Source organism: Carcharodon carcharias, chromosome 2 (genome assembly GCF_017639515.1).
Source record: "Carcharodon carcharias isolate sCarCar2 chromosome 2, sCarCar2.pri, whole genome shotgun sequence".
NCBI classification, from domain to species: Eukaryota; Metazoa; Chordata; class Chondrichthyes; order Lamniformes; family Lamnidae; genus Carcharodon; species Carcharodon carcharias.
Window position 1 is genome coordinate 61,587,703 of NC_054468.1, and position 72,089 is coordinate 61,659,791.

A 72,089-nucleotide genomic window follows, 5' to 3' on the forward strand; every position below is an offset into this window, starting at 1 on the left:
GAGGAAGCTCCGTAAAAATCCCCATCCTCAATGATGGGGGAAACCAGCACATCTGTGCAAAAGATAAGGCTGAAGCATTCGTAACAGTCTTCAGCCAAAAGTGCTGAGTGGATGATCCATCTCGGCCTCTCCAGAGGGCCCCAGCATTACAGATGCCAGGCTTCAGCCAATTCAATTTACTCCACGTGATATCAAGAAATAGCTGAAGACAGTTGGTACTGCAGAGGCTATAGACCCTGACAATATTCTGGCAATAAGACTGCAGACTTGTGTTTCAGAACTTGCTGTACCCCTAGCCAAGCTGATCCAGTACAGCTACAACACTGGCATCTATCCAGCAATGTGCAAAATTGCCCAGGTATGTCCTAGCCACAAAAGGCAAGACAAATCCAACCCAGCCAATTACCACCCCATCAGTCTACTCTCCATCATCAGTAAAGTGATGGAACAGGTCAACTACAGTGCTATCAAGTGGCACTTGCTTAGCAATAACCTGCTCACTGATGTTCAGTTTGGGTTCCTCCAGGGCCACTCAGCTTCTGACCTCATTACAGCCTTGGTTCAAACATGGAGGAAAGAGCTAAACTCCAGAGGTGAGGTGAGAGTGACTGCCCTTGACATCAAGGCAGCATTTGACTGAGTGTGGCATCAAGGAGCCCTAGCAAAACTGGAGTCAATGAGAATCAGAGGGAAAACTCGCCTCTGGTTGGAGTCATACCTAGCACGAAGGAAGATGGTTGTGGTTGTAGGAAGTCAATCATCTTAGTTCCAGGACATCACTGCAGGAGATCCTCAGAGTAGTGTCCTAGGCACAACCATTTTCAGCAATGACCTTCCTTCCATCGTGAAGTGGGGATGTTCGCTGATGATTGCACAATGTTCAGCACCATTCACGACTGCTCAGATACTGAAGCAGTCCATGTCCGAATGCAGCAATACCTGCACAATATCCAGGTTTGGGCTGGCAAGTGGTAAGTAACATTCACATGACACAAGTGCCAGGCAATGACCATCTCCAACACTGGAGAATCTAACAATTACCTCTTTACATTCAATCACATTACCATTGCTGAATCTCCCATTATCAACATCCTGAGGGTTACCATTGACCAGAAACTGAACTGGACTAGCAATATAAATACTGTGGCTATAAGAGCGGTTCAAAGGCTAGTAATCTTGTGGCAGGAAACTCACCTCTTGATTCCCCAAAGCCCGTCCACCATCTACAAGGCACTGGTCAGGAGTGTGATGGAATACTCCCCACTTGCCTGGATGAGTGCAGCTCCAACAGCACTTAAGAAACTTGACACCATCCAGAACAAAGCAGCCCGCATGTTTGGCACCCCATCCGCAAACATTCACTCCCTCCACCACCAATGCACAGTAGCAGCAGTGTGTACCATCTACAAGATGCACTGCAGGAATTCATCAAGACTCCTTTGACAGCACCTTCCAAACCCATGACCACAACCATCTAGAAGGACAAAGGCAGCAGATAGATGTGAACACCACCACCTGGAAATTCCCCTCCAAGCCACTCACCATCCTGACTTGGAAATATATCGCCATTCATTCACTGTTGCTGGTTAAAATCTTGGAACTCCCTTGCTAACAGCACTGTGGGTATACTTACACCATATGGAAGGCAGCATATCAAGAAGGCAGCTCACCACCATCTTCTCAAATGCCATTAGGAAAGGGCAATAAATGCTGCCCTAGCAAGCAACGCCCACATCCCACGAATGAATAAAACAAATCCCTGTGCTTCTTAAAACTTTGATTTCTTGCACATCCCCGATTGCTCCAATATTGGTGCCTGTGCCTTCAGCTGCATCGGCCTTAAGCTCTTCAGTTCCCCCCTAAACTTCTCTGCCTCTCTATATATCTCTTGCTCTACATCACCACCTTCGAAAAGATCCTTACAACTAATTTCTTTAACCAAGCTTTTGGTCATTTGTCCTAATATTTCCTTATGTGGTTCAGTGTCAAATTTTATTCAGCAACACTTCTGTGATTTGAATGTAAGCGCAAACAGAAGTAGGACAGAACACAATTTATGCAGGAAAAATGTAATGTGTGCTGATCTCCAGAGTCAAGCTCATTATATTTTTTTGGCTGAGCTCCAAGTGTCAGGAAATTTTTAGAGTTTATCCATGGTTCACTGCTTACCCATGGGGGGAGGAATATCCTAATTATTTTTGGTCAAAGAAAAAGGTTCAGAGAATAAGAATGTCTGACAGGTCTGCAGGACAGAAAGTCCCCAGGATCTCAGCTGCAGCAGTGGAAGCATTTTCACTGCCAAGAATTGTGAGTGGAAAGACAGTGATGTTCCAGTTGATTTGACACTGCCAGCCCTTCACATCATATGTTGTGACTCACTCAATCTGTCACAAGCACCAGAGGCAACCCAGGAGAGTCAGAAACCAAAGGAGATGAAATGCACTGGTGATCAGGAGCAACTTCTGGTGGCACAGGAGAAACTGACATCACTGTCAAGAGGGCCAGGAGGTGTTGCCTATTGGCTGAAAATGACCTAGAAATCTGAAACTCAAGGCTTTGCTCCTAAAACAAAATGCATTGCATCCACATTGGTGCAAGTGCTAGGGTCCATGTTAAACAGAGTGCTCCAGATGGTGACTCTAGTAGAGGAAGCCATTGTGCAGGACGTTAGAGGATTGATTTACAACTCAGTTGCCCACCATATGGAATCTTCAAGGACCTCTGTAGCAATTTCCCCATGATACATGATCTAAAAGCAGCTTGTGCATCTTCCATGAATGGTCAGACTGCCACCATAGAGGTCTGCATTACAACATCCTCAAGATCATTGAGGCAGGGTTGCAAAAAAAAACACCAGCTTCACTGATCATGTTGGGACCATTAAGGATGTTTTTCCTCAGTTCAGTGCCTAGATTGAACATGCACCACTGTTCATCACGTGGCATGAAGGGACATGAATCATTGTGCCGTTTCTAGGAAATAATGGTATCATTTCTATTTTCCTTTTATTGATCTGTGGGCAGCCAGATTACAGTAAATCACACAACATTTTCAAAGGGAAATCCATTTTTACATCACCAATGTCCAGAATATCCAATGCTCTTAACAATTTAATTGTCTGCTAGAAATGTCACGATCCAAAGAAGGCAAACATGGCTTGGAAGTTGCATGCAGGCATTAATTCTGATTTTGCCTGGCTCAAAAGTGACTTTATCGTACTTGTCCCACTAACTAGTTTCTTTGATTATATATTAATGGCTGGGACTTGGGTAAAAAGGGTTCAATTTTGAAGTTAGCAGACAACAGGAAACTTGGAAGTGTAGTCAACAAGTAATAGATTTCAGGAGAACATAGACTGATGAAACAGACAGACATATGGCAGATTCGATTTGATACAGAAAAATGTGAAGTGATATATTTTGATAGAAAGAACGAGGAAAAGCGATATAAACAAAATGGTAGAATTTTAATGGGTGCAAGGAGGGAGAAATTTGGGGGTTTGGTATATAAACCTTTGAAAGTAACAGGACAGGTTAAGAAGACTGTTAAAGCAAATGTGATGCTGGTTTCAAAAATAAAGGTACAGAGCACAAATGTAAGGAGGTTATACTAAATATTGATAAAACATGGCTGAGACTCATCTGGAATGTAGTGTCCCATTCTGGTCATCACACTTTTAAGTATATAAGAATAGGCACTTGTTATTTTTTATTCATTCACAGGACATGGGCTTCGCTGGCTGGGCCAGCATTTATTGCCCACCCCTAATTGCCCTTGAGAAGGTGGTGGTGAGTTGTCTTCTTGAACCGCTGCAGTCTATGTGGTGTAGGTGCACCCACTGTGCTCTTAGGAAGGGAGTTCCTGGATTTTGACCCAGCGACAGTAAAGGAATGTTGATATAGTTGCATGTTAGGATGATGAATGACTTGGAGGGGAACTCCCAGGTAATGGTGTTCCCATCTATCTGCTGCCTTTGTCCTTCTAAACGGTAGCAGTCGTGGGTTTGGAAGGTACTGTCGTAAGCCGTGGTGAATTCCTGCAGTGCATCTTGTAGATGGTACACACTGCTGCCGCTGTGTGTTGGTGGTGGAGGAAATGAATGTTTGTGGATAGGGTGCCAATCAAGCGGGTAGCTTTGTCCTGGATGGTGTCAAGCTTCTTGAGTGCTTTGGGAGCTGCAATCTTCCAGGCAAGTGTACTTGGTAGCACAGAACTTGAGTATTACTGAAAAAAAGACATGCCATTGAATCTTTTTGTCTTGTACTCATCAGGACAGACACAAGAATGCCAAATTTCAAAGGTAACAACAATTTATACTGCCTGAGAAAAGGATGCTGATAGATTGGCAAGTTGACTCTGATTGGTTGCCATGGGCAATTCACCAGGGAATTATTGTTCCCCATGCTTTTGTTAAATTCAAATATGGCATAATGCCTGGACATATTTCTTTTGCCTTAAGAGGACAGGTCCCTCAGTATGAATATATGTAGCTTCACGCAAGCATAAGTGAGCCACAATGTGAGCCTGACTGATAATCTTAAATTGGTTATTTGTGTAATTTATGGTGCACTCAGGGTTGTTCAGCAAGTGCTGCCCAATCATAAGATCACATCTGAATTTTGAAAGCATGGGCTGGTTGAGTACAGTCAGTACTCTTCTTAATGTTAACAGCTGAAGGGCCATGCTATTTGATACGATCTACCAGTCGTTGGAACTTTCAGCCTAGTACTTGGCACCACATTGGCACTGAATTCATATATTATTCACTTTTATGATAGGCAGAACATCTTCTTGGCTTGATGGCAGCATCCTGTTAGTGGAAAATACCACTCATGTTGCTACTGCTTAGTAGTAGGGTAAAACGGCTAGCTTCACCTGTTACTCAAATTTTTGAGATACCTTTCCTTTCCAGGGTACTATGAGGTAGACCGAACACTTCTTGGGTTTGAAAGTGTTGGCATTAGGCACATTCATGAAGATGTGCTACACACAATGAGCAATGACCTGATCAGGGTAGCCATTATCCCGCAGAATAGCTTTGATATGCCGTATTTCAGCATCAAGTTGCACAGTAAGCAAATGTGTCAGGCCCTATTTAGGGATTGCCAATAAGACCAATCTTAAAATGCATGGAGCTGGAGGAATCCCAACGCATGTATTGACGGTAGGCTTTCAGTAGGCAGTAGTAGAGAACCCATTAGCAGATTTCTCCTCAATTTGCTAGTTGATTTCTCAGTCATGTATTTTTCTCCAATTATCTTCATAATTTTATATGATTTTTCTTCAATTTAGTTCTGCTACCAAGACAAATAACATAGTTATATATTTGAAGAGTTAAACTCCATTCTTGTAGATCTCCACTGGTACAGTTCTACTAGAACGCCATTCGTCATTTTGCACTTTGGTTGCAGTGAGAACACAGTGCTTTTGGGATACGTACCACTGATTATGGGTGGGATTTTTCCACCCCTGTTTGTGGTGGGTGTTCTGGCAGGCAGGAGCAGAAAATATGGTGAGAAGGCCAACAATCAATTTAGGCATCCTAAAACCAGTTCACAATTGTGCACTGCTGCCTTCAATGGCGGCTATGTTTCCCACCACGACACATCGGGAACAGAATTTCAGTAGGTTTGTGTTTCATTATAAGGACTCATCGCTGGAGTCATACCCCAATGCTGGATCATTAGGGCACGTTGGTGTGCAGTTAGAAAGATGCATTTCACAACAGTAAATATGCGACATACACTGGGCGAACTGCTCTTCACTCATGACTATGAGTTTGGTTAGCCACCTTCTCATCACACAGTGCTCACAGCAACTCAGACTCAGCACCAGGCTTCGCAGGCAGCACCACATCACTTTCAGGGGGCTGTCAGAGGCAAGTCTGTACTTACCAGACCAGCGGTAAGGTGGTGTTGGCTTGTAATGGGCTGCAGGGTTAGCGTTGCACAGGGGAAAGGGAGAAACTGGTCTGAGACATAGGAAGGAACTGCAGGGCTAGGGCTGTATTGGGGAGTACGAGTGGGGAAGGTTGCACTCAGACACATGACTGGTGGAAGGATGTAGAGGATTTGTATCCTCAATGCCAGGATCGGGTGAGAGTATGTTACAGAATGACATAAGCCATTTGGGGCCAGAATGGGAAGAGTGCTGAACGAAGAGGCGCTTCAGTTTACATTGCTGAGCTTGCAAAAACTGTCCTTGTCCCAGTCCAGGGAAGGGAGGGTCAGTCCAGTCTTAGTCGTGCCCAGCATGTTGTGCATGGGGCGATGTTGTAACATCATGCGCCTCACTCCGTGGGATTTCTGGCATAATACTTGGCAGCAAATGGCGCACTCAGTCAGAGAGACATCTGCAGCCTGCAGAGGGAGAAAAAGTATTGTGGGGACATTCAAGGGTGTGTGGGGGGATGGGTATATGTTTAACTGTGCAAGTGACATCAAAATGGGGAGGGGTGAGGTGCACATGGGGCATAGGCATATCCACCTCAAACTGTTCAGGGGCTAACAAATAGATATCCATCACAAGCACGATGGGATCAAGGAATATAGGAGAGGATTGAGTGGTCTTGAATGGAAGGAAACCTGAATATGAATCTCCTCTGGGACAATGGGAGGGGTTTACATACTCACACAAGCAGGGTCCAAGCTGGTCTGGCAGTGAGAGCTCAGCACCACTATCTTCGAGCCTGCAGCGATGGCGCAGTACAAAATTAAAATGAGGAGAAACTTTGCTGATCAGCACTCTGTGGATGGATTGGAGAGCAGGTAAATTTACTGGGGGGCCGATTAAAGGGGCACCCAACTGAACTATGCATTCCCAAATGAGGAGAGAGGCACAGCTAAGACGCCTTAGGAGTCTTCAAATGACAATGCAGGAAATCAGGAAAGTGAAGCAATGTTGTGCATTCATGCAAGACTAATCCCACTAGTGGCACTAATCTGTTTCCTTGTTTTAACCCCTTGTTCACAATGTGGAGATTCCCCAGAGTGGTAACACACTCCAGAGCAATTGGGTGACTGGTCAAGCTTCAGAAGCACATTAGAATAGTGGAGCTGGAAGGTTCACGAAAGAGAAGTCTCAGGCACCCCCCTCAAATAATCTCATTCCCTGACCAAGCATTTACCCTCATGTTTATTCCAAAGAATGTAATGAATGAGGATCCCAGTGCCTGGCCAAAGCAGCGTCGCAGCAGTTGGTCATGTAAAGGGGTGTGGTAGGGCAGAAGGGGTGCCTTGATACGCACCCTCCCTGGCCATCACTTCAGGGGCGAGTATTTGCCGACATGAGGACAAAGCCTTTAAACCCACATTCAGAGCCAAGTCATTGACAGAAAGAAGACCACTGGAGACTAATGCTGACTCTTGTTTGTTTCTGATCAATACTACAAAGAGGAGACCATCCACACTATATAGCCTGGATTTATTGCTGCCTGCATAATCGCACACAGTTATGGAGAGAAGGAAAGGGGAAGATTGCAGTGGAGGTGCCTGACCCACCAAAGGGAGGAGTTAAACTCTCAAAACCAAGGGCCAGCTGGGTCTCCTCCGAATGCAGAAGATGAGGCTCACAAAGACATCGTGTGTAGGTGCCTCATGAGACTGAGAGTGTACAGAACTCGCATGTCCTGTCCGCAGATGAGTGAAAACCACTGTCGCCAACAGTTCCACATGTCCAGGGATCTGGTGACTCGCATTTGCCACATTCTCCAGGAATTTGCACCATGGGGATTGGGGACAGTGCAGGGAGTGGAGTGCTGGTTATCCATTGCCAGTGGCTCTTAAAGTAACAGCCACGTTCAACTTAAATGCCAGTGGCTCCTTCTAGGGCTCCATTGAGGACCTCTGTGGGATCTCCCAAGCATTCACTCACAAATGAGGTCAGGGATGCACTTTTTGCCAAGGCCCACAATTACGTCAACTTTGACAGAGATCAAGAAAGCCAGGACACCAGAACATTGGGCTTTGCTGAGATTCCTGGATTCCCACAGGTGCAGGGTGACATTGACTGCATTCATGTGACTATAAAAGCTCCCTGGCGACAGACTCTCCAATACATAAACAGAAAAGGCTTCCACTCGCTTAATATACAGTTGGCCTGCAACTACAAGAAACGTATCGTGCAGGTTTGCGCTACATAACCAGGAAGCGTCCACGACCCATACATCTTGAGTGGATCGCAGATCCCAGGCATCTTTGAGGGGGTCACACAGCATCCAGCGTTGGCTCCTCAGTGACAAGAGGTACTCACAAAGGACGTGGCTGATGACGCCTGTGCAGCGGCCACAGACTCCTGCAGAGAGAAGGTACAACGATGCCCATGCCCCTACCTGAGCATTGTTGGAGCACACCATTAGCATGTTAAAGATGTGATTCTGGCACCTGGACAGATCTGACAGAGCATTCTGGTATAGTCCCCAGAGGGTCTCACAGATCACCGTGGCTTGCTGCATGCTGCACAACCTGGCATTGCAAAGGGGGAAGGACTTGCCATGTGCTCACATGGAGTAGCTGCACATCTCCTTCAATGACAAGGACATCATGGGACATGAGGGCATTGAGCTGGAGGAAGCCGAGGCTGCAGGGGAAGAGGCCATAATACGGGCCAAACAAGGCAGGCGTGCATATGAGGCCCTCATAGCCATCAGATTCCCTGAGGAGGATGACGAGCAGCAGTAAGTATCCTCATGGACAAGAGTCCTCCATCATGGGATAACATGAACACCAGCATTGCTATTTCTCTCATTTCAACCATGCACTTCAATGTAAGTGTGAATAGTAATGCAGAAAGGTCACATTGTCCTGATCCTTTGAAGGATGATGAAGACTCAGGAGCATGTGTCCTTGCTGAGATGAGGTGCTAACTGGAGGAGGGAGTCCCCATCAGATGTCAGAAGGTGCTGACTCTTCAAGCAACTCTCCAGCATCCCAGGTGCAATGGCAGCCTACAAGAGCCAGGAGTTGTTCCACCGTCCTCAGTGGGCTTGTAGCTGTATGTCTTCAATCTGACAAAGATCCTCAAGGAGACCCATCTGCAGAAACTGGACAACACGTTCTGTGTAACATCAATAGGTGACACTTGGGCCAAGCAGTCGAGGATGTTCCGCAGGTGTGTATCTAATCAGGGATGGCTCCATCCTCTGTGTCACCTTCTTCTCTATCACATTAATATCCAGCACCCTCGGTTAGGGATGCTGACCCGCTTTTGTCCCCACTTCACTATGCATGTGGACCACCTGAAGATGATGACATTCAACCACATTATTAAAACATTAAAATGCCTCCTCTTTAAGACACACATTGTCTTATGGCCCTCATGGCCAGCCCTGGCCCTTGCGAACTCTGAAATTCTCAGATACCATGAAGCGCTCAATGTCACAAGCCGTTGCTAATAAAGAGCAGACTTCAGCTTCAGTATCCTCGTTCTTTCCCCGTTGCTCCCGTCAACATTGTCTAAAGTTATGATGCGTGCTTCCAGAGCATGCTCAAAGGCTCTATTGACCACCAAATATCAATTAACACCACTAGTCTCAGCGAGTGTTTAGGTGATGGGACACACAGCGCTGCTTCCCAATATTGTGACGAGAGCCTTGTGGCCACAATCCAGACAATTACAGGTTGAGAAATGCTCAAGGTTTCTGATTTGAGCACCAGGGCAATAATGTGACTGAGAGGGGCAGAGCTTCAGCACCTTGAGGTGGGAAGGTGCTCCCACTTATTGGTGAGCTTAGCAACTGTATATTCGGAAAATCGGAAATGCAATTGGCAGACAGGAGTGCACACGAGTTCTGAGTATGGGCTCATAGCATGGAAACCTTGCTGAGAGAGACCACATGGAGTTAACCTGTATATGACCTTTCTCCATGCGTAAACTCATCTCTCCTTGTACACTACACCTTCACCTTTCAAAAACGCAGACACGTTTGGAGGTTAGCTCTGCTTCAGTCTTACACAGCCAAGAATAAACATGACATGACCCTATGACCCTGCAAAGCACGTGAATGAGGTTCCTTCCACAATCACACTTAACATTAAGGTCGAGGCATCACTGATGTAGAGAATGATCTGGAAAAAGGGTACACACTGGTGATATGGAAGCAGACTACATAGATATGAGACTCATGATAGCAACTTCTGCAATAAGTTGGGGGAAGGGTCATTGTGTCACACCTGATTGACAGCAACACAGCTCATCATAAAAAGAAGGCATATACAAGAGGAGATGTGAAAAATGCATGATTCGATTTATTTATTTATATCTGGTGCTTCTCTGACATCCACAGCAGAGGTGGAGGCAGCCTGTTGACTATGATGGGCATCCTCTGGAGGGCCGAGACCTAGAGGGCCCCAGCCTGCTTTGGGTGTCCTACTGTGGGGCAGGTGAACCTTTCTTGGTCTGTGGAGCTGGAGGTGATGACTTCACAGAAAGAGGTGATCATGATCAGCCGGACAGTCCCATAGTCACCTGGGTGGATGGCCCTGGGGTATCAGCTGCTAGTTCTCATCTCTATGGATACCCAAGGGCCCCTCATTGACTCCTTGAGGAGAAGGGTCAGGTGGTGTAGCCACTGATGGACGTCACCAATGGTTACAGCAATGGAGCGCTGCTCCTGCAGCAGTGCAGGACCAATGTTCTGGATCAAGGTCTCCATGAGGCAGACACCATCCTACCAGTATTGGCTTTGCTGTATTGACATGCCAGCGCTATCACTTCAGACCGAACACGTCCATTGTCCATTGCAATCTGAGCAATGGAGCTGACATCTCTTCCTGATATCCTCTTGTTTGTCGTTGCAGCTCCACAGTCTGATTTAGGAAAGATTCTGGAAACTTATCCTTTGACTAGGACTTCACAGATTCCTGGCTTCCAACAGTCCTCTGAGTGCTGGTGACCTCAAATGTCCCTGCCTCTGCCTGCTGTGCACCAGATTGTGTGCTGTGCTCACCAGATTATGACCCTGAGGCTGTTCTAGAACTGGATTCCACTATGGTGTGCGTGTCTGCAATGCTGGAGGGTGTGGGTGAATGCTGTGACAGGTGTTCAATGGTTCTCTCCTCTGGTTCCTTGTCCAAGGTGTCGTCGGGGCTGGAGCTAAGGGCCTGGCTTGTGGATGCCCTTGGGTGATTTTCAGAGGTGCCTATGAAAGAAAGGAGAACTAATGGCAGGTGACTTTAAAACAAGATGATGCCCTCACAATATGGTTGTCTGAGGCATGAGCTAGCGCAGAATCTTCACTTGAGTGTGCGCTGCCCACCTCACCATCACCAGAGGCGTGGCTCATATCCTCTCCAGCCAGCTTGATGACTTCTGGTAGGGAGGGAGGAACTTCATTTCAGCCACCCCACCCCTGGTCTGGGACCTCTCCCTCTGATTGTGTGCGAGCTGGTCCAGTATAAAGACAGATGGAAGGACGCATGCCAGGGAAGATGATAAGGGTGCCTGGCATGTGTGGGTGGTGAGTGCAGCCATGGACGGGATGAGGATACGAACTGCAGAGTATATGAGGCCAGATGGAGATGTGAAGGTGCGTGTGAGAGAGTGAGTGGTGATGTCACTTGAGCTGGCAGCATGTGAGATGCCAATGAATTTATGATGGGCTAGTGAGTATGGGAAACAAAAACAGAATTACCTGGAAAAACTCAGCAGATCTGGCAGCATTGGCAGAGAAGAAAAGAGTTGACGTTTCGAGTCCTCATGACCCTTCGACCGAACTGAACTGTTCGGTCGAAGGGTCATGAGGACTCAAAACGTCAACTCTTTTCTTCTAGTGAGTGTGGGAGTTGAGAGTGATGAGATGGTTGACTTAACCAGGCTTCACAGATAAGATCATTCATCCTCTTTCTGCACTGGGTGGCTGACCTCTTCTGCACTGCATTGGCACTGACCAATGCTCCCACTGCCTCCTAAGCTGGAGTAATGAGGTTGGTGGACCTCCTCCGGCCAGGATGGGGGTAAAGGACATCAAGGTGGGCCTTAACTAGGGTTTTTTAATTCATTCACGGGATGTGGGCTTCGCTGGCTGGGCCAGCATTTATTGCCCACCCCTAGTTGCCCTTGATGAGCAGCCTTCTTGAACAACTGCAGTCCAAGTAGTGTAGGTACACCCACAGTGCTGTTGGAAGGGGAGTTCTAGGATTTTGACCCAGTGACAGTGAAGGAACAGTGATATACTTCCAACTCAGGATAGTGAGTGACTTGGAGGGGAACTTCCAGGTGGTGGTGTTCCCATGTGTCTGCTGTCCTTGTCCTTCTAGATACTAGTGGTTGTGGGTTTGGAAGGTGCTGTCAAATGAACCTTGGTGAATGCCCAGCAGATGTTCCAGTGAGGCATCACTGAATGTCTTCCCTTCTGGGGTTATCTTTCTCCTCTGTGGTGGTCCTGGGCTACTGACATTGAGGACGCTCTGCATGGGTGCTGTTTAAATATGGCAACTGGAATGAGAGAGCATGAGTTCACAGCAGGGCAGCCGAATCAGAGGTGTGTTTCCCATGCATGCATAATTGATCCGGTGGGAGGAGGATGATATGGCGCGAATACCCGCCATTGTGGACGGCGGGTAGAAGGCCAGTATTCATGCCCACTGCTGAACTTAGTGCAATTTAGGGGGGAAAATCCTACCCTATATCTTCAGGGTATGATTTCCATAGCACAATAATCTGGATTGCTAGATGTTACAACAGGTAACTGAAAGCATACTGCAATAGTACGTTTACATTTTGTCATGAAAAATCTCATTTAAAGTACAGTGCTAACACAGTGCATGAATTGTGGATATTATGTAATTCTTGCAAATCAAGCTTTAGATTTAGTAGAAATGCTTAATTTTTGAACAGTATAAAGTTTGGATCTCCTAATCTGATAATTTGCATGCAATTATCCAATAATATAAATCAAACAACGTAAATAGCACAGCAACTTGAAAATTTAGCACAAAAATGGATTTATCAAATAAATCAAATTGAGCTCTTTGAATTAAAAGAAGTAAACTTTATAAATGATGACCTCCAATTACCTGAATCGTCGCTGTAGTAATTCTTTTAATTTGATCCAGGAAATGTTACTGGGCAGAATTTTGCACTCGTTGGGTGTGCAAGTGCCCAACTGAATGAGTGTAAAATGACGCGCGATGATGTCGGGCGAGAGTCCCGATGTCGTCACGCACTTGCAAGATGTTTCAATCAGCAGGCATGCGCGGGAGTCAGCAGCGCACCCGCCGACAATGAAACAGCCTATTAAGGCCCTTAATGAACTAATTGATCGAATATTTTCACTGCCCGTCCAACCGTTCAGTTGCCGGGCAGGTGAAAAGGCCAAGTGGCCTTTGCATTTTTGGAGAAACCTCATCCACGGGCGGGATGAAATTTCGTCCGGTATTTAAAAAAAAAACTTTTTGAATTCATCTCATGAATGTCACATGAAGGGACATGTTTTTTAACATTTTTAAATTCTTTATTGATAATTTGGAAAATCTCCAGCTCCCTGAGGTAGCTCTGGCCGCTAATTGGCCAGCCAGCGTGAAATCGCAGTCAGAGTCCGATTGCGGGCGGCGGTCCATTTCACAGCCGCTCCCACTCGCCCCGGCTGAGCCTTCCTGATGACCGGGAAATCCTGGCCACTATGTTTCTAAGAAAATGGTCAGGTGTTAAAATGCGTATTTGATTAACTTTTGCAACCGTTGCTGATTTGAGGTGAAAATTTACCATTATCACCTCGTTATTTTCTGTGAATGCCCTTCACCTAAATTTCAATCTGTTCTGATTTTAAGCTTATAATGCTAAAATATCCTGTAAAAGTCAGAATTGACTATGGTACATAACACAACAGCATAGCTAACACAGAAACGCTATACATTTCAAACACACAACATAACCATCTATATTTTTCATGTCTATTTGCAAGAGGCCTGTCCAATAAATAGTTACGTCACTTGCTGTTGCCCTGGGTTACAGGAGACCATGTGTAAACTTGCACACATTTTTCTCAAAGAAAGAACACATGATGCTGTTAGATAAATCGCCCTAAGGAAACAATTTAACACAGTAAAATTAATTATTCTGGACAGAAACCTGTAGTATCTTAAATTACATGAAGTTTAGTAGTCTTTAGAAGCATTTGAGACTGTCAAACAAAATCCCATGTTTACTTGTCCAGAATGTGCAAAAACATAGCTTAGACCTGTCGTGTACAACAATGTTTATTAGCTTCTAAGCAGAATTACACCACTTAGAAATGAATCTTAAACATAGCGTGTGTCTTCTGTGTTGCAAACGCCGAGTCAATTATTTGTACATACTGACGTGGTTGAACCCCTTGAAGTATATTTTAACCAATGTCCAACAGTTCCATACAATGTGTCATTAAGTCACAGGTGGATTTTTCTCTAGAGCTAGAAATTTTATCAGTTTCTCTTTGGATCAATAGCATCCACGTAAGATCTCACTCTCTCAACTTGCAGCTTAATTTATTTATTCCTCCACGGGATGTGGGCTTCACTGGCTGGGCCAGCGTTTATTGCCCACCCCTAGTTGCCCTTGAGAAGGTGGTGGTGAGCTGCCTTCTTGAACCACTGCAACCCATGCAGGAACACCCACAGTGCTGTTAGGAGGGGAGTTCCAGGATCTTGATCAGGTGACAGTGAAGGAACGACGATATAGTTCTAAGTCAGGATTGTGACTGACTTGGAGGGGAACCTCCAGTTGGAGGTGTTCCCATGTATCTGCTGCCCTTGTTCTTCTAGGTGGTAATAGTCATGGGTTTGGAAGGTGCTGTCCAAGGAGCCTTGGTGAATTCCTGCAGTACATCTTGTAGATGATACACACTGCTGCTACTGTGTGTCGGTGGTAGAGGGAATGAATGTTTGTGGATGTGGTGCCAATCAAGTGGACTGCTTTGTCCTGGATGGTGTCCAGTTTCCTCAGTGTTGTGGGAGCTGTACTCATCCTGGTAAGTGGGGAGGAATCTATCACACTCTTGGCTTGTGCCTTGTAGATGGTGGACAGACTTTGGGGAGTCAGGAGGTGAGTTACTCATCGCACGATTCCTAGCCTCTGACTGCACTTGTAGCTATAGTATTTATATGGCTAGTCCAGTTCAGTTTCTGGTCAATGGTAACGTATAGGATGTTGATAGTGGGGTATTCAGTGATAGTAATGCCAACATCAAGAGGCGATGTTGGATTCTCTCTTGTTGGAGATGGTCATTGCCTGACACCTGTGTGGCGCAAATGTTATTTGCCACTTGTCAGCCCAAGCCTGTATATTGTGCAGGTCTTGCTGCATTTGGACAAGGACTGCTTCAGTATCTGAGGAGTTGCGAACGGTGCTAAATATTGTGCAGTCATTAGCAAACAACCCATTTGTGACCTTATGATGGAAGGAAGGTCATTGATGAAGCAGCTGAAGATGGTTGGGCCGTGGACACGACCCTGGGAACTCCTACAATGATGTCCTGGATCTGCGATGACTGACCTCCAACAACCACAAACACCATCCTTTTTGCTAGGTATGACCCCAACCAGCGGAGAGCTTTCCCCTGATTCCCATTGATTCCAGTTTTGCTAGGGCTCCTTGAGGCCACACTCGGTCAAAATCTGCCTTGATGTCAAGAGCAGTCACTCTCACCTCACCTCGGGATTCAGCTCTTTTGTCCATGTTTAAACTAAGGCTGTAATGAGGTCAGGAGCTGAGTGGCCCTGGTGGAACCCAAACTGGCTGTCAATGAGCAGGTTATTGCGAAGCAAGTGCTGCTTGAGAACACTGTTGATGACCTCTTCCATTACTTTACTGTTGATCGCGAGTAGAGTGATGGGGTGGTAATTGGTCGGGTTGGATTTGTCCTGCTTTTTGTGTACAGGATATACCTGGGCAATTTTCCACACAGCTGGGTAGATGCCAGTTTTGTAGCTGTACTGGAACAGCTTGGCTAGGGGCGAGGCAAGTTCTGGAGCACGCATCCTTAGTACTATTGATGGAATATTGTCAGGGTCGATAGCCTTTGCAGTATCCAGTGCCTTCAGCTCTTTCTTGATATCATTTGAACTGAATTGAATTGATTGAAGACTGGCATCTGTGATGCTGGGGACCTCCGGAGGAGGCCAAGGTGGATCATCCACTCAGCACTTCTGAAGATTGTTGCGAATCTTTTGCACTGCTGTGCTGGGCTCCTACATCATTGAAGATGGGGATATTTGTGGAGCCTATTTTTCCAGTGAGTTGTTTAATTGTCCACCATCATTCATGACTGGATGTGGCAGGACTGCTGAGCTTAGATCTGATCTATTGACTGTAGGATCACGTAACTCTGTCGATCACTTGCTGCTTATGCTTATGCTGTTTGGTATCCAAATAGACCTGTGTTATAGCTTCATCAGGTTGACACCTCATTTTTAGGTATGCCTGGTGCTGCTCCTGACATGCTCTCTGGCACTCTTCATTGAACTAGGGCTGATCACATGGCTTGATGGCAATGGTAGAGTGGGGGATATGTTGGGCCATGAGGTTACAGATTGTGTTCGAGTACAGTTCTGCTGTTGCTGATGACCCACAGTGCCTCATGGATGCCCAATCTTAAGTTGCTAGGTCTGTTCGAAACCTGTCCCATTTAGCACAGTGGTAGTACCACACAACACGATGGAGGGTATCCTCAATGTGAAGATGGGACTTCGTCTCCGCAATGACTGTGTGGTAGTCACTCCTACTGATACTGTCATGAACAGATGCATCTGCGGCAGGCAGGTTGGTGAGAATGAGGTCAAGTATGTTTTTCCCTCTTTTTGCTTCCCTCATCACCTGCCGCAGACCCAGACTAACAGCTATGTCATTTAGGACTCGGCCAGCTCGGTCAGACATTGAAGTCCCCCACCAAGAGTATATTCTGTGCCCTTGCCACCCTCTGTGCTTCCTCCCAGCGATGTTCAACATGGAGGAGGACTGGCTCATCAGCTGAGGGGGGGTAGGGGTGGGTACGTGATATTCAGCAGGAGGTTTCCTTGCCCATGTTTGACCTGATGCCATTAGACTTCATGGGGTCCAGAGTCAATGTTGAGGATTCCCAGGGCAACTCCCTCCCGACTGTATACCACTGTGCTGCCATTTCTGCTGGGTCTATCCTGCCAGTGGGACAGGACATACCCAGGAATGGTGATGGTGGAGCCTGGGACATTATCTGTAAGGTATGATTCCGTTAGGATGACTATGTCAGGCTGTAGCTTGACTAATCTGTGAGACGCCTCTCCCAATTTTGGCACTAGCCCCCAGATGTTAGTAAGGAGGACTTTGCAGGGTCGACAGGGCTGAGGTTGCCATTGTTGTTTCCGGTGCCTAGGTCGAAGCTGGGTGGTCCATCTGGTTTCATTTCTTTTTTATAACTTTGTAGTGTTTGTTACAACTGAGTGGCCAGGCCATTTCAGAGGGCATTTAAGAGTCAACCACATTGCTATGGCTCTGGAGTTACATGTAGGCCAGACCAGGTAAGGACGACAGATTTCCTTCCCTAAGGGACATTAGTGAACCAGATGGGTTTTTACAACAATCGACAATGGCTTCATGGTCATCACTGGACTTTTAATTCCAGATTTTTATTCAATTTAAATTCCACCATCTGCCTTGGTGGGATTTGAACCAGGATCCCCAGAGCAATACCTGGGTCTCTGGGTTACTAGTCCAGCAACAAGACCACTATGACATCGCCTCCCCTAAACAAATTGTCCTAAACAAAGTCATTAATGACATTGTGGGTGTTACCTATGACTTATTGAGCCTTGAGGAATCCAGCAATTTTGTTTTTCACAGATTGGCAGGTCTCTGGGCAGATCTTTTTCAACCTTGGTTGATGACAGCTATGTGCTTTCTTACAAACCCAGCTATGGCAATGTTGCTTTAAGATCCATGCAGACTCCAGAATCATAGAGCACACCAAAGAGATGTTGAAGGTGTACTTATGGTGCTAAGATCAATTGGGGGTATCCCTTAGTACAGTTTGACAGGGGTGTTAAGGATCATGCTGTATGTTGCCAAATTTCACCTCTTCATGGAACGTGCAGAGGATGAATGCTTCCATAATGGGAAGAGCATTAGCCCGAAGAATGTAATTTAAGAGACACATGCTAATTTGCGAGGATTTGGGAGGATTTCTTTTGAGTATCACATCTGCCTGCTAAATGAAAGAAAACACTTGCACTTATGTAGCACCTTTCATGACCTCTGAATGCCCCAAAGCACTTTACAGTCAATTAAGTACTTTTTGAATTGAAGTCACTGTTGTAATGAAGAAATGAGGCAGTCAATTTGTGCAGCCACGTCTCACGAATAAAATAATGACCCGATAAGCTGTTCTGTTGATGTTACTTGAAGGATAAATATTAGTTAGAAAACCTTCAAAATAATGCTGTGAGATGTTTTATGTTCCCTGAGAACGGTATAGGTCTCAGTTTAAAGTGTCATCAAATGAGGCCCTCCTGACATTGCACTGGAATGTCAGCATAGATTTTGTACACTGGGTCTCTGGGTAGGACTTGAACCCAACCTATGGTTTACAGACAAAACGTTATAAGTGAACCATGCCTGATACCTGGGTGGAATTTAATACCCACCCAGGTGCACGTTTGGTGGTGAGGGGAGCATTTAATTCCCCCATTCCCACTTTCCCCGCTTCCCACCACCACTCTAATTAAGTCCAGGCCGGGAATCGTGGATGATCTTCCTGCTGCTGATAGTCCATGCAGGAAGCTCAAAAAGCACATCTTGTCGGGGCTGCTTGCTAGCTTCCGGGAGTCACATGTTGTCAGGCATCAATACCTGATTGAGGGACCCAGCATTGGGAAAGGGTAGCCCACTGAGAACCATTCACTGCCCTCACTGCTGACTCCCTCCTCCATCTTCCACCCTGCAAACCCCTCTCTCACCAAGGTTGGGTCCCTTGGTGATCCTGGGCCTCAGGTGGGTGTATTTCAGAAGCAGCCACTGCCTCCCCGGTGGCACTGCCGAGCAATGTACAGCAGCCGGTCTTTGATTGGCTCGCAACTCTTGGAGGGCAGGATTTCTGCCCCTGGGATCCTTGACATTGGGGAAAGCCTGCCACTGCTAGTTAAGTGCCAGCATGTAATTTGAGGGGCCTTCCCAAGAGTAGGTGATGCAGGGCTCTTGCCAGCTTTTCAGCCCGTGGGTGAGGCCACTGTTACCTATGTTAAATTCTGACCCTAAAAACTGCACAGTTCTCTGTACTTCTTCATTTTTTCCATCATAAATATGCTTTCATCTTTAATCCTGCCTCTATGTACATCAGTTCACATAATTTACATTTATATAAACTCACAACCATTTTCAAAACTTACCAATAACAATTTCTCCAAGCACTACAACTTTATTGCAACCAAACTTTTAATGAGAAACATACATGGATATATGTAGGGGTGATGCTAACTCCCTAGTGGGACTGGGGCATTGGCAGAGTTAAAATCACATTGTGGGGGATTTACCTGCTAAATTCCCACAGTTCACCATTTTCAATGCACAGTCCTTTTAAAGCACGGGGCCAACCATCGGTATCAGGCATACTTATGAATACAAATTATGGTCCTATGATGTCATTTGTATCTCAATGTTATTTTAATGAGCAAAAACTAAAGTTGTCATTGAGATTGGATTCCCTAGGTCCATCCAAAGCAATGTTTAAAGGAGTTGCTCACCTGAAATCAGGTATTTGTTTACTATTGCTGTAGTAATTATGGTTTTATTTAGTATGTAATGTACCTTTAAGAATAATACGTGTTAAGGGAGATCACATGATCTATAGTAACCAATAGGAGAGAAGTGCAGGCTAACTCAACATTCAGGAAAGTGACAAGAGTTGGAGTTGAAAGCACATATTTAGTTACTGCTGAGTAAATTGTAAATAAACTTAATATTTCCACCCAACAAGTGTCTGCATATTGACTATATCATTAATAACACAACTCAGCCACCCTTACAACAATTGCATGTTTGGATTTCCACAGAAGATGTTGCATTGGAGATTTTCTTTTCTTCCCTGAATATATTCAAGTTACCCAATCTCAACAGGCACAACTTATGATGAACGTAATTCTTGTAAATTTGATTCAGCTGCAAGATGAGGGAGAGAAGCAAAAGAGGAGCTGCAAAAGTAGCGGAAACAGTTGGGCCAGTTAGAAGGTAACAAATGAGCTTGGGGCTCCCACAGCCCATTGAATGTAAAAGCAGAGAGTATGTTTCCTAGGCAAGAGGAACCTGCTTCTTCAGGCAGGTAGTCAGACTTCTGCAGTTTCCATTTTTTAAATTTCTGCTCAGGAGGTGGGTTGACAAGGCTGCAATTTACTACCCATCCCTAGTTACCCTTGAGGGTGTGGTAGTGAACCTTCTTTCTGAACTGTTGCAGTCCAAATGGTTAATGTGCTTCCACAATGGTATTAGGCAGTGCATTCCTGCTTTCGCACTGGCCTAGTTACTATGGGCCTGAACTCCGTGGAGGCCAATCAGAGTTGGATTGCTAATCCGCTTCTAGTTTCCTATCTGGAAATCCAGCTGCTCCTTTCTTGATTGACCTTCTGACTCAGGCTGGGCGCGAGCATAGTCGAGGGCTGGAGAGTTGGAGGTAAGGAAGCCAAGGCCCCCTTTTATATGGTACAAGCTGCCAGTCAGTTGGGGGCATGTCAGTTGGTCAATGGGGAGTGGGGGGTTGGGTAGTCAGTGCGGCGGGTCAGTTGGGGGGGATTGCTTGGTCAGTGTGAGCATGTGGGGTTCAGTCAGAGGGGGTTTGTTGGTCAGTCAGTGGGAGGTGAGGTTGGCTGGGGAATGGATTGTGGGGGGGGGGTGGTGGTGATTAGTGGGGTGGGTCAGTCAGGGAGATAGGTTGGTCAGTGCGGGGGGGCGGGTGTGGTTGTGTGTTCAGTGGGGGAGGTCAATCAAGAGGGTCAGTTGGTCAGTGGGGAGTGTGAAGGCCAGGTGGTCAATGTAGGGGGTCAGTCAGGGTGTTCGGTCAGGGGGTGTTGGTTGGTCTGGGGGGGAAGGTCAGTCAGCGGAGGGTAGGTTGGTCAGTCAGCAGGGGTCAGTTGGTCAGTGGGGGGGGGGGCGGGGGTCCGATGGTCAGTGGGGAGGGTCAGTTGAGAGGTACCAGATGTTTGGGAGGAAGAGTCAAGTGATCGGGGGGGGGGCGGTGTCTGGTCAGTGGGGGAAGATGGGCAGTCAGGTGGTCAAGGAGGGATGTCCCATGGGGGTGGAGGAGTCTCATGGGGGTTCCGGGAAGTGGGGTCAGTGCTACAGTTACCCAGGAGCTAGAAGTGGTTTTAATTCTTCTAACTTTTTCTGGGTAACTGTTACTGTAAGACAGTTGGAACTATCTGAAGTTTGCGATTTATATCGTACTTTTAGACAGTTCTCAGTGCAGGGCAATTGCCCAACAGAGGTTTGAACTTCCTGGGCAGTTGCCAGGCAATCCTTACTTGGGCACTTATGGGGGGCTGGATGCAGATTTCCCAGTGCATATTTGGGGTACACCCTTAGCTATAACACCTGGAAGCTTGGAAGATAAGGACCCATATCTTTACCAGCATTAAACCCAACTGATGGAGGTGATGTTCCTGGAATTAACTATCTTTGCCACCCATCTCCAAAGCTGTTGAATGTTATGCTTTGGCATCTTTTTCTCATCTGATTGAAATTGAATGTGCCTCTGTGCCCTCACCTCTTCACTTAGGGCCTTAATGGATGAATCAAAAAATGTGGGGGCTTGCTTCCAATTTATCTTCTAAATTAAGATATTTCCAAGAAACAAAGAGACCATCATCAGCAATGGATGAAACCTGTCTTTGAAAGCTGCATTTACATTTTAAACAGCCATCTGTAGGCCTGCTGGAAATCCACCTGCAGGTGAGTGTGCAGGCCATCAATGATACCCGCAGCTGGGCAGTCATATGTTAATGATGCTTTGCTGTTAAAATCCATGGCGCTCAGGCTGATGCCACCTACCTAAAACCTGCTGCTACTTAAAACACGTGTGTGTGTGCTTTTTTTCATAGTCCTTCTCCTTAGTGGCAGTGTGTGATGTGAAAAATTTAACCTTGTGTTTCCGAGACAAAGTCTGGCAGATTGCTAGCTGTTGTGCTTTTATTGTCGTCTCTTGGCCCTTTTGAGGGCCTCAACTTGAAGCAGTGAAGTCCCTTCAGTGAACAGTGAAGTAAGGTGGCTCTACTGCAGCATGCAATCCATGGTGGGGTGATAACTGGTCCATGCAAAAAACATGACACACCATGTGAGATTTCTAATGGGGTGAGTGCATGAAAAGCTGTGAGTGAAAGGACTCTGCCAGATGACGTTGTAAAGGATGATGCTCGCACTCCTAGGTATCAATGGTAAGCAATTTAAGCACTTTATCTTAGTGTGAGAGAACATAACCTCTAAGGGGTTTAGATGTTTTAGTACAATGCTTCTTGAAAAGCTGTGACTGCCTCCTCTTAGCTTACCTGACCTGATAAGATCATTAATTACCACGTGTGATATTGTTCATTAGTGCTAACTGCTCTTGCAAATGCTACTCTCTGTTGGGTGCTGTGCTTTTTTTAAACCCGTTCATGGGATGTCAGTGTCATTGGCTGGGCCAGCATTTATTACCCATCCCTAATAGCCCTTGAGGAGGTGGTGGTGAGCCTCCTTCTTGAACCGCTGCAGTCCATGTGGTGTAGGTGCATCCACAGTGCTGTTAGGGAGGGAGTTCCAGGATTTTGACCCAACGACAGTGAAGGAATGGTGATATATTTCCAAGCCAGGATGGTGAGTGACTTGGTGGGGAACTTCCAGGTAGTGGTGTTCCCATGTGTCAGTTGCACTTGTCCTTTTTAGATGGTAGTGGTTTTGGATTTGGAAGATGCTATCTAAGGAGGCTTAGTGAGTTCCTGCAGTGCATCTTGTAGATGGTACACACTGCTGCCACTGTTTGAATGTGGAGAAAGTGAATGTTTGTGGATGGGGTGCCAATCAAGCAAGCTGCTTTGTCCTGGATGGTGTCAATCTTCTGGAGTGTTGTTGGAGATGCACTCAAAGAGGCAAGTGGAGAGTATTCCATCATACTTTGACTTGTGCTGCTTGAAACCAAACAGGTTGCTACTCTACTGACTATGTTTTGGCACAAGCAGTTCTAAAACTTGTCAGATCTTAGTAGACTCAATAAATTTTGCTTGCAATATAAATTTTCTCATTTTCTTACAGCAAATTTTCTTATGTGCTAACTTCTTAAAGTTGCTGCAACCCTTTACATGCTGCAGGAGATTGAAAATCCCTATCACTCAAGTGGCAAACTCCCAGCAAAGGTGTTAGTGGCACGGAAAGCTTAGCATGATTATTGAAATTGGGCTGGATGTCAAAAATACAGCGAAGTCAGCTCACCTTAGTTTGGGTGAATGTGATTCTGTTCTGTTGAAGGGTCATGAGGACTCGAAACGTCAACTCTTTTCTTCTCCGCCGATGCTGCCAGACCTGCTGAGTTTTTCCAGGCAATGCTGTTTTTGTTTTGGATTTCCAGCATCCGCAGTTTTTTGTTTTTATCTCTGTGATCCTTCATTATTCATCCCTGACTTTTGCTGAGGTACAAATTCTAGCTCCCAAGGGTCCAAACATGGCAAAAAAGTAGCGTAGCTGGAACATTGAACTCAGGAGTAGGCACAGGCAGAACAGATTACTTTGAGTTCTCCAGCATAAATCAAGAGACATGCAAGATGCAGAAATTTCCTGTTGCCCTTCTCTAGTTTAAAATATTATGGAGTTACGGAAGGATTTAAAAAGAAATGCAAAATGCATGACCAACACAATGATATTTTAGTAGTGCAATTACACCGTCTGAAATTATTTTCAAAAATCAAAGTTAGTTTAACATTTAGCTTCAAAATAGTAGATCTTTAACATTTCAATGTCATAAAGTATAGAGCCTTATACACAAGTATGAAAGTGGTGCCAAGAATTTGCATCAGGACCAAGTATGTGGATATATGGGTGACCAGCACTCTGCTATAGATTGTGATACAGCTTGCTAATATATTATTGTTATCATTAATTCTGCACGTATCTATTTTTATTTCTTTCATGGGATGTTATCATTACTGGCAAGGCCTGCATTTATTGCCCACCCCTAATTGCCTTTGAACTCAGTGGCATATTGAGCCATTTCAGAGGGCTGTTAAGAGTCAACCACATTGCTTTGGGTCTGGAATCACACATAGGCCAGAGCAGGTAAGGATAGCAGATTTCCTTCCCTAAAGGATATTAGTGAACCAGATAGGTTTTCACAACAATCGATGATAGTTTCATGGTCACTATTACTGAGACAAGCTTTATATTCCAGATTTATACATTGAATTTAAATACCATCAGCTGCCATGGTGGGATTTGAGCCCACGTCCCTGCAGCATTAGCCAGGGCCTCTGGATTACTAGTTTAGTGACATTACCACAATGCCACCACCTTCCTGTGATACCATTTTGCAATAACCAAGTCATAAGAGCAGAAGAAATATGAACAGGAGTCAGCCATTTGTTCCTTCGAGCTTGCTCCACAATTCACAAAATCATGGCTAACCTTCTATTTCAAATCCACCTTCCCACAATATCCCCATTTTCGTTTATTTTTCTTCAAATCCAAAAATCTATGGGTCTTTGTCTTGAAGATATTCATGTGTTAAGACCAGGTGAGGAGTGAATTGGATTCCCTCTCTTCAGCTTCTTCGGTTGGTCGCAACATTTCTTTTTCACAAGGATATGCCTTTTTCAAATCCAAATGTATTTAACTATTTATGCAGTGAGCAATGAGGAGCCAATCAGACAAGGTTTTCTTGAGTTAAAGAAAAAGCTAACAAAAAGAGTTAATTAAAACGCGACATCACACACAGGCTTCAGAAATAAGGGAAGTTAGAGTCCAATAAAAAAAAGTCAAAAGAACATACGGTTACGTGTCCTTTGCTTGTCCTTGCAGCATAGGCCAGGACTTTCCGGCCTCTTTGTGGGCGGGGACCCACCACAGGCAAGATGGCGTCCCAGCCAGAAGTCCATTGACTTGCAGCGGGACCGGAAGATCGCGGCAGCGGGTGAATGTGGAAAATCCCGCCCATAGATTTTAAACATTGTGGCCAATTTAGCTGGTTTTGTGGGTTCGGTCAGATGTAGAAGATATTGCAATTATTACAAGATCTCCATTCGCTGGTAGATTACTAATAAAGGTATCTTCTGAACTACTGGTTAATACACTAGTTCCAGAAGAGGGAGAGAGAGTGCAGCTTTTCGGCTGAAAACTCTCTTGACTCTCCCTGTGTCATTTGCAATCTCTCTGCAGTGGTTGTAACCTGGCCTGTTATAATACACCCATTGTGTATTCCAAGGGGTTTTGTGTGGGTCTGTCTGTGGCAGCCATTGTAGCAATATCCCGCACTTTGCATTTTAATGTTTCTTCCTTTGACAGTGACAAATTTTGATGGATCTTTGAATTATTGGAAATATCCTTCTGTTCAAACTCCCTGAGGGTGCATTGTTTCCTTTTTCACATTCACCTTGGAAGGTAGTCTTGAAGTAGTTTGTTCTGTCTCATTTCAAATTGTAAATTTCCAGTCAGTTGAAAGTTGAAAAGTTGCATTTTCAAAAATAAGGGGCAAAGCCTCGTGCCAAGTGTCTGGACATTCATGGCTTTCTGGAGTAGAGAATTCCAAGGATTCACAACCCTTTGAGTGATAAGATTTCTCCTCATCAAAGCCCTAAATAGTTGACCCTTTATTCTAAGTCTGTAAAATGTGTTCTAGATTCCCCAGCCAGGAAAACATTTTCTCAGCATATCTGTCAAAATTGTTAAAAATTTGATCTGTTTCAATTGGAAACCTCTCCTAAATCTTAGTGGTGGAATCATCCCAGATTTGCTGTAAATGAGGTAGTGGGCAGGTAAAAAGGACATTTTACCCGCTGGCCACAATGGCGGCTTTTCATGTCGTATCATCCCAAACAGGCTGCATTGATTATGCATTCCTGGGACACACGCCGTTTTGATGGCGGGCGGGCTCCAATTCACATGCCACACCATCACCTCGCCACTTCATGACACCAGGCATCACATTTAAAGTACAGCCACGCTCAGTGCTTCCAGCCCAGGACTGCAGCAAAGAACACATGGCCCCGAAACGCAAGAAGACTGCAGCCCTCAAGAGCCTTTTGGAGGCCCGCTGTGATGTCCTCTGCCCCTGCCCTGGCCACAGGAAGAACAGCTACATTACGCACATCCTGGGATACCCTCCTTCCCCAGTACAGCCCTCACCCTACGGCCTCTTCCCTTGCCTGAGGCCACTTCTCCCCCTTCCCCTAGCAAGCCCTAGCCCTGCAACTGTTGAAAAGCCACCCACATATGGCTGATCTGGTAGGAAAAGACCTAATCGTGAGCCCGCAAAAAAGTGATGTGGTGCTGTCTGTGAAGCCTGGCGCTGATGACTGCGAGTGCTGACTGAAGCAAAGTAGGCAAACAACCCTTGAAGTCCCAAGCAAAGTGCAGCCTGCCAAGTACATGCCTTATATATGCTGTTGTGAAACACGTCAGCTAGTTTTCCAGCCAATGTGGGCAGACGATCCAGCAGGCGTGGGGGATGCGTCCGGTGGGCTGGCCTAATAAGGATATGCTGATGCATTACTATGATGAGTTGAAATTTTCCGTCAGCGAGCAGGGGGCGGGTCCCGCTCGCTGACGCGAAAATGACGCAGGGGTTCGTCGGGAGGCCATTGACAGTATAATTAAAACAATTAATGGACCGGCCCGTCCAACCTTAAGGCTGGTGGGCAGGCCAGGAGCCCCGATGGGCTTCTGAAAAAACATGAAACCTCATCCACTGGCGGCTTTTAAAAAGTTTATTAAAGTTTTAGAGAAATTTATTAACATGTCCCATCTCATGACATTATCACGAGGGGGACAGGTTAATGATTTTTTTATTTTTCTATTTTTTGCGTTTGAATACCTTTCAGCGATCTCCCTGAGGCAAAACGTAGCCTCAAGGAGTTGTGCGCTCTTTCGCACACATACATGAAAGAGTGCACTCTCGCATTTGGAGAATCCGCCCCACCTGCACAGGAAACGCATTACGCTTAATTGGCCTGCCCACTTAAAATGGTGGCAGGGCCCGCTTCTCCGGCGGGGATCGGCTCCCCGCCCATCAGAGATTGTGTCGGGCCCGCCTGCCCGACAGCCAAAAGATTCAGCCCGATGTTTCTAATGTCCAATGGCGTGGAATGTGGCCCACCATCGGCAGGCTGAGCGGACGATCGCAAACTGGTTTCACGACGTTGTGAAACCGATTTTTGGCCTTCTTGCCATATCGTCCATTCAAGCCACTGAAAATCCAGGCCTAGGCATGACTAGTCTGCTCAATTTCTCCGCATTGGACAATCCTGTCATTCTAATCCATCATTCCATGTCCAAGTGAACTTTGGCAATATTATTTCCTTTGCTCATATAAGTTGAATGGTGTAGGTAAAGTCTTTGCAAGAAGAAGCTGAAACAAGACATTGTGAATTTGACCCAAATATGATTGACACTTCTCTATTTTCTCTGTAATTTTTTACAAGCTCTTTTCTGTGAGCCAGGCATATACATCACACATTCTTTCCCCCTAAATATACCAACCCTAATTGTGCTTGAGTTCTCAGTTCAGAGCTCAGAAAAGAAACTTATTTGACAGCGAATTAGGTTTCTTTTTATGCAATGACATGCCTCTTAAAACTATGATTAAATTGTTTTATTTGAGTAATATAGCTTTAGTGCTGGTGTCAGATTTACATTTTTTTTTAATTAGTCATAATCCTAGGCCTTCTCCCACTTTTTGTAATTTTTGTTTTGTTCAGGAATTCCTTTACCAGGCTTTGAATAAGATAGATGGATCAATAGTGTGAGTAATTTATGTGAGTGTCGGTCTTTTGTGCAAAGATACTAGAGGGAGTTTTGTTCCAAACCCATGAAAATTTTATTAAGAAGTTACAATGTAAGTATTAAAATGTTAAAATATGGTAGTACAAATATGACATACTAAATAAGATAATGGGCTACAACTTGGTAAAGTTTAACACCTGCAACTTTCTAAGGTGATCTATCCTGAATAGCTTTGTGATAACATTTGAGGGCCCAGTCTATCTCAGAAAATTCTAAGGTCTACAAGTTTCTTTTTTTATTCATTCACGGGATGTGGCCTTCGCTGGCTGGACCAGCATTTATTGTTCATTCCTAGGTGCCCTTGAGAAAGTGGTGGTGAGCTGATTTCTTGAACCGCTGCACTCCATGAGGGTGCAGGTACATCCAGTACATCTACAGTGCTGTTAGGAAGGGAGTTCCAGGATTTTGACCCAGTGACAGTGAAGGAACGGTGATATATTTCCAAACCAGGATGGTGAGTGACTTGAAGGGGAACTTCCAGGTGGTGGTGTTCCCATCTATCTGCTGCCCTCGTCTTTCTAGATGGTAGTGGTCGTGGGTTTGGAAGGTGCTGTTGAAGGAGCCTTGGTGAATTCCTGCAGTGCATCTTGTAGATGGTACACACTGCTGCTACTTTGCATTGGTGGTGGAGGGAGTGAATGTTTGTGGATGTGGTGCCAATCAACTGGGCTACTTTGTCCTGGGCAGTGTCAAGCTTCTTGAGTGTTGTGGGAGCTTCGCTCTTCCAGGTAAGTGGGGGAGTATTCCATCACACTCCTGACTTGTACCTTGTAGATTGTGGACAGGCTTTCAGGAGTCAGGATGTGAGTTCTTTGCCACACAATTCCTAGCCTCTGACCTGCTCTTGTAGCCAAGTATTTATATGGCTAGTCCAGTTCAGTTTCTTGTCAATGTTACCCCCAGGGTGTTGATAGTGGGGGATTCGGTGATGGTAATACCATTGAAAATCAAGGGGCAATAGTTGGATTCTCTCTTGTTGGAGATGGTCATTGCCTGACACTTGTCAGCCCATGTCTGGATATTGTCCAGGTCTTGCTGCATTTGGACATGGACTGCTTCAGTATCTGAGGAGTCACAAATGGTGCTGAACATTGTGCAATCATCAGTGAACATCCCCATTTCAGACCTTATGATGGAAGGAAGGTCATTGATGCAGCAGCTGAAGATGGTTGGGCCAAGAACACTACCCTAAGGAACTCCTGCAGTGATGTCCTGGAGCTGAGATGACTGACCTCCAACAGCCACAACCATTTTCCTTTATGCTATGTATGACTCCAACCAGTGGAGAGTTTTCCCCCTGATTCCCATTGACTGCAGTTTGGCTAGGGCTCCTTGATGCCACACTAGGTCAAATGCCGCCTTGATGTCAAGGGCAGTCACTCTCACCTCACCTCGGGAATTCAGCTCTTTGGTCCATGTTTGAACTAAGGCTCTAATGAGGTCAGGAGCTGAGTGGCCCTGGTGGAACCCAAACTGGGCATCAGTGAGCAGGTTACTGCTAAGCAAGTACCACTTAATAGCACTGTTGATTACTCCTTCTATTACTTTACTGGTAATGACGAGTAGACTGATGGTGCAGTAATTGGGCGGGTTAGATTTGTCCTGCTTGTGTAAAGGACATACCTGGGCAATTTACCGCATAGCCGGATAGCTGCCAGGGTTGTCGCTGTACTAGAACATCTTGGCTAGGGGCACGGCAAGTTCTGGAGCACAAGCCTTCAGTACTATTGCTGAAATATTGTTAGGGCCCATAGCTTTTGCAGTATCCAGTGCATTCAGCCATTTCTTGATATCACATGAAGTGAATCGAACTGTCTGAAAACTGGCATCTGAGATGTTGGGGACCTCCAGAGGAGGCCAAGATGGATCATCTACTTGGTACTTCTGGCTGAAGATTGTTGCAGATGTTTCAGCCTTATCTTTTACACTGATGTGCTGGGCTCCTCCATCATTGAGGATGGGGATATTTTTGGAGTCTCCTCCTCCAGTGAGTTGTTTAATTGTCCACCAACATTCACAACTGGATGTGGCAGGACTGCAGAGCTTACATTTGATCCATTGGTCGTGGGATCGCTTAGCTCTATCATTTGCTGCTTACACTTTTTGGCATGCAAGTAGTCCTGTGTTATAGCTTCAGCAGGTTGACCCCTCATTTTTTTAATGTATGTCTGGTGCTGCTCCTGGCATGCCCTCCTGCACTCTTCATTGAATCAGGGTTGATCCCCTGGCTTGATGGTAATGGTAGAGTGGGGGATATGCTGGGCCATGAGGTTACAGATTGTGTTTGAGTACAATTCTGCTACTGCTGATGGCCCACAGTGCCTCATGGATGCCGAGTCTTAAGTTGTTAGATCTGTTTGAAATCTATCCCATTTAGCACAGTAGTAGTGCCACACAACACGATGGAAAGTATCCTCAATGTGACTTCGTCTCCACAACAACTGTGCGGTTATCACTCCTACCGATACTGTCATGGACAGATGCATCTGCAGCAGGCAGGTTGGTGAGGATGAGGTTAAGTGTATTTTCCCTCTTGGTTTCCTTACCATCTGCCGCAGACCCAGTTTAGCAGCTGTCATTTAGGGCTTGGCCAGCTTGGTCAGTAGTGGTGCTTCCGAGCCACTCGATGATGGACATTGAAGTTCCCCACCCAGAGTACTTTCTGTGGCCTTGCCACCCTCAGTGCTTCCTCCAAGTGGTGTTCAACATGGAGAAACACTGATTCATCAGCTGGTAATCAGCAGGAGGTTTCCTTGCCCATGTTTGACCTGATGCCATGAGACTTCAGGTGGTCCAGAGTCAATGTTGAGGACTCCCAGGGCAACTCCCTCATGACTGTATACCACTGTGCTGCCAACTCTGCTGGGTCTGTCCTGCAGGGACAGTGATAGTGGTATCTGGGACATTTATCTGTAAGGTATGATTCCATGAGGATGACTATGTCAGGTTGTTGCTTGACTAGCCTATGAGACGGCTTTCCTAATCTTGGCACTAGCCCCAAGAGGTCAGTAAGGAGGACTTTGCAGGGTTGACAAGGCTGAATTTTCCATTGTCATTTCTGGTACCTATGTCAATGCCGGGTGGTCCCTCCAGTGTCATTTGTTTTCTGTGACTTTGTTACAGTTTTTTTTACAACTGAGTGGCTTGCTAGGCCATTTCAGAGGGCATGGAAGAATCAACCTGTGGGTTTGGAGTCATATGTCTGCCAGACCAGGTAAGGATGACAGGTGTCCTTAATTAGTGAACCAGATGGGTTTTTACAATAATTGACAATGATTTCATGGTCATCATTGGACTTTTAATTCCAGATTTTTATTGAATTCAAAATCCACCATCTGCCATGGCAGGATTCAAACCCAGGTTCCCAGAGCATTACCCTGGGTTTCTGGATTACTCATCCAGCGACAATACTGTTATGCCATTGCCTCCCCGTTCCAGGTTTAAGGTTCCATAAGTTATCATAATCACCGATTAATCCTTACAGGACCTTGAGCTCCCCATTTCTCCATTTTTGGGCCCGCACATCGATCAGTTTGTCTGTCACATTCCTCAAGAAGGAAGAAGCAGAATGGTTTGCCATGCCTTAACCCTAGAAATATAAGCAAGTAATGGAGGCAGGGTATCTCATTACTTAGAAACATCGAGGGTATGTGATTATAATAGGTCTTAAGTAATCTTTAGCTGAAGGTTGACACTGTTCTTCAGCCTGAAAACTGTTAGCTAGCTAGATAAATAGATTGGATAATAAGCTTGCTAATTTTTATTGCAATGATTTTTAATACTTCCTATTTTTATTTCTTCCCTTTTAATTCCATACAAGACATCAAAGAAAAACAAAATATTGCACAAGAAATGTTATGAATGAAGAAACACTAAATTGAAGGTCTCCCCATCAAAAAGACATGAATAAATATGTCTAAGGTGACATAGAACTGCACTTACTATCAAGTACAATAAAATGTTATATTGCTCTCTGTAAATGCAATTAGAGACCAACTGTACAAATATTGTTATCCTGTTCAATTTTAGCTATTTAATTTACATAATTCACTCACAAAAATAGTAAATAAGTACAAACAGCACTGAAATCATTAAACCTACTTAATATGCAGGCAAAATGCTAGATACCTCTGTACTATCACAAGGTAGTTATGGATGAGAAAGGATATTCAGCTTCATTTAACCATCTAGAACAACCTAGACTAGCCACATTACTGCATCTAATTGTTCCTCAGATGATTCAAGAGTTTTGGCCTCCAAAACTGCCTGGGAGTCCATTCCAAATATTACTCTGCATGAAGGAAAAGCTCCTGATATCAGTCTTAAAGTATCTTTCACTAATTTAAACCTGTGTTTTACTATTGATTAGCCTTGTTTTATGCCCACTGATTATTTTAAATCAGCATTTCAGATTAATCATGTCCATATCTTGCCTTGTCTTCTTTCTGATCAATCACCTCTCAAATGCTACCTTTAGAGTACAAGACTCTCCTCAGGGCTCAGATTGCTGACACTTAGGATCAGCCTCTTGGCCCTGGCTTTGTTTTCCTAGGAGAAGGTTGAGAAGATATTTGATAAAAATGTTCAAAATCATGAGGGGTCTGAACAGAGTAGATAGGAAGAAAGTGTTCCCAATGCTGGAAGGGTCAAGAAACAAAGGACCCCAATTTAAGGTGATTGCAAAAGAACCAATGGCAACATGAAGAAAAGCTGTTTTACATAACAATTGGTTAGGATATGAAACGCACTGCCAGAGAGCGTAATGGCGGCAGATTCAGTTGTGGATTTCAAAAGGGAACTGGATAAACACCTGAAGAGAAAAGAATAATCGCAGGGCTATAGGGAAGTGGCGGGGGAGAGGGACTAGCTGAGTTGCTGTTGCAGAGAGCTGGCATCAACATGAAAGACTGAGTGACCTCCCTCTGTGCTGTAATTGTTCTATGATTTTATGCCATACTCTGCACATGCTCGGAGAGTGACCTTCGTGCCTGTACATTGGTGTGGTGTTCACTGAACATCCTTCTTTTCATAGCATGACTCCTGCAATCTGAGCCCACTGCCTCCTCAACCAAGGAAGGCATATTCTCAGCTTCCACAGGAGAACAGCTAAATTATTCATTCCTCCTCCTCTTCTGGCTCCTACTTTCTTAGTCAGTCATCCAGTGTAATATTCTCATCTCCCACCATTTAGATTTCCCTGAGTGAAAGGCCCTGAGCTGCTGCATAGGATACAGAAGGTAAAGAGTAATAAAGGAAAAGTAATACAGGAAAAGAGGGCAGGAGTAACAAATGGGTCGGATGGTCATCATTATCCTTGTCAGCACCATTAATTAGCAACTTATTTCTTCCACCTCCTTCTCATTATTATCATCATCCTCATATTCCTCTTCTCCAGTCTCAAGCATATGTGCACCATTTTCTTTTAGAACAATATTAACAGCAATGGATGAAGATAAGCACCAAATGGAAATTTCTGGCAGATAGATGTAATCAGAAAATTAAATGTTGGAAGGACCCTGTAATATCAGGTGTTGGAACTCTTCAGGTTAGCATACAAAAACTCTTGTGACAGTAATTCTAAATAATGGTTCCAGGTGTAAAAAGTATAGACCCATTGAACCAAAGTGTGTGAAGGGAGACATGCCAAGAAATTAAAGAACTAAATGTGATCAATGCGGGGAAGGGTGAGAGGGTCCCATGGTGTTAGCAAAAAAAAGAAGTGACAGCTCTCTTACCTTGGCTGCTCTGGTCAGATTATGAAATTTCTGTGGCACTGTTCCTCCGTCCTGTAGGTGAGGCAGGTAGCACACAGCAAAACTGCCCACTCCTCCCACCTAGTTCTGGTGACTGAGTTAGGTGGCATCCTATTCTGTGGGGCAGAATTTTACACAACCCCATGGGTGGATTTGTATTCAGGGCAGTCCATAAAATTCTGCAGGTACCTTCCCTGCTGCATAATCAACTGTCCCTGACATCGCTGCAATCTTATGGGCAGTGGTCAAGCCGAAGGGCAACCCACCTGGCCTCACCCAGTTGAGGTCCTTACTTAAGGGCCACTTCCTGCCTGGTCACAATTATTTGGTTAGTGGATGGTCATTGGTGATCAGAGGGTTTGCCTAGCGGTTTAGTCTACTTGGGCCCCCAGCAGGAAAAGGTGGGTGCCTCATTTGCAGCCCCTCTTTTCTGATCAGGGGCCCTAAAAGGCTATCACCCCTGCAAGGTGTCCCCTCCACCCCGTGGCCTTTGCACTCCGTCCTCTACCCTCCTTGCACCATCTACCCCCTGCCCCACTCCCCCCAGGGGCCTCCTGACCTGGCCCCACTTAAAGCCCCCAGGTTTGCCTCTCATCAAGCCCCCGGCCCTTTCTTTTGGGATTGGCTGCAGTCCCAGCAGTGGCCACTGCTCCCAGTGGCACTGTTGGGATCAGAGAGCTGCCAGCCAATCACATGGCTGGCAGCTCTCGAAGGTGGGACATCATCCCTAAATGGGGATGGAAGACTCATCTACAGCCAATTAACATTCCTCAGAGTGGAACAGAGTTAATGGTTCAGGTTGATAACCTTTAATCAAAACTTATCAGAACTTTAATTTTGAGTATTGCTGAAAAAGACATTTTGTCAAAGCTTTTCATCTTGCACTCATCAGGACAATCACAAGAATACCAATGTTAGGGGAAGCAACAACTTTATGCTGTAAGAGAGGGGAGTGCTGATTGGTTGGCATGTGGACTCTGATTCTCTATGGCAATGCCTCTACCAATCAGAGTCCACTTGCCAACCAATCAGCACTCCCTTCTCTTACAGCATAACGTTGTTGCTTCCCCTGACATTGGTATTCTTGTGATTGTCCTGATGAGTGCAAGATGAAAAGCTTTGACAAAATGTCTTTTTCAGCAATCCTCGAGTTCTGTACTGCAAAATGACTATTTGCATAACTTTCATTTCATAATTCCAGCGTCTGCAGCACTTTGCTTTTACTACAGAATTCCAAGTTTTCATTGTTGCTGTATCCTTTGGTGAGGGATTATTGAACATTCTTAGTAAAGTGAAATAAGAACACACATCTAAGGATCTGCTGTCACTTTAGGTTACTCCAGGCTTTTAATTCTGAAGCAATAATCTTCCCTCCCCCAGTGACTGACTTATGGTCTACCATTTGATATTTAAATCACCTGGCCCCACACGTTCTTGTGGGGCCAAGAGCTCAATCCAATAACACATGGAAATCCTGGCCTATCATTGTTACTGCATTTGCAAACAGCAACGCTGATTTGCAAGGCCTAGGTCATGATAAGCCTTATAGCTGCTCATGCATACGTTAAAGAAGAGCAGTTGCAGTCAGCCTTTCAGCCATCTGCCACATCTGAAAACACAGCAGAATTTATCACTGCAGGCAGATTTAAACAGCATTAGAGTGGGAAGACAATGTTAATATCAGTGATATGAAGAGTGAGTCAAGACACTGTGTACATTGGTGTAAAAACACCTTTTAACTATAAATCTTTATGTCCTTGATTTAGCAATTGTATCAACTTACTCGGAGATGTGAAACAAAATTAAGCATTTCTGTCTGATTAGTTATCAATTGTTTTCTTAATTATTGGCCACAGTATGCGCAAGGATAAATTTTGGATTTTGTTGTCACTTTTGCAAGGTACAAGAATAGACATTTTAGTTGCCAGGTCAGAAAGAAATTAATATGCAGATGAAAATTAGTGTTTCTTTAGCTAATTCCTAGCAGATAATAGACTTCAATATGTTATTATTTAAATGTCTACATTTTCCATTTTAAAACACTGGAACATGGGCAGGTTCCAGGCTTTTTCAACAACTTTATATTTAAATACTGTGAAATAGTAGACTATTAAATTAAAGTGATACCATGGATTCAAACGTATGTTCTTGAGCTGCTGTCAGACCTGCTGAGTTTTTCCAGGTATTTTTGTTTTTGTTCTAGATTTCCAGCATCCGCAGTATCTTTTATCTTATGCTTTTGAGTGCTTTCACTGGACTTTAAAACAAGTCAGTCAATTTATCCATCACATATCAACGAGCCTAGTGATTTTGATTGACAGTCTTGTTTAAGAATTGTGAGAAAATCAACAAGGTAAAATGTAGTAATCAATAATGAGCCAGAGAAGATAATAGAAGTAAAAGAGTGGGGCACATCTAGGCAACCGTGACCATAACATAGTAAGATTTAGAATAGTAGAGAAAATAAACATGAAAAAGACAAAAGTAATAAATTGGTGAAAACTTAGTTTTGATAGGCTGAGAAAAGAACTTGGGAAAACAAATGGACAACAATATTGGCAAATAATGATGTAGGGCAACAATGGGAAACATTTAAAAGCCCACAAAAAATATTCTGTGAAAACAAATGAAACATTACCTTAAACATTAAATGAATAAGGTCATAAGGGGAAAACTGAGGTTAAGGAAAGATGCAACATTAAATAAATGGACAGCAAGGGAGAGCATAACAAGGAAAATATGAAGAGATTATGAGAGAAGTCAAAAGAATTAGGAAGACAAAGAGGAACTATGAAATTAAATTATTTCAACATAAAACAAAATAATAAAATTTCCTTTAGGCACAATTTTTAAAAAAATGAAACCTAGGATGGAAATAGGGCCATCATAGGCAGTGATAGCAAAATGGCAGAAATATTAATTAATTTGCTTCAGCATTTACAGGGAGACAAATTAGGAGGACATGACATCAGAAGATGAGATTAGAAATTATATAATTACTGAGGGTTCAGTCTCGGTGGGAGTGCAGGTAGGGGGGTCAATCAATACTTGGGATTGATCTTGTTGGGAAAGAGGGCTTGTTGATCCTGTATGGGTAGAGGGCAATTGGGCAGGGGGGAGCACAAGTCAAACATAGCATGGGGAGAGGGAGTTCAATGCCAGGGGACAACCGGGAGAGTGAATTCAATCTTGGAGATGAAGATTGACGAGGGGCGTTAAATCGGGGGTGTTGATCTTGAGAAGGGGAAAGGGGTTGAATCTGGGGTGGGGCAGTGGAGGATGCCAAAGCAGGGCCCCAAGGATGGTGGGGGAGTAGGAGGGACAGAGGCTTCAATTGAAGGAAGTTGTGGAGTCGATTGGAGAGCCGGGGTGGGGATTTGAGGTTTAGGAATTAGATTACAGGCCTGGTGAGGACATTGGAGACCTGGGAAGGGATCTAAAAAGGTTGGAGGCCTGTTAGGAAAGGCTTGGGTGGGTTGAAGTGCCAAAACATGGTGTTTGCTCATGCAGGCACATTGGATCGAGTAAAGAGGTGTTAAAACACTGAGCTCCTGGATCTGGCAGCTCTCACTTGGGTGTAGCTGTTGGATTTCTTGAGACTTGGAAAAATGATGTCATCCACAATTGAATTCAAAAACTTGAAAATCAATGTGTCTTGCAGCACTCATTATAATACTTAAAGTGACAACTTGCTTCTTTGGAGCAGATTGGTCACCTGCCCAACATCCTGTCTCCATTAAAGCTGGAGGTGGGCAATGTGGAGGCTAGTTGGTGTCAAGATTCTAATTTTTAAGACCTTAATGGCACCACCAACCCCTCCCCCACACCCACACCTGACCCACACCCACCTGTTGTTTTTGGTGAAAATTCCACCTATATCTCTAAGTTGTGATGTGTTAGACTGTGTGGTAACTGAGCGCATAGCCCTTCCTGCTGTCTATCAGGGGTCATGTGATGTTATGTCAAGGCTCTGACCAGTAAGCCCTAAGCGCAGGCAATCTGGGGGGCGGGGCTTCCTGATGAAAGTCCTCATTGAGCGTGTAGAGCCTGAAAAGCTCTCTGTAGATAGATGGGAACACCACCAGCTGGAAGTTCCCCTCACTCACCATCCTGACTTGGAAATATATAGTTAAGTTTAAGTTCCTTGACTGTCGCTGTGTCAAAATCCTGGAACTCCCTCCCTAATAGCACTGTGGGTTTACCCACACCGAATGGACTGCAGCAGTTCAAGAAGACAGCTCACCACCACCTTCTCAAGGGCAACTAGGGCCGGACAATAAATGCTGGCCCAGCCAATGAATCCCACATCCCTTGAAGGAATAAAAAAAATAAAGCTTTGCTGTTTCTTGTTGAAATCTGTCCGCTCCGTCGAGTCATTACAGGCTTTAATCACTAATTAACGTATTCTTTCCCTCTGTTTCTTTCGTGCATCATACCACAATCACTGAGCACAAATACGGAGGATGGAAATTTACACCAAGATTTACACAAAGTGCGGAAGCGGGTGAATAAAACGACCCACAGGCCACGATGATGGGTTTTCACAGCGTATTGTCTCAAACCTGCCACATTACTTATGTATTCCAGGGAAACATACCATTTCCATGGTTTCATCACACCAGGCACCACATTTAAAATACAGCCGCGCTCAATGCTTCTAGCCCAGGATTGCAGCAAATAACACATGGCCTCGAAAGGCAAGTAGAGTGCAGCACTCAAGCATCTTTCAGACACCATGGAGGCCCGCTGTGATGCACCTCTACCCCCACTCTGGCCTCAGGAGGGGCAACAACATTACAACTCTAGCTTGGTAGGCAATGAATGTGGTGATCAGTGCCAATGCTGCACAGAAGAGGTTGGCCGTCCAAGCAGATAGAGGATTAATAATCTCCTTGTGCAGCCCGGGTATGGCAACCATCTCTTCACTCTAAACTTACACACTCAAGCCCATCACACATTCAGTGGCATCTCACTCACTGCCAGCTCAAGGGACATCACCACTCACTCTCTCACACACACACGCTCACATATCCATCTAGCTTCATCTCCTCTGGAGACTGCAATCTCAATCCTCACCAACTTGAGGCCACTTGCACAGATCAATATGTGCCCCCACACACACCCTGGGATACCCTACTTCCCCCAGTATAGCCCTTGTCCTGCAGTCTCTTCCCTTGCCTGAGGCCACTTCTTCTCCCTTCCCCAAGCAAGACCTTGCCCTGCAACTGTTGGAAAGCCACCCACATATGGCTGATCTGGTTTGTAGAGACCTACCCATGAGCCCAGCCCCCTAAAAATGATGTGGTGCTGTCTGTGAAGCCTGGCATTGATGACTGCGAGTGCTGACCAAAGCAAGGTAGGCAAACAAACCTTGAAGTCCCAAGAGCCCGCCAGGTGCACGTCTTATATATGCCGCTGTGAAACACGTCAAGAGTGTTTTCCCGCCGACGTGGGCGGATGATCCAGCCGGGTGGGTGAATCCGGTGGTCTGGCCCTGTAGCTGACGTACTACAATGAGGCTCCTGACATCCGATGGCAGAGGACACAGCCTGCGATGGGCGGGCGGAGTGGACAATCGCAAACTAGTTTCACAACGTCATGAAACTGATTTTTGGCCTTCTTGCCACTCACACCACTAAACACACCCAACACCAAGGGACATGGAAAGTCCTAGCAAGGATGTGATCTTTACCATACAGTGTGGCAACCAGCATCAGGTTGAGAGCATTTGCCTTTAAAAGCTAATTGCTGTATTAGAAAAATGTACATAGTAGTTATCGACACTAACATAAAAAATAACAAGAAATAGTTAACATAGCATATTTTTAATAAAAATAATATGACATAAAATGAAACCTAATGAATTAATTAATTTGAAAAAGGCCCTAGCACAACCAAACATCACTTTGCCCTCTGCTGGACGATTTGAAGCTTACAAAAAGAGCAATTTTCTAATTGGAAATTCCTCTTTGATTAGTTGCATTATTATGCTTCTTAAATAACACAAAGTGGCATAAATGTATATTCTTCATAAAATAATGGACAGATTACCCTAAGTTCACTCCAGCATCTTGCAGATTTTCCAAAAGTTCCACAGATTTATGTTATTCCTGCAAATATATGGGGACCGTCCTGACCAGTTATCTTTTCTTAGACTAACAATATTTTTGTATATTTGTCATTATTGTACCTTGTAAAATAGTTGTAGATAATCATGGATTGTTTTTCCTTACTTATTATGAAACAAGCCATTATGATTAGAATAATGAGGGAAAGATGGAACTGGAAGTTGAACTGGATTAAATACCAGCCTTTGGGATTGAAATTGGACTAGCAATTTTAGCAACATATTGGTATAAGTGCATCTTTACCATCCAAGGCACCAATTAAGATAAGATAAGCAGGTTCCTTGCACTGATATACCACATATTTACACCATTATTGCGATGCCTTGTTCTACCTTCATAACATCACCAGACTTCACCCCTGCCTCAGGCTTCTCCTTCTGAAACCCTCATTCGTGATTTTGTTAACTCTAGACTTGACTATTCTAACACAGATCTGGCAGCCTCTCAAATTTTACCCTCCATAAATCCAAGGTCATCCAAAACTCTGCTGCCCATGTCCTTACTCACATGAAGTCCCATGTCCCATTCACCTATCACCTCATCCTTGCTGAACTGCATTGGCTCCTGGTCAATCAATACTTTCATTTTAAAATTCTCATTCATGTTTTCAAATCCCTCTATGGCCTTGCCCTGACCACCTCAGTAATTTCTGAGCACCTCTCAGTGCTTCCAGCCCCAGGACAACTGCAAAGAAGACATGACCCCAAAAGGCAAGAAGACTGCAGCCCCTGGTTTAGTGGCACATCCCTTGAGTGCCTTTTGAATGCCGGGGAGGATGTCCTCTACCCCCGCTCTGACCGCAGAAGGAGCAGCAACATTACCACTCTGGCTTGGTAGGCGATGGCAGTGGTGATCAGTGCCAATGCTGCACAGAAGAGGTTGGTCATCCAATGCAGATAGAAGATGAATAATCCCATTCATGCTGCCATGGTAAGGCAACCATCTCATCACTCTAAACTCACACTCAAGCCCATCATACATTCACTGGCATCTCACTCACTGCCAGCTCAAGGGACTTCACCGCTCACTTTCTCACAACCTACATCTCCATCTGGCCTCATCTGCCCTGGAGATAGCCTCCTCAACCCTCACCATCTTGAGGCCACTTGCACAGATCAACATGTGCCCCCAAATCACCCTAAGATATCCCACTCCCCCATTACAGCCCTCACCCTGTAGCCTCTTCTCTTGCCTGAGGCCACTTCTCACCCTTCCCCAAGCGAGCCCTAGCCCTGAGCCATTGAAAAGCTACATCTGCCTAATGGCTTGTCTGGTAGGTAGAGACCTGCTCGTGAGCCCTTTAGAAGTGATGTGGTGCTGTCTGTGAAGCCTGGCGCTGATGGCTGTGAGTGCTGACTGAAGCAAGGTAGGCAAACAAATCTTGAAGTCCCGAGCAAACTGCAGCTGACCAGGTGCACGTCGCTTATGTACAGTTGTGAAACACATTGACATGACAAGCAGAGGGGATGATGGCAAACTGGTTTCATGACGTCGTGAAACGGATATTTGGCCTTCTGGCTATATTGTCCACTCATGCTGCCAAACATGCCCAACGCCAGTGGGCATGAAAAATTCCACCCATTGTCACCAGCAATATCCCTTCTAGAGTAAGATGTCAATGAATCCCAGGATAAATCCACAATAACAGACATCTGACAAGACTGAATAAATGATCTTCTGGAAAGCACTAGATCCTGAACTTAGTCCATGGGACATTCTGCAGTACTGAAACAATCTTCATGAGTGATAAAAGCTGTAAGATATTAGATTTGCTCTGCCAGTGGTATCTGAAGATAGTTCCATCACATGTTGAGCTACGTGAAAACTGTGGAGTCATGAAATGATGTTGATAGTTCTTGGATTGTAGGAAGTGAATGCTTATGTGGAATGATAGCTTTGTTCACTGCCTTAAGGTTGACACATAGTCTAGGTTCACCATTTTTGCATCATGCAATGATTAGGTTCAATATCCATGGCAATGAGTCGATTTGCGCAATGAGACTGTCTGCTCCTCGTCGTTTCAGCTCCTGTGACACTTCGGCACAGATTGCAAATGGCAACCATCTCAAATTTTGCAAAGCTGGTGGAAATGATGTGTTGACATGCAAAGCATGGTGATACCCATTAATCTCCCCAAATCCGGCAAAGAAGGAAGGGTACTGTTTTGTATAGGCTGCATCATTGACAACGTTAATGTGTGCTCTGATGGGGTCCTCAAGTCTGAATCCAAGACTATTGAAAATGTTTACTCCGATAGGGCTTCTGCCTGTAACAACCTGTAACAACGTGGTGAACGTGAACCTATCTAGGGTGACATTTTTGTCACTTACTGGAACCATGATCATTCCCAAAACATGAATAGTTGAGTCGTCATAAGCTTGAAAAGTGTCTGTTGCAGGAGTTAGAGGAAGTTGTAAAAAAAGTGATGGTAGAGTTTGTCGCTAAAATAAAATACTTTCACACTAACATCAATGAGAAGCGACACTGAGATGTTGGCAATCTTAACTGAGCAATCCTTAAAATGACCAGGTGCTTTACCATTTGTGATGGTATACACATGCTGTAGCTCACCCTCAAGAGGAGACTCCTCCATGTGTTGAACCAGTGAAGTCCTCTTCTTCAATGACCTGCAAACCCTTGCAGAATGGTTCCAATTTAAGCATGAGTTGTGTTTTTCTTCCTCAAGCTGGAAGTGGTGTTGTGAATCAATGTGCACTTCCACAAATTAGGCATGATTTTGAAAATATCTAACCATGATGGAGCACATGTTGATGAGACTGCTGAGGTCTCTTTGTCCGTAACCCTTGCACATGCGCTGGCTGTGTCTGAGGCTGCATATCTGTGTAACCTCTTCAAATCTAACATGGCAGATTTGATTTGTACTGCCAAGGTTGTGACTTTTTCCAAGGTAAATTCATCATCCTCCATGAGGGCATGTTCCCTAATTTGTAGAATTGAAGTCTTTTCAATTAATTGATCACAAATCAGCTTCTTAGTGTGCCAAATTAGCATGCAAAGGCCAATTGCCGCAATGCTGTCACGTATTGTTTTATGGATCACCATTTCCCTGCCATCTTTGGTGGAATGTATATTTGTTCAAACAGCACACTTTTCTTTAGTCTTAAGGGTTTTTTAGAGTTCTTATCACTGTATCAAACATAGACCTGTCTTCTGTAAATGACTCAAATATTCACTGTCCTTCTGCTCCAAGGCAATTTGAGTATTTGCTTCCTATGGATTGCTGCTCCAACTGGATTGTGCATCTCTGTAGTGAGCAAGTAGGTCTTGAACCCCCGAAATCCATTCATCCCAAGGCATGAGTGCATCTCCCAGTGAAGAAAGTAATGGTGCTGGAGCTGGTTAATTCCATCACACTTGTCACCACTTTGTCATATACTTTATATGCCAGAGCTATGCAAAGCAGACACACCAGTTTCCATGAATGTAACAGGTTTTATGTGCTTTAAAATGTCGGCTTCATACTTACAGAGCTAGATTCCAGCAACTTCTACAGTTTGTTTACTCTTCTCTGAGTCTATATCCAGACTTAACTGATCAAGCACAGTGAGCACCAATAGTAAAGGCTCACATAATCAGACACAGAACAATTGAATATTACACTTAGAAGATGGAGTATGCCAAGGCTTTAATACTAAATTGAAGCTTGAGTGTCTGTCCTGCTAATGTATGAATGTGCATGAGATTCTGTGAAAGAGCTGTAAGGTTGTCTGTCTTATTGGCATGGACAAGCAATAAAAGTGGAATAGGTTGTAAGGAAACACTGTGGGATGCAATTGTGGGCTATCTATCTCATAAATGCTGGATAGTCCTCCTTTTCTAAACTCCTTAAAGTGTAATGATTTGGCAATCATTTCCTGCCAGCCATTGACCACCATCTTTCAGAGAAGGTATTCTCGAGTGCCAAACAGGGCAACTCTCATTACACCCTTGCCATACAACAATTGTCAAACAGTTGTGTGCAACAGCATTCCACCACTTGCACACAGTTTCGTGACCCCAGACAGGTCTTGCCTTTCTTCATTTTTGACTTTGATATTTTTTCTCTTCTGCAACCTTTGGAAAATCTGATAAAAATGTTTTGAAAACATTTTCAGCCTTTCAAAAATGAGGAAAAAATGTTTACTCTCTCCCCCCATATGATCATTTGCTTTTAATTAACTGTATACTTCACATTTTTCCAGCAATTCTTTATGGAACAATATGCACAGGCAGTGTTTCCAAATTATTTAGATTAGTTGATTGTGAACTGAAGTAAGATCAGTTTTCCTTGCTTCTTGTGTTTGTGGGCATGATCAGATATGGCCCTGTCATCACTACAACAGGACCATATTATTAGCTTCTGAATCTAACCAAGCCTGTACCTGACCTATAAGCGCATGATGCTGGCACCAGGGGCTGAATTTTCCCATCCATAATCAGGACAGAACAGAGACGGGACACCAAAAAATGGCACCAGTGTCCTGCGTGCCAGACTGCCACTTCTTTCTCGACTCTGCTGACTTTCTCAAGGACGAGGGAATGTGATGGGGTGGACAGGAATGTGAAGTCGCCGCCTCTTTAATTGGGCATGTTATGGTCATTAGGGACTTTTCCACAGATTTTCATTGGGGCGGGCGGCCATTAGGAGTTCTGAGAAGCTGTTCAGCTCCGGTCTGGCAGGGACAGGCAGTAGCGCTGAAACAGTTATTTTTGATGGAAAAAATGTACAAATTTGGACCAAAAAGAAACTACTGAGAGCAATGAAATTTTGATAACCAACCTTTCCCAAACCTATCCCGATCCAGCTCTCCATTTTCCCTGGCCACTTTGAAGATGAAGATCCTCCCAATTTTTTAAGACCAGTTAGAGACAGCAGCTACGGCAGCGTTTCAGGCCAGAATGTGGTTCAATTCCCTGGGGTGTCACCTCTATTCCCACACACCTACCACCACTGCCCATTCCTCCCTACATCTGCACCGTCCTGTCCCCAGCCACTGAATGGGTGACAGACCCATCTTTAGGGACATTCTTATCCTGTGAAAACCCCGCCTCTTTGCAGACTTGCAAGAAAGCATGAAAGCGAGCTGGATCAGTCCCACCCCCCAATTCCCACTGCAAATGAGAAAATCCAGCCCCAGCTGCCTGAAATGGGTATTTCCCCAATATTAATAGATCTCATCAAGATGAGCACAAAATTCTCAAGAAAAAGAGTTGAGTATGATTGAAGCATTTTTAACTTTGTTATTACTTCAGCATGAGAAGAATATAACAGGTTAGAGATTTATTTGATAATGAAATGCAGCACTCACACAAATGTTGCTATCCCAATACTTGATTGCTTAAAACCCTAGCAGTTGCATGCATTGTGAAGCAACAGTCATGCCCACGCTTTATAATTGAGCTTTTGGCACAATGCAACTCCATCTGGATATGACAAAGGTAAAGGAACTTATAACTCAGGCAAGGAAATGAATTGTGCAATGAAAGTCATCCTTCAGGAATTAATAGCACCATTATTATATTAAACAGCTAAGAAAAACAGAAGAGGTGACAATATACATGTGCGCAGGTTATTTCATGCAAGCCACTTTTATATTGGAATGTTAACAGTGCTGATTCCTGAAGCATAATTTTATATAATTGTTGGCAACCCCCATGTAAAGTTACTGGATTTGCAAATATTGCTGTTCAGAAAAATACATTTTTATTTCTGATTTGGAGCAGGACTGATGTTTATAAGGATAGATATACATGAGGTGATCAAATAACCACACTTCATAATGGTTTTCTGCTGCTGGATAAAATGAGTATGCTGTCTTCAGCGGGCAACACCCTAGAGTTGATGGACAAGGGAGTCAAGGGTTATGGGGACAGACAGGAAAGTGGAGTTGAGACCACAACCAGATCAGCCATGATCTTATTGAAAAGCAGAGCAGGCTCGAAGGACTGAATGGCCTACTCCTGCTTCTAATTCCTATGTTCCTCGAATGGAAATGTGAGAATGGAAGACTATTCTGCCATTCTAGATTTGGGAAGCAGGGATTATTTATACAACCTTTCCTAAAGTGGTTAAATAGATGGGTTAGAGTCCATGTAAACATTGTACTTGGTCTCTGCAAAGAGTGAATTTGACAGACAAATTTGTTTTTTGTTTGTTCCATGTTTCCTTACATGCTATGAGATACTCTTTCAAATCAGCAAAGTCATTTTGAAGGCATAACTCTGGGTACATGTGGCATCATGAAAAATAAGTCTCAAAGTATTGGGGAATCTCATATACTGGTTTGAGAAATATTGGATGGGGTTGGAATGATATAAAGCTCTGTTCTGGTGATGTATTGACTCAACAAACAAATCAGAGTAGGACGTTCAAATATTCTTTGTCACACCATCACCTTTAACCCAGAGTTGATTTCTGATGTTTTAAATTTTCTTTATTGTGTCTTTCATTCAACTCTTTGATTAAAATCTCATGTAATTTTGCTCAGTCAAATTTGTCCCAGGAGCACTGGGTAATGCAATGGGTTCATTTACTGCCCTTTCACCTCTAGAATTTAAACTTCAATCCAGCCCAGAATGAAAAGATGAAATGTGGCTGTCTCTTTGGATAGTTTTGAATTAGTTGCTAAGGGACATGAGCCCAAAGCAATAACATATGTTCATAAATGAGTACATTGAAACATGTTTAACGGACTCGCTAATTTGCTAGCAAAATTTGTTCATCAGTCCAAGATACTTCCCTAACTGTCTGCTTCAAGTTCTTCTATTGCTTTTTGCTACAAGGTATGACTCAGTAACTGTAGCCGGAATCACTCAGATTGAGTGCCTGCAGTTTGTATGCAAATTACCTATTTTCAAGCTTTTCCTCACACCCTGTCATTTCAATGAAGTACATATGACAGTGTAGCTCAATTGTAAATGGCAACATTTTAATTCAGCTCAACAGCTATCCAATTCACTTAAACAATCTGGAAAACAAGGAAGGTAAAAGAAAATTCTGCATTGCAGTTTCACTCAATTGCAAAGACTATTCATTTTGTCAGGTAATCACTTAAATGACTCCGCAAGTCTAAACTGTCATTCTAACTTTATGAAGGCACTGCACTTTTAAAGTAATTCATTGGCCCTGAAATACTTTGGATCACCTTAGAATGTGATAACATGTTATCCTTTATTTCTCTTTTGTTTATAATGCTCATGTTTAGTGATTATACCACCTAATGCCTACAGAGGTTAGTTCTCAATGGCTAATTGGGCTTCAAATAATTGTACAACCACTGCCAATGTCAGGCACAGTTATTGGCCAAGACCCCTTAAGTTGCAGTATGTTGGATGAAATGAAGTCCTTTGAGCTGAGTATCAATAGCTCGAGACCCCACAAGATTGAACAACGCTGGGGTGAGAGTTCACAAAGAGGGTGCTCTTATCCATTTTTTGGACACACTCTTGTAAAAATGTTAGCAGGAAGGAACCACAAGAATCTGACAAGAAAATGTAAGTTAGATGCATTTAATTAACTTTTTTTCTGTCAATTTCTTTATGGATTGGAAGCATTAGCTTAGTGGGGCATAGAATGGCCTGTAACTTCTTGGAGTGGCAATCAGAGTCAGATTGCCACTCCACTCCTACTTAATTACCTGGAAATGAAGCTCCTCCTTTCTCACCCGACCTTCCAACTCAGGCTGGGTGACAGCAATGTAGTGCAGCAGGTTCTTAAAGCCTTGTGTTGAGGGCAACTGAATCGGAGGTAGGGAATTCACGCATCTTTTTTACGGTACTGGCTGCCCTAAAGCAGTTAAGTTTAAAGGTAGAGCCACTTTGAGAAGCCAGGGAGAAGGTAAGATTGTAAGGTAAGTGGGTAGGATTGGGAGATGGGTGTGGGGGCGAAGAGGGTTGGGGGGTCAAGTGGTTAGGGGGCAGTGGGAGGAGTCGAGTGGTCAGTGGGGGTGGTCAGATGTTGGGGGTTCGGGTGGTCAGTGGGGGACACTTAGTGGAGGGGTGGTCAGTGGGGGTTAGTTTGGGTGATGGGGGCTTTAGGAGGTCAGTCCCATATGGGGTCAAAGGAGTCATTTGGGGGGTGGGGGGGGGGAGGGGCGAGTGGGTTAGTGGGTGAGGTGGGGGGTGTTTGGGGTGGTTCCGTGGGGGTTTGGGGGAAGTCCCAAGGGGGGTCAGTACTATAGTTATCCAGAAGTTAGAAATGGTTTTAATTCTTTTAACTTTTTCTGGGTAACTATTACTGTAAGACAGTCAGAACCATTCAAAGTTTGCAATTTATACCATACTTTTGGATGGTTCCAATTGCAGGGCAATTTCCCAATGGAAATTTGAACTTACCGGACAACTGACGTGCAACGCTTACCTGGGGATTTCCGGGAGGGGTTCCTCAGCGCACCTTTGAGATATCCCCCAGTTACGATGCCCGGAGCCTGGAAGTTACAATCCAACGTTTTCTGAGTGTCAGGATTCCAAAACGTATAGGACATATATCAGTGACTCGTGATTAGGTTACTGGAGACTGGGGAATTTAAATTAAATGAAATCCAGTCTATACCGACTTACAGAAAGACCTGGGCAACATTCAGGCTTGGGCTTCTAAGAGGGAAGTGACACTGAAGTTTCACAAATGTCAAGCAATTACTATCTTCAAAAAGAGAGCCTAACTGCCTCCTTTTGACATTCAACAGTATTACCATCACCGAATCACCAACCAGCAACATCCTTGAGATCAGCATTGGTGAGAAACTTAACTGAACTAGCCACGTAAGTACTGTGACTACAAGAACAGGTCAGAGGCTCAGTATTTAGTGGAAAGTGGCTCATTTCCCAACGGAATTCTCCTCATTTGCTTGCATCAGTGCAGTTCCAACAACCCTTAAGAAACCCCTTCTATCACTTTAAACATTCACTTCCTTCACTACCAATGCATCATGGCTACAGTTTATACCACCTATAAGGTGCACTGCTACAATAACCCAAGGTTTCTTTAACAATACCTTTCGAATCCACTACCCTGACCAATTAGGGGGACAAGGGCAGCAGATGCATGAGAAAACCACCACCTGCAAGTTCCCCACCAAGTCACTGATCATCCTGCCTTGGAAATAAATTTATGTTTTTCAAGGTCACTGGGCCAAAATCCTGAAACTCCCAAGAGCACTGTGGTAGTAATTTCAACACAGAGACTGCAGCAGTTAAATAAGGCTGCTCACCAGCACCTTTTCATGGGCAATCATGGATCTGGTAATAAATGCTGGCCTTGCTGATGATGCTCACATCCAATGAATGAATAAATTAAAAAGGGATGGTACCCATGTACTGGACATTGAGTCTGGCCACGACTTCCTGACAGTCACAGGGACAGTTACCTGAGGTGTCAGGTCAGATAGTCCTCCTCACAACCACTTCACAAAGCTGAAAGTCCACTTTTCCATCCATCAGATAGGATTTGGTTTGGACGTTGTAACCTCCTCATCAATAGCTGCCTTCATATTGTGTTTTCTTTCATTTCATTTTACTTCAGTTCATTGCAGCCTTGGTAAAGGCTGACAAATACTTTAAATAAATTATGAAGCTTTATGAAGGCTGAACCAATATTTGCTGCAATATGCAGCCACTTAAGTGCACAGATTAGTTTAAATTTGAGCTGCTAACGTTCGTGCATCCTTCATTACGCCAGCTGGCAGCACAAAGAGATTATGCTAATGATTCAAATGAGCAGAAACCACAAAATTATAAATTGTAACCTCAGTGTTCTGTGGGCTAATTTGAGTCAGGCAGCCAGTCAATCCTGGCACATATCTGACAGGTTTTGCAAAATCACAGTGATAACTGTCATTATACTGAAGCTGGTCAATTTTCACCAAGAATACTATAATCAGTCCTGGTTGCCAAGGTACAGAAGTGGTACACAAAAAGGTCATGAGTGTGGACTTCTATGTTTTCTAATATACATTTATGACTTGGATATTGGAACCAAATATCAGCTGACCAAACCTGTTGAGGATGTTAAAATCGGGAGAGCAATCAAGATGTGAGATCAGGCAACAAATTTGCAGAATGATTTAAATTGATTTTGCACTGCACGTTATATTTAACAATAAATGTAAAATGTTGATAAATGGAACATAAAATGTTTATTATGATTACATAATTAATAGAATTCAATTAGGAAGGGGTAACTTAGAAAGGAACCGTAATGTAATGTTAAACCTAAGATTTTTAAATTACAGAAAATGTGGTGCAGCAAGTTTTTTAAATGCTGAAAAATGCTGAGGTATGTAGCCAGACGAGTATATTCCCTGGTTAAGTGCTTATGTTAAAGCTTTACTATCTGTCTTGAACACCACACTTTAGTGCTCTGATCAAATGTGGTTACCATGCTACAATGCCAAACGTAAATTGAAGAAGACGTACTGAAGGACAACAAGACTGATCTCATTTAAAAAGGACATGAGCTGGAGAGAAGCTCAGAGAAGGCCAAACACTCCAGTTAATTTTCTCTTTTTTTCAAATCACAGAATTGCCTCAATGCACTCACAATTTTATATGTGCGGTTATGCTTCTGCAATTGGACACTGTAATCAGAGAGCTAGATAATGTAGGGATGAGCCTTGATTGGTCAAATGGTCCATTTGCATCCTAGGTTTGCTAAGTAACAAAGCATTAACTCCAATGACTGCACAACAAGCACAATGGTATTTTTGCCATCAGATTAATTCTCATCTGCTTTCATCCCTGGAGCAATTGCCACTTTTATTACCTATTATCAGTAATTATTCCAAAGCAACTACATTTCCATGATTGATCTGACCATTTTGTTGTAGCAGTTCCACCACAATGTACCCACAATAACATAAATACTTTTACATTTTTCATTTGCTAAAATATATGCACAGCTCAGTAGGGAATCTGGCAGTGGAGTGTCAGCGCAATGGAAATGTGATGATATTTTTATGACTTGGTGAATGTAATCTGAGAAAAAGAGCAAGATGTGTAACATTAATTCTGGGTATATGAGAATTAGATGACGATTTCACAAATCCTAAACATACTTAGAAAACTTAAGCTTTGAACATTAAAATCATACAAGTGTCAACCAAAGAAAAAAGTAAATCTTGGCACAAACAAATAAGTATTTGGGCGCAGTCATCCCAGATTTGCTCAAAGTGCAATAGCAGTGGGAAAAATGTTGTTTTACCAGCCAGCTGCAATGGCAGGTTTTCACACCATTTCATCTCCTTCCTGGCACGTCCTGTCTCATTAACAATGCCTCCCTGGGAAGCACGCCAGATCACTGGTGGGGCGGCCTCTGATTCCCCTGCCCTGCCATCACCTCAGGCCTTCAGTAATCTGGGCACCATATTTAAAGGGCACTCCCGCACAGAGATAGCACTCGCTAAGGGATCAGAAGCTACTGAAAAATCTTGGCTGCCACAGAGAGCAAACATGCTGCCCCCAAATGTAGCAACGCCTCTCTTGGGTGCCCACTGGCCAGAAACCTGCTAACTCTGAATTAGGTGATGAACCTCTGGACTCAGTCATACCTCAGTTGCTGGAGCTGCAAAGACAAGCTTGGGAACATCAGGAAGGGATGTCCACTGCATTGGAGGAGCCCATCTGCATGCAGTCATTTTTTTTATTCATTCACGGGCTGTGGGCTTTGCTGGCTGGACCAGCATTTATTGCCCACCCCTAGTTGCCCTTGAGAAGGTGGTGATGAACTGCCTTTTCGAACCGCTGCAGTCCATGTGGTGTAGGTACATACACAGTGCTGTTAGGAAGGGATTTCCAGGATTTTGACCCAGTGAAGGAATGGTGATATATTTCCAAGTCAGGATGGTGAGTGACTTGGAGGGAAACTTCCAGGTGGTGGCATTCCCATCTATATGCTGCCCTTTCCTTCTAGGTGGTAGTGGTCGTGGGTTTGGAAGGTGCTGTCTAAGGAGTCTTGGTGAATTCCTGTAGTGCATCTTGTAGATGGTACACACTGCTGCTACTGTGCGCCGGTGGTGGAGGGAGTGAATGTTTGTGGATGTGGTGCCAATCAAGCGGGCTGCTTTGTCCTGGACAGTGTCCAGCTTCTTCAGTGTTGTAGGAGATGCACTCATCCAGGCAAGTGGGGAGTATTCCATCACACTCCTGACTTGTGCCTTGTAGATGGTGGACAAGATTTGGGGAGTCAGGAGGTGAATTATTCGGTGCATGATTCTAAGCCTCTGACGTCCTCTTGCAGCCAGAGTATTTATTTGGCTATTCCAGTTCAATTTCTGGTCCATGGTAACCCCCAGGATGTTTATAGTGGGGGATTCAGTGATGGTAATGCCATTGAACATCAAGAGACGATGGTTGGATTCTCTCTTGTTGGAGATGGTCATTGCCTGACACTTGTGTGACGCAAATGTTACTTGCCACTTGTCAGCCCAAGCCTGGATATTGTCCAGGTCTTGCTGCACTTGGACATGGACTGCTTCAGTATCTGAGGAGTCGCAAATGGTGCTGAACATTGTGCAATCATCTGCGAACAACCCACTTCAGACCTTATTATGGAAGGAAGGTCATTGATGAAGCAGCTGAAGATGTTTGGGCCAAGGATGCTACCCTGAGGAACTCCTGCAGTGATGTAGTGGAGCTGAGATGACTGACCTTCAACAACCACAATCATCTTACTTTGTGCTAGGTATGACTCCAACCAGCAGAGAGAGCCTGAGGTGATAGCACCAGCATGCCAACACACCGAGTTTCAACACTGTTAGGATGGAGGCTGCTATGGAGACCTTGGTCCAGGACTTCGCTCCTGCACTGATGTGTGGCTGAACTCCATCGCCGATGCCATAGTTGGCCTCCAACAGTGTCAATGTGAGAGCGGTACAGGTCAGCTCAATCTCACTTCAGCTTCCCCTTCTCCTCAAGGAGTCAGCCAGGGGCCCTCAGGCACCCATAGAGAGGAGGATCAGCAGGTGTACACCACGGGGCCATCCATCCAGGTAACTGCGGGAGTGTTCGACCCTTCCGAATCCCGTCTTCATGTGACCGCAGCAGCTCCAGCACCACAGGCCAAGGAGGGTGCCACTGCCACACTGCAGGACCCCAAAAGCAGACTGGGACCCTCCAGGCCTCAGCCTGCCAGAGGACACCCACCAAGGTCTTCACAGACTGGGCGTAGCAGTCAGCAGGCTGCCCCCATCTCTGCTGTGGATGTCAGGGGAGCACTAAGATGTAGCAGCAGGGTTAGGAAGTTTAAGAAAATGTAATTGTACAACCTGGGCACGGGTGTTAATCACTTGTACTTAATGTTCATTATTGTAAATAAACTATCAAGAATGTCTCCCTGTCTATTGCTCCTTGTTATGATGAGCAGTGTTCATGTCACTCAGATGTGAAATCTTGGTTCCTGCACAAGATAAAGGCAGGTGTCTCAGCCCAGGGTCTCTTCCCTGTGCAGTGTGTAACCTCAGACCAAAAAGATGGTCCAGCTTCACACTCACTGGACACATCACTGATGCCTGCGCCTCACTGGTGCTTGTCGTTGCTGCCAGAATGTCATGGGCAGGCATCACAAAGTTCCATTATTCACTCTGTGCGCTCTCAGCATATTTGAGGCAGGGCTGGCCCCCTCACCTCTTCAGCATCTGTGACCAGCAAAGCTGTGCTCCTGAAGGGGTCAGGTGCTGAAGGCTGAAAAAGGATCAGATGCTTTTAAAGTTTCATGGCTGCATCTCTATAATATGACCCTGATCACAGAGTGCAACTGAGCTGCCCTCAGCCAGACAGGAGTCAGGCATTCTCAGAGGCAATGTGAAAATCTATGGAGGGTCCTCACTACATATCGTCATCATCCTCCTGGAATCTAGTAACTATTAGGGCCTCTGCTGCATCTCCATAACGTGAGCCTGAGCACTGAGGGTACGTGAACTGCCATCAGCCACACAAGAGTCAAACGTTCATAGATGCATCAATGCATCTCGTCATCATCCTCCACAAGTTGTGCAGCTATGAGGAAGAGAAAGGTAATCCAGATAAAACACAGGTTGAGTTAGCCAGGATTCAATTATAAATGAAACAAGTTGAAATGGAATTCCAAAGGGAAGAAAAAGAGAGAAATGGAAAAACATTTACTTGAAAGAGAAAAAAAAGAAAGATGCAAAGGCTTGAATTACAATTCAAAGAGCACAAGAAAACGAAAGGCTAGAATTGCAAAGAGAAATGAAAGCCTGAAAATTTGAAATGGAAAGAGAAAGGTTTTGACTATATGAACAGGGAGTAGGAGGGAGACTTCATGATGAATCAGCTTTAACTCCTGGATTTGATTGGGCAGGGAATATTCACCTCTTGCCTAAATTTATTGAGAAAGGTGTTGAAATGTATTTTGTATAGTTTGAGAAAATTGCTACAAGATTACAATGACCGAGGGCAGGATTCCGAGGTTGTCAGGTAGGTGTGGTGGGCGGGCTCGAGAGCAGCCGGGCAATGATCCGCCTCCCGTGATCAGCCCCTGACCGTGATTTCACGCTGGTGGGCCAGTCAAGCCCTGCCCAGTTTGAAACGCAGCTCTGCACAGGCCAGGAAGGAGCAGGCAGGGGCGAGGCTGTCAGCCACCAGGTTCAATGGCAAACCAGCGGCCAGTTTAAAAACAGCCCAGGTAGTTCCTGGAAGGCTGTCATGGAAGGACGTGTGTTCAGCATTCCCTATGGAGTCGAGTGCGGCTGGACACAGCAGGTGGGAGGGCAGGCCAGGTGGGCAATCGGCCCCCTGCTTTTCCAATGAGTGCCTCGCTGTTCTCCTGGAGGTGATGGCTGCCAGGAAAGACACCCTTGTCCCCAGAGATGGGAGGAGGAGGCCACCGCACCTCACCAAGAGGGCATGGGAGGAGGTGGCAGCTCTGGTGAGCAGCCATGATGTGGTGTGATGCACATGGGTGCAGCGCCGGAAGCACTTCAATGACCTGCTGCACTCAGGAAGGGCAAGTACCGTGTTGCCATGGATCAGTGTGAAGAGAAGTGTTAAGGTGTGGCTGTCCCACCGTGGACCTCAGGGGTGCTGGAGTCTGAGTGCGAACTGTCAATAACGCCAGAGCTGGCCAAGGGGGTAAGTCCTGGCTACTTGGACTCACTGTCTTGTGGCTTGAATGACTCTGATGTGCCCTGGGGGGATGTTCCTCAGCTGGGATTGGCAAGGCTGCAATGGTGCTGCAGGTAGAGAGTGGACTAAACAATGTTCCTCTTTTCTTTCAGGAGTAGGCAAGCAAAAAGCAGGTAGAGAGGGCACGTATAGGCAGAGGGCAGCCCAACCTCCTGCTGCTCAGCAAGTTCAAGCAAGACACCCCAGAGCTCAAGAGCCGGCATGCTCCACATGCAACTGGGCGTGGAGAGGCGGGGGTGCCAGATGACAGTAAGAACACAGTGCACAGAGGTGAGAGCTTTGGATTGTGAAACTATTCTGGTGTAGTGCCTTCAATGATGTGAGCCTCGAACCTGGAGTCCCCATTGATCACTGGAAGATGATGGCACCATGATGCAGATCGTCATTGTCTCACCAGGGTGCCTGGCATGCACAGTGTCATGTCCTTGTTCTCCCTTTTAGGTTCACCAGCAGGCATTCGCTCTGTGGACCAGAAAAGGCCACCACTTACACCAGAGGACCACCGAACTTCTGTTGCACCTGCATCACATCTGCTCTCTGAAGCAGGCACCAACTCAGATACCAGCACCTTGGTGGGCATTAGTTCAGCGGCTAGTATCTCAGTGCACATTGGTGATGGCACTTCACACTCACTTGAGGTGCAGGCGCTGGCAGCCAGTGGACTGCTGGGGGCCAGGACAATGCTCAGTCGAAGGCTGATGATGAGCCTCTGGAGTCGTCCTTTAGGCAGCAAATGCTGAATGTCCAGCGAGATGTGCAGGAGGTGCAGATCCATGTGGGTATGCGTGCCACGGTTTCTGTTATGGAGGTGTCCATGCAGATCATCAACACTGCATTGACCCTTATGGCTGAGCACACTGCCTCCTCCATTGAGAGAGTGGCCACTCTCAAGGAGAAGCAGCTCCAGGGACAGAATCAGGGGTTCTTGCGGTTGTGCTTGGATCTGCAGTCCCTCACACAGGCACTGAGCTCAGGTGCTCAGTGCCAGTGTGGGAGATGGATGAGGCAAACAGTATCCCAGCTAGGTGCCCATCCACAATGGTGAGCAAGGAGGTCTTGAGTGGCCTCATGTTGGTGCATGACCTGCTTTTCATCTCTGCGGACTCTTCTCAGGGCACTCTGATTGACGGCAGCAGCTTCTCTGCCCCTCTGCCAGTGACCATCGCATCTGATGAGGCTACAATGACTGGGGAGATGCCAGCTGGGGCATTGGCCACTACCTCCCAAGCAGGGCCACCACAGGCTCCACTGACCAGAGAACAACTGCCAAGGTCATCAAGGCCAACAAGACAAGAGTCAGCAGGCTGTCTCCAATGCCGGTCAAGTGAGACAGGGGGCACCAAGATGTAGAACTCGCAAGCAGAAGTTAAAGGCACCATGAGCACAAAAGGGACAGGTCACAGGTGATTTTATGTTCATTTATGGTTACTTTATCTGTACTGGACTGGGAATGAAGACCAGAGGAGTTTATGTAAATAGTTTGGAATTGTCAAAATGAGACACATTTTGTTTTTGTCGTCATGGCCTGAGTATGCTTCACCTTTTCATTTTATTGGTTCAGGGTACGCCAGTATGTAATACTGGATGTAACTAGCTCTGAACTTTAAGATAAAAGCAAAATACTGTGGCTGCTGGAAATCTTAAACAAAAACAGAAAATGCTGGAAAAACTCAATAGGTCTAGTCGCATCTGTGGAGACAGACACAGAGTTAACGCTTCAAGTCCATTTAACCCTTCTTGAAGAAGGGCCCTTCCGTTTTTGGCTCTGAACATTATTGCACGGGCACTGAGTGTTCTTTGTGTTCAAAAGAAAGGATCCTTTCAGACATCTGGGATGGAGGAAGCAGCCTTAGCATGGGGTTGAAGCTGATCTTTGGTAGCCTAGCTTTGGATCAAGGCATCCCTGGTGTCCCTGCCTCCCTGGAGGTTCCTGAGGTCTGCCTCCATGCCCTCAGCATTCTCCTCACCGTGATCGTCTCCTGACTCAATACTAGATTCATCATCTGTGGTCCTTGCAGCTGCATCAAGATCCTTTTCCTCCAGTGGGGTCTCGCCTTGCCAGTGCCAGATTGTGGAGAGTGGAGCATGCAATCTCTATCAGTGACACCCACTCTGGGGGGTATTGTAGTGCTCCCCCTGAATGGTCCAGGCATCGTAAACTCATCTTGGGAAGAACTCTAGTCCTCTCTACCACCACCTTTGTGGAGGCATGAGTCGTATTGTAATGCTTCTGTGCCTCTGTTCTTGGGTGGCAGCGAGGCATCATGAGCCACCTCTTCCTCAGATTTCTAAACATATGTTTATGTTACCCAGCAGCCGTCCATCCATTCGGGCTGGAGCACTGAAGAGCCTTGGCACCTGGGAGTGTCTCAGAATGTAAGTGTCATTGGAGCTGCCAGGGTATCTTGCACAGATTTGTAGGGTAAGCATCCTGCGGTCACACACTATCTGCACGTTCATGGAGGAGAATCCTTTCCTGTGGACGAAGACACCCGGCTGACCCGCTGGTGCCTTGATGGCCACATGTGTGCAGTCGATGGCACCCTGGACGCAGAGGAACCCAGCAATCACTGCAAAGGCTCTGGCTTATTATGTCTGGCTGGTGTCATCCATATGGTAAAGAATAAAGGTCAGTACCTGCTTGAACAGAGCCTCTGTCACCAGCTTGACACAACTGTGGACAGCTGATTGGGAGACTCCACACAGATCCGCCACTGAGCTCTGGAAAGAGGTGGAGGCATAGAAGTTGAGGACCACTGTGACCTTCAGAGCTATTGGCATGGGGTGCCCACCCACACAGTCGGAGCTGATCTCAGGCCCAATCACCTAACAAATGGAGGTCACAGTCTCCCTCAAGAGGGGGAGTCTCCTTCGGCATTGCACCTCAGACATTTTGAGTTTTGAGACTTTAACTGCATTGCCAACTGTAAACCCTGGCAGCAGGATAGTGGCATCTTCTGCGGCTCCTTCCACCTTGGACTTCCTGCTGGTCCTGCACCCTTGTGCCTGCAACTATCCTCCCACAGGGCCCTCCCTGGAAGCTGCATTGGGACACCTGGCCTCCTCTGCCTTCTGCCCTTCTCTTCCTCTACAGAGGAGGTGCTACCAGCAGAGACCAGAATCCCCATTACCAAGGTAACGGAAGGCTGTCTGATACCTGGAAGGGCCCACATAATCTGAATCCTCCAGGGACCTTGCAGACACCAAGAAGATCTGAAATGAAGCCTGGAAATACTAAGAATGAAGCCCCAAAACAGAGATAAAGCTGCCAAGTACCAGTATGTCACCAGCAGCAAAGTACCTAACAAAATCCTCACTACTCACACTGGCAATGCTGCTGACCCTTTTTATCCTGCCCTTGGATGAGGTATTTGAAAATGTTGGCTGGCCGCCTGCTCGTTTTGCCCGTGCGACGAGTGTGGGGCATTCGCTCATGCCTGCTGAGCGAAATATTGCGCGATGACTTCAGGACGCTCGTCCGACATCATCACGCACTTTTTTATGTCCAATTGGGTCAGGATTGCACCTGTCTACAGGATGTAAAATTCTGTCTCTAGAGAAATGTGGATTATTTTATTATAAAGGTAGGGAAAGCATAGGAGGTTTATTTGACCCTTTCGGCTGAACTGTGTGTAGATTATGGTACAGTTAAGACTGCTTGCTTAGTAAATATGAGTTAGTTTCTGAAACTTACAGACAAAAGTTTAGAAATCTGAGGAAGAGACAGAATAGGACTTTTGTGGAACTTGCTAGAGAAAAAGAAATAGTATTTGATAGATGATATAGAGCTATGAAGCTTGAGCAATATTTTGAAAACCTTAGAGCTGTGTTACAAATAGAAGAATTTAAAAACTGTAGACCTTTAAGAATAAGGTCTCACCTAGAAGACCATAAAGTTTTGAAAATAAGAGAGGTTGCTGTTATAGCTGATGATTACAAACTATCCCAGAAACACACATGTGGCAGCAAACCTTTGTTTGCAAACCCACAGAGATGCCAGAGAGATAAGAGAAGTTAAGGTGAACCGAACACTTATAACACTGAGGGAGATAGCAGAAATGAAAATACAGATGCTCCTCAGTATCATAAAAAAGACAGTATTGAAGATAGGACCAAGTTGCCATTTTTATCAAAACAAGGACAGATTGAAAAATAGATCGCTGGAAATTAAAAGCCAAGCCTGTAGCTGTTGTCTCATGTTTCTCAAGAAATTGCTGTATCAGTGAGTGAAGCTTCTGACAAACCAATATCATCCAATGTATTTACAGTGGGTGTAAATCCGAACATAAAAGATTATGTAGTTTAATATTTTTGGTGAAGTAACTTCATTTTTGTCTGATGAAAAGGGCAAGAAGATTGTTATTCTTAAAGGTATGGGGTCAGCTCAATCCCTGATGTTAGCAAAACACGGACATTTCTCTCCAGAAAGTTCACTAAATAGAAGTGTATTGATATAGGACATTGATAGAAATTGTTTACCTGCTAAATTGTGCACAGTGAATTTAAATTTGCTTTAATCAATGTTTCTGTTATTGCGGGACTGGTGTCAGAGTTGCCTATTAATGATGCTGACCTTATCTTAGGGAACGGTCTAGCTGGATACCATGTACTACCTCCAGACATTTCTACAAAATCCACTGAAGTTGCTAAAGATGCGGATATATCAGCAAGATCAATGAACTTGGAAAAACTTATGCATCTCTCCCTGAATCTCTTGTAAAGAACAATGGTTTGACTCAAGAGGTGACTAAAGAGTCAAAAGCTCAGACGTCTAAGCCTAAAAAGACACAGAAATCACAGACTGACAACAAAGAGTTAAAAACAACTGAAAATGAATTGAAGCTGTCTGAATTAAGCCTGCAGGCAGACCTTAACTCACAGGTGTAAACACAGGATACAGCTGTGGCAATTGGCTGATGGAGAACAAAGGGAAGAAAGTGATTTAAAACAAAACAGCTTTCCATAAATAATGCTGATACTGTGGAAATTCTTCTTGAATTCAGCTGAAGGCAGCTGAAGGCCTGAAGGCAGCTCCTTGGTAATTATTTGCCAAACCAAGGCAAAGTGCTGCAATTTTGTTCACTACTGGTGGGGCAAAGAGTCTACCTCAGCCTATACATGCTGTTGGCGTTAACTGATCCACATGATAGCCAACTGAACTAACAGCCCTCCCCACAGTGGAGCTACAAGAATTTGAATTCTGAAGCACAAATTAAGACTTATGAATGACAAAACTATTGCTCTTGTGAGGGAAGAATTAAGCAAAGTTGGTGCTGAGCGAGGAAAAGATTTTAAAATAATTTGTGAACTGTCCAGAAAAGAGCATCAGGAATTTTTGACCAATCATTGGCATGATCTTAAGGAAATTCTTTAAACAATGGAGAAGAACTATGATCCTGCATTTAAAAAGGAGAAGAACATTTTAGTTGTTTGGCTAGCCGAGACTTTCTTTATTGACCTGGACAATATAAAATCTACAGGCATGAAAGCCAACGGACCTCTAGAGTTAAAAACAAAGAAATGTTGTTCACAAGCTACATTTTAAAGTCAATACCCTGTTGACAATCTAACATCTGATTCTGAAGAATATCAAAAGGACATACTGAAGCATGTAGGAAGAGGAGTTGTAACAAGGCATATTGTCTCAGTTTACAGCTTACATCTAATGGAATTCTAAACTCACAGAATTTATCCAAAAATAACAGTGGGCAGGATTTTTCAGATGATGTGGTTTCTTGCCCTGGTGGGGAGTGCATCCTGCCAATCACAGCAGCTCCGCAACCATTTCCTATTCCATGGAGCATTAGTTGGCTAGAGACGAGACTTCTGCCCCTCACTCAGATGGAAATTCCACCTCAGAATGCTGCTGGCCAATCTTATTGGCAGGCAGCTCTGTACACCCAGCAGCACCAGTGGCCAGGACTGGGGCTACAAGCATTCCCCAGATTCTAAGAGTGGATGTCGAGGACCAGGTAAGTGTGGGAGCCTCAAGGTGGGGAAGGAGTGAGGTAAGGGTGGTCAGGAGAAGGGGTGGGGCTCTTGATGGAGAGGCCAGAGCGAAGGAAGCTCCCACAGGAGGCAGATCTTGGTGGGGGGGGGGTGGGGGAAGACCTCCGAAGGGGGCCCTTGAGGGAGGCACCCCTCCCCTTCCTGCCTGAGGCTAGAGCAGAGTGACCTACCAGGCTTCTCCCAGGCCCTGAAATCCTCCCACCAGCCTCAAAATTGAGGCCAGGTGGGAAGCAACTCTTAACCCCAATTGGCCACTTAATACCACTTAACAGCTTCAATTGGGGTGGGGACAGATTAGCCACCCTAGGCCTCACTCGCCCCATGTAAAATTGCGGACATGTTGTGGATGGGTCGGTGGGCAGCAGGAAGGCCACCTGGAGAATTTTACAGGTGTCCCCACCAGCAAACCTTCCAATGCGGAACATAAAATTCTGCCCATTGTCTGACTTGACACAGTTATCCAGGCACTATCAACTGTGCCACCTTTTAATCAAGGATATCAGTAGAATGTACAAACCGTGCAAGATGCGATAGGTGATATTCTGTGATGTATAACAGGAAGTGAAGCCTCTAACAAGTTCTCACTTATATGAGAGAAATAACTTTCAAGACTCATAAAAGTTACGCCTTAAATCCTAACTGTTACATGGTGATGGATTAATCTGTGTAAGAGTGTTGATGCGGATTGTGTACTGGAGAAATGGGATAAAAGGGAGAGATTGATAAATATACTGTGTGTAGTAAGTTAATTGTTAACATCTGTAGAATGTTAAGTTGTTATATTTTGGATAATATTGTGATGGCTTTTAATCTTTTGCAGAGAGGTGTTACAAATATAAAAATTAATATTGTTATGTGTTGGGACTCTATTTTAGGGTAAAATGTAGTAGTGAAGGGGTCACATGACCTGCTGGAACCCTATTGACAACATGCCAGGGAGTTTATTGCTATCAGGACAATGAGGCCCAGGTTGCTTCACTTGGAAAAAGTTACAAGATGTGAACACCTGTAGTCAATAGAAAGATACTTTTTGCTGACTTTGAGTAGATTGTTAGTATCCAAGTCTCACAGGCAAGTGTTAGGAATTTCAGGCTTTGTAAATGGTTATACCTTAAGCTGTCTATTTATTTACAAGATAGAATGGAGTTGGGGGTTTAGACGAAAGTATATTAGCATTTCTTTTACTTAATTATTTCATGGGGTGTGGGCATCACTGGCTGGGCCAGCATTTGTTGCCCATCCCTAATCACCCTTGAGAAGGTGGTGGTGAGCTGCCTTCTTGAACCACTGCAGTGCATGTGGTGTAGGCACACCCACAGTGCTGTTAGGAAGGGATTTCCAGGAATTTTACCCAGCAACAGTGAAGGTATGATGATGTTGTTTCAAGTCAGCATGATGTATGGCTTGGAGGGGAATTTGTAGGTGTGGTGCTCCCATGCATCTGCTGGCCTTGTCCTTCTAGGTGACAGAGGTTGTGGATTTGGAAGGTGCTGTTGAAGGAGCCTTGGTGAGTTGTTGCTGTGCACCTCGTAGATAGTACACACTGCTACCACTGTACATCAGTGGTGGAGGGGTTGAATGTTGAAACAAAAACAAAAAATACGGGAAAAACTCAGCAGGTCTAACAGCATCTATGGAGAGAGAAATAGAGTTAACATTTCGAGTCCGTATGACCCTTCTTTAGAGCTAAAGAGAAATGGAAATGTGATGAAATTTATACTGTTTAAAGGGGGCCGGAGCAAGTGAGGCTGGATAGAAAGCCAGCGATAGGTGGGGGCAAAGGAGAGATTGACAAAGATATCATGAACAAAAGGACAAAGGGAGTGTTGAAGGTGGTAGATGGGTCACCAGTCAAGCAGTCTGCTTTGTCCTGGATGCTGTTGAGCTTCTTGAGTGTTGATGGTGGTGCACTCATCCAGGCAAGTGGAGAGTATTCCACTGTACTTATTACCTGTGTCTTATAGATGAGGGACAGATTTTGGGGAGTCAGAGGTGAGTTACTCACCGCAGAATTCCTAGCCTCTGACCTGTCCTTTTAGCTACAGTATTTATATAGCTTGTTCAGTTCCATTTCCGGCCATTGGTAATCTTGCAAGTGTTGACAGTGGGGGATTTATTGATGGTATTTTTATTTTTCATTCATTCATGGACTGTGGCATTGCTGACTAGGCCAGCTTTTACTGTTCATCCCTAATTGCCCTTCCAGTCAGTTATTGGAAATTCAAAAATATGTTTAACAGTTAATGGCCTTTACGTAACAAATTACCTATCGGAATGTAAAGTCACAGGCTACAATTGTTACTTAGGACAGCTAGGGCTTCAAGCGTCATCAGGGTATTATCAGAGCCATAAATTTTTAAGATCTTCTGTAAAGGTTTGGCTGGTCCTATTAAATGACCAATGGAAGATCCTCAAAAAGGACATGATTTGAGTACAGACTAGGCACATTCCCACAAGAGGAAGAAGGCCATTCAAAGCTGGAGCTCCCTTGATGGACTAAAAGTATAGAGATTTAAGTGAAACCAAAATAGAGGCATATGATAAATTTTGTGTATATAATTCAATAGAGAACCAAGCCGAACACTAAAAGTATAGAGGAGAACTGATAAAGAGAATTTTATTAGGAGGAGCAATGAGAGTATAGGAAGATAGATAAGCGTGCAACCTAAAAGTGAACCCAAAAGTCTTTTATAAACATATGAATAATGGAAGGGTGAGAGTGACTAGGAACCAAAGAGGAGATCTTGTCAAAATAGCGGGCATAGCTGGGGTACTAAATGTAAACTTTGCATCTGCTACACCTGAAGAAGAGGGTGCTGCCAATTTCACAACAAAGGAGAAGGTAGGGTAGAAATTAGATAGGATAATACTAAATAAAAAGGACGTACTTTTCACTGCGCAATGTGGAAAATTCACTCAGCCTGGGTGGGTGCATCTAAGGTTGCTCAGGGAAGCATGGGGGAGAGGTGGTGACTGGATGTTGTTCAGACTGGAGGAACGTGGCCAGTGATGTTCCCCAGTGGTTGATGTTGGGATACCTGCTCTTTTTGATACATAGTATTGATCTATTCTTGGGTATAGGGGCATAATTTGAAATTTTACAGATTAAATGAACTTAGAAACATCATAGAAGGATAATAGACTTCAGAAGGACGTAGATTGGTGAAATGGGCAAATAAATGGTAGACAAGGTCGAATGAAGAAAAGTGTGAAGTGATTATTTTGGTAGGAAGATTGAGGAGAGGGGATATAAACTAAATGCTACAATTTTAAAGGGCTTGTAGGCAGAGGAAGGCCTGGGGGGTGGGGGGAGTGGTGGGGGTGGGGGGTGGGGGGGCGGGGGGCGGGGGTGGTGTGGGCAGGGGCAGAGTGGATGGGTGAGTGGGGGATGTACATATACAAGAATTATAGGTAACCAGGGGATACATATATAAGCAATTGGCAAAAGAACCAGAGGTGACATGAGGATTTTTTTGACATGGCAAGTTGTTGTGACCTGGAATGCACTTCTGAAAAGGATGGTGTGTAAGAAATTGGGGCCTTGAATAAACAGGTATTTTCTACATAATTTAGAACATTTAAAGGATTTTTTAAATAGCATCGATTCTCTCTCTGGAAAGAGGATTTCTAAACAGTTTGACCTCTAAATAGTCCTAGTTCAGATTGCCATGTTGACATCCCTAAGCTGTTAGAATGGCATCTTGTGTGCCCCCTTATCTATGCAAATATTTTGAAAGGACTAGAATATGATATGATGTAAACTAAAAAGCTGACCTTGAGCAGGGTGGCACACAAGGGGAGTGGTGACGTTTTGAGTACCTCTCCTGTGTCCTTTGGCCAGATTAGTTTGAACAAATGGTTGACACTGGGTAAGCTACCGGCCCCTAGATAAAGGGTATATTAACAAGTTCTTGCACACACGGGCCTTGTCCTGTTGGGGTCATATACTGATGAGGTCCTGGTGAAACGTCATGGTGAGGTTACAGTGCCTGTTGGCAGGTATCTCCCTCAGATCGACAAGGAAGAGGAGGAAGATGAGATCAACACACTCTGTGCCAGCCATTTGTCTGCCGCCTGGGACCAGTAAACTGCTTGCAACTGTTACAGGTCGTATACATCTTCTGCCCAATTAGTTAATGTATCATATCTAAACTGCTGTTTCTTAACAAACCATCTTAAAATTACTTATGACTAGTCGACTGTCTATTTAGGTATCTGTGGCTTCGGATTCCAGGACATCTTGCAGGTGGAAGAAGATTTTATCGTAACTTTCAAAAGATAATTGGATAAATACTTGAAGAAGAGAATATTGCAGGGCTCTAGGGCAAGAGCAGCTGAGCATGACTGGCTGGATAGCTCTTTCAAAGAAATGGTACAGTCACCATGGAGCAAATAGCCTCCTTCTGTGCTTTATCATTTTATGATTCTATAGTTCTCTGAATAAATGCAAGGAGAGAGCAATTTATGGGAGGGCCAAAGGAGGAAAGCAACTAGAAAAAAACTGAGGCAAGTTCAAACCACATTCATCAGAAAATTGTGTGCAGTTTGTATGAATCTCCAAAGTATACTTCTGGTAGGTCAAGTTTGCCAACAACAATGCAAAGTGCTTCCATTATTTATCACAGCTTCAAAAAATATACCATTAATTGTGCAACAGCAGTGTCTATTTAGGTATCTGTGGCTTCGGATTCCAGGACATCTTGCAGGTGGAAGAAGATTTTATCGTAACTTTCAAAAGATAATTGGATAAATACTTGAAGAAGAGAATATTGCAGGGCTCTAGGGCAAGAGCAGCTGAGCATGACTGGCTGGATAGCTCTTTCAAAGAAATGGTACAGTCACCATGGAGCAAATAGCCTCCTTCTGTGCTTTATCATTTTATGATTCTATAGTTCTCTGAATAAATGCAAGGAGAGAGCAATTTATGGGAGGGCCAAAGGAGGAAAGCAACTAGAAAAAAACTGAGGCAAGTTCAAACCACATTCATCAGAAAATTGTGTGCAGTTTGTATGAATCTCCAAAGTATACTTCTGGTAGGTCAAGTTTGCCAACAACAATGCAAAGTGCTTCCATTATTTATCACAGCTTCAAAAAATATACCATTAATTGTGCAACAGCAGTCAATAAGATTGAATTTCTTGTTTCTCCACCTCAAATGTATTGGATCACCAGGAGTCGGTTCAAAGAGGAAACTTGGCCTGCAAGGATTGAATGCCCATCATGCCCAATTTCCCATCCTACTGAATGGATGTTACTCCTTGGATAGTAAACTTATGCAAAAATGCAGTAGTCAGTAATCATTTTGGTAACTTTTTCTGGGCTTAGAGCACAGTGCTACCTGAGCATTATAAACAATGCAAACATTGCTCCATTGTATTTATAGTGCACTTGGCAATAATTCATGTGAATAACGTGAACCCCGTTACTTTTTTTTCTTTTTGGATGGTAAGGTTACTTCTGGTTTCCTAACAGCTATCTATTTATTCTGTCAGTAGTTTCAAATAATGGTACCTTCAAATAGCAAATCAAAACTGTTGACAGCTGCAAAATAAAAGCGTCCTTGGCAGCTCCATAGATAAAAGGCATTAATATGCAGGATTGCATTACTCTGATTTAAAACAAGATGAGAATATGTGAAGAGGTACTCCTTCCTGTTCATAAAAGCATTGAGGTTGAGATGTGAAGATCTGATGGCCACATGGGTTTCATCTATAATGCACTGGGCTGTCGGGAAGTCTGCCAGCAGAAAGAATTTCTGTGCTTCTTTTCTACTGCAAATGTAATAACAGTATTTCCCCTGTCAAAACGGTAGCAGTCACTTGCTTTACACAGAAATCAGCTGTAGATTGGATGATCTCGTAACTATCACTACAGTGCATGAAGGATCCTATTGCATGGAGACTTAATGTCATAGAGATCTTTGCAACATTTGTAAGAGCCACCTCAGCCTTTGAGGTTGTGAGTAACCCAGTCTAATGCAAATGGCACAGGTCAGTCACTACCTCCCCAGAGAAGCACAGGTGGTGAATACAGGCTGCCACTGGCAAACATAATCTGTAAAGGCAGCTACTTGGTTATTGACAGGAATGATTATTCTGCCTGAGGTATTGTTGCTTCTGAAGTTTGAGTCCCTTTGTGAATTCATTGACCTCATCCAGTACATACAGCACTGTATCATGCTCAGTAACAGCATGAAGATATTACAAATTTTAAAGCTGTATCTGGATACAACAGTTTTTAAGATGGCCAACAACACATCATGTGACTTTGGCAATATTGGCTCCAGATAAGATCTAATACTCATGCAAATACCTCATTAAAATAAGAATAATCCCGGCACTTGTGAAACTCACAAATCCTATTGTTAAAGATGACCTATAAACAACAAGGACTGTGGTACCAACCAGTTCATCCTCCTGCCTCACAATGAACAACAGATACCTCAGAGCTCAATGGGTGTCAAACGAACCTGAAATGAGTCTCATCGCCCTTTCATTGCATTGTGATGGTCCTTCGTCTCAAAATGCACCAAGTGTGAAAGGCTACAACACAGAATGTGTATTGGCCCAACAAAGTGGCCAGGATTTTCCAGCTCCGTTGACATCAGGTAACATGGTGGGCTGTGGGGGTGTGGGCACAATATGGGCACCCAGCATGGTTTTCATCATGGGAGTCAGCACATGCAGCTGCTCGTATACCAGTTGTTCAGTTGCTAGGAAATGGTATACACTCACTGACCTTGACACAAGCGTGAACTCAAATATCTTCGGCACTAGACCACCTGTTCTCTCTGCTTTCTCAGCATTTCTTTTTGAATGGACATTGGGTAATCACACACTGGGCTGAATTTTGTAATTTATGAACATGTCCCATTTCATGTGACATGTCACATGAGGGGGACATGTTAAGGATTTTTGTTTTTTATTTTTAACGTTTTTGAAACTGTCAGCGATCTCCCTGAGGCAGCATTTAGCCTGAGGGAGATGTGCGCCCTTTTGTGCGTATGCGTGAAAGAGCGCACTCTTGCTTTTGGGGAATCCCCCCCACCCGCACAGGAAGTGCATAGTACCTCCCGCCGGACATCACGCTGGGCGGGCCTTAATTTGCCCACCCCACAAAATGGCATTGGGAACGCTTCTCTGGCGGGAATCAGCTCCTTGCCCACCAGAGATTGAGTTGGGCCCGCCCACCCGGAAGGCAGAAAATTCTGCCCACTGTTTCCTGCACCCAATAAAATATCCGTTCTTTAATCTGCCTTGTCTCTTCACAGATGGAGGATTGAATGGAGCCACCAGCTGCTGAGAGGCATTGAACTCACCTCACAATATGGTGACAATATGAGACAAATGGTTTCACACTGTCATAAAAGAAGTTTGCAATCGTCTGCTCCATCAGTCAATGGCGGGCCGCCTTTCCCACTGCCGCTCATCAGGAACCTAATTTCAACACTTTAGCACCTCATTATAAGCCCTGCTCGCTGGAATCATCCCCCAACTCTGGATTATCCGGGAATGCCGATGTGTTTCACAACTGGACACAAGCAGCGTGCACCAGGCGAGTGACACTTCACTCGGCTCTTCAAGGTTTGTTTGTCTATCTTGCTTCGGGCAGCACTCACAGTCATCAGCTTCACAGGCAGCACCACATCACTTTTAGGGGTGCTCATGGGCAGGTGTCTACCTGCCAGGGCAACCGTAAGACAGGAGGTGGCTTTTCAATGGCTGCAGGGCTAGGGCTTGCTTGGGGAAGGGGGAGAAGTGGCCTCAAGCAAGTGAAGAGGCTGCAGGGTGAGGGCTGTACTGGGGAAGGGGGTTAACCCAGGGTGAGTGCGGGGACACAGGTTGCAAGTGGCCTCAAGATGATGAGGGCTGAGGGGGTAGTCTCCAGAGGAGATGAGGCTTGATGGAGATGTGAGGATGTGTGTGATTGAGTGGTGATGTCCCTAGAGCTGGCAATGGCTGTGATTTTCCGGACCTGTTGCGGGTGCGACCCGCTGTGTGTGAGGTGGCACCCCAACCAGAAATCCAGTGGTGGGACTGGAAGATCCTGGCAGCAGGTGGCTACGGAAAATCCCCCACAGAGAGTGAGATGCCATGAATGTGTGATGACATTGTGAGTGTGTGAGTTTAGAGTGATAAGGTGCCCTGGCAACACAGATGAGATCATTCATCCATTTTTACACTGGATTGCTGATCTCTTGTGTGCAGTATTGGCACTAAAAACCTCTGCCACCTCCTCCCAAGCCAGAGTGCTGAGGCTGGTGAGTCGCTTGCGGGCAGAGCATGGGTAGGGGACATAACGCCTGGCCTCCACAACGTCCAGAGGGTGCCCCAGAGATGCATCACTGAATTGGGTGGCTGCACTTTACTTGACTTTTGGGCCATGTCTTCACTGGAGCAGTCCATGGCTACAAGCATTGAGAAGTTTGCACACGGTTGCAGTTTAAATATGGCACCTTGCATGAGGAAGCGGGAAAGTAATGGCATGCTGGGCAAATCAGAGGCTGACCACCAGTGAGACAACGTGTTTCCTGTGGCTGCATAATTAATGAGGTGGAAATGGGACAGTATGGCACGGGAAACCCACCATTGCAGCTGATGGGTAAAATGTCCTTTTTCCCGCCCACTATCGCACTTTGTGCAAATCTGGGATGATTCCGCCCACTATCTTATTTTGGAAAGGTATTTGGACTTGTGTGGGACACATTTGGACTTGTGTGGGACACAGTTGGACTTGTGTGGGACACATGGTTAAGGCAGCTATGTTTGTACCTGCCTTTAAAAAAGTTACAGCAGAATCTGTTCAGGCTCAGAGAAACACCATGAGAGGTATCAGCTGAAACACCATCCAAAAAGCCATCAAACCAAGCCAACCGAGCAACCAAGGTAGAACAGCTAAATCCTGAAAGTGGGAAAAAGATTCTCCCCCAGCCTGTTCCATCTTCAAGATTACCCTGGGACCGACCTGGCAATTCAACTAAAAGAAACCACACAGGTTACTGAGAGTCCTTTGCTTTCACCTGACCTCCACTCCAGCTACAGCTTCATATCAGCTAAGAGACTACAGGCCTGCTATGAAAGAGACTGAAATCATTTCAACTTGTAATAGCATTTTTGTTTTCCTTATCTGTATCTATTCCTTGTACGTCCCAGCAGATTGGAGGGTGGTAAATGTAACCCCATTTTTTAAGAAAAGGAGGAAGGGAGGAAACAGGGAATTACAGACTGGTTAGTCTAACATCAGTAGGAGGGAAAATGCTAGAGTCTATTTTAAGGGATGTGATAACAGGACACTTAAAAAATATAAATATGATTAGACAAAGTCGACTTGATTTATGAAAGGGAAATCATGTTTGACAAACCTGCTGGTGGTTTTTTTAAAGATGTAACTAGCAGAATAGATAAGGAAGAACCCGTGGATGTGGTATATATGGAATTTCAGAAAGCTTTTGACAAAGTCCCACATAACAGGTTAACGTGTAAAATTAAAGTACATAGTATTGGGGTAATATATTGGCATGGATTGAGAATTGGTTAACCAACAGGAAACAGAGTAGGATTAAATGAATCTTTTTTGGAGTGGCAGGCGGTGACTAGTAGGGTACTGCAGGGATCAGTGCTTGGGCCCCAGTTATTCACAATATATATCAATGATTTGGATGAGGGAACCAAATATGATATTTCCAAATTTTCTGACGACACAAAACATGCTGGGAATGTGAATGATGAGGAGGATGTTAAGTGGCTTCAAGGCGATTTAGACAAGTTGAGGAAGTGGGAAAATACATGGCAGATGCTATAAAACGCGGATAAGTATGAAGTTATCCACTTTGGTAGGAAAAATATAATGGCAGAGAATTATTTCAATGGTGATAGATTGGGAAATGTTGATGTACAAAGGGACCTGGATGTCCTTGTACGCCAATCACTGAAAGCAATCATGCAGGTGCAGCAAGTAGTTAAGAAGGTACATGGTATGTTGGCCTTCAATGTGAGATGACTTGACAGTGCAGGAGCAAGGATGCCTTATTGCAGCTATACAGGGCTTTGGTGAGTCCACATCTGGGGTATTTTGTGCAGTTTTGGTCTCCTTACCTAAGAAGGATATCCTTGCTATAGAGGGAGTGCAGCAAAGGTTCACCAGGTTCGTTCCTGAGATGGCAGGTTTGTTGTTTGAGAAGAGATTAGTCGACTAGGCCTGCATTCACTGGAGTTTAGAAGAATGAGAGGAGATCTCATTGAAATATATAAAATTCTGACAGGGCTGGACAGACTGGATGCAGGGATGACATTTACCCTGGCTGGGGACCTAGAACAAGGTGTCATAGTCTCAGGATACAGACTGAGATGAGGAGAAACTTCTTCTCTCAGAAGGTGGTGAACCTGTGGAATTCTCTACCATAGAAGGCCATGGAGGCCAAGTCACTGAATATACTTATGAAGGAAATAGATTTCTAGCCTGTAAAACCATTAAGGAGTATTGGGAGAACGTGGGAGTCTGGTGTTGAGATAGAGGATCAGCCATGACCATATTAAATAGTGGAGCAGGCTCGAAGGGTGAAATGACCTCCTCCTGCCCCTATTTTCTATGTTTCTATACCTCTAAAACATCCGGGGCAACAATGTGATAATAAATAACTTCTTCATTTTTAAATTCACTAAAGTTTGTTGCTGGAACTTATTTAAATTGGGACAAACCACTCTGAGGGTAAGAACATGCACTAACCTCACACACAATAAATAGCTTTAATCATAGACAACAAGAAAACACAAAAACTGTCCGTGAGAACTGCAGCAGCAGCCGAAAGAATTCTCATCTTCCCAATCTTGTTCGATGCAGCTGGAACTGCAAATATGCTATATATTTAGTAAGGTATTAAGAGCTTTGCAAACATGTAGATTTTAACACTTATAACCATGAAGCTAGCAGCTGGAGGGAGAGGTCAGACAAGGACCTGAAAAGCATATCGTGTATTATATACATAGTAGTTTCAAGCACAGAAACAGCCCATTCAGCTAACATTCAGCTGACGAGAGGACATCACATCCTGTCATCTTTATTTATCTAACTTCATCAGCACAACCTTCTGTTCCTTTCTTCCTCATGGCTG